This window comes from Pezoporus flaviventris, unplaced genomic scaffold (genome assembly GCF_033815535.1).
Source record: "Pezoporus flaviventris isolate CSIRO_AGI_PZ_B2104156 unplaced genomic scaffold, CSIRO_AGI_Pfla_v1 ptg000031l, whole genome shotgun sequence".
Taxonomy (NCBI): domain Eukaryota; kingdom Metazoa; phylum Chordata; class Aves; order Psittaciformes; family Psittacidae; genus Pezoporus; species Pezoporus flaviventris.
In genome coordinates, this window is record NW_026892579.1 from 37,553,597 (window position 1) to 37,625,685 (window position 72,089).

Sequence of the window (72,089 nt, forward strand, 5' to 3'; positions counted from 1 at the left end):
TTAGGGGTGCCTTCCAATATCATCTATTCAGCTAAGGTTGTTTCCCAAAACCAGATCATTTCTGGTGAAATTCCTTTTAGTTATTACTTTCAAAGAAAAATATGCAGTATGCAGTATTTTTCAGAGTTTAGTAATACTGTAAGAAAATTTGAGTGCTAAAGTCTGTACATACATTTTGAACATACATTTCCAACATGGTGCATTTGGAAGTCTAAGAAAGACAATTATTTTTTGGTAGTAATATTTTATCTTCATTAGAATGAAAAGGCTTGCAGAGGTATACAATTCTACCTAGATTTGATTTATTTTCTCGTGCACAGTGGTTATTGGCTCATTAGGTTATTGTCTTGCCCTTTGGTTCATGTATCTGATCTGAAGCATCATTTGCCTGCTAGTAATTAGTATCTCTATCTCTATCTCATTAAAGGAGCCAATATGCTTTCCTTCCCACTCCAGCTGAAGCTGGAATGAGTATTAATAAGCTACTAAGAGAGAGCCTTAGGATTGTTCCTTTTATTAGAAGGGCTTCCTCTTTTTACAGGAGATGTAAGCTGTTCAATTTAGCTGCCTGTTTTTTGGTAAAGCAGGTCAATTCAGTCCACCTAAAAAACCCTATTTGAATTTCCTAATCAGTCAGTACATTTGTGTCAGAAGAGTGGTTTCGGGTTGCTAAAAGAATCACTGTCAAAGGTATTAGCAAAAATAGTTTAATATGAATTCATAGAAGTGTGACTTAACAAACTTCAGTGGCACAATTCACTCTATTACTACATGCTTGAAACATACGAAGGAAAATCAAGTGAGAATCAAGCTAGAATGATTTAGACAGAAAATATGTGAAAGGGTAAGAAAGACCCTTCTGCTGAGTCACGAGGTCTAGAGTAGACCTCCTTGACTTCTAATCTCCTGATGGAGCTCAAGTATGGCTAGGTCCAAACTTAGTCTCACTACTTGGTCAATGGTTTATGTCTAAAGGGTTAGCTGTGTAATCAACTAGGAGTGCCTAAAGAATCACTGTCCAAGATATCAACAAAAGATGGTGTTGATATGGTGTTGTAAAAGTGCTGCTTTGACTGTATTTGTAGGATGTCTTAAATCAATTTACACACGTGCACACAAAGAAATATGTATGTATAGAAGTATATCTGTTAAAAATTACTCTTGAGTTCAGTGAAATACTCACTTCAAATGTCTCAGCATTTCTCAGTGGGCAAGGGTTGAGCCTTGAGAAGTGGGGAATCTTTGGCTCAGACTCCACTGCCAGCTTTTGGTGATAGTCCTTTGAACTATGTAAACTTGATAGTTCACAGGCTCTGAGAGGTGTCCCACTCAGAGGCAGATGCTTGTCAAAGCCTGCTGCGGTCCAGGACAGATCAAAAGGCCTCACTTAGGACCACTATTTATAGGGTCACAAGATGATTTGCTTTAGTCATTAGTAAATTTCCATCCTGGCTACAATCCAAGTAGATAATTACTAGATTTTTTTGAAAATTCCAGTTCTACCCAGGCTATGACTAAGGTGAGGAATGTTCCAAGACTATCAGGATAAAACTGATTATCTCTGCTCTTACTTCCCATTTTGGCTACGCAACAGGAGTCCCTGCTGTGGTCAGTGCCGCTCCCAGTTTAGCCATGCAAGGGTTCCTGATAGGATCAAAGGATGCTTAACTACCCAACTTATTACACAAAGGCCAAGGCCTGATGTGAATCCCTGAGATCACAGAGCAGCCCAGAGGAGGGAGGGTGGAAACGCACCACCGTAACTTGTGAAACTGACAAAAGGAGATTCAGGACATTTCATGCCTTTTCTCCTTTAACTGGCTTGGAAATTGTATCCAGTCCACTTGAATCCACCTCTCTCCATGTAGGCTGTATGTCCTGTAAGGTGCCTCATTCCACTCAGGCTGTTCTGGGGATGGCTGTTATTGCTGGTTACTCCCCTAAATTGGGTTGTGGACTTCAGAAAGGGTGAGGAGAATGAAAGTCCCAAAGTAGTGTCCTAAACATCAACTCAAAAGATTTATTTCTCTCTCAGTGGGATTCAAAAAAGGCTCAGGGAGTAAGGAGAATGTACCTTCTATTTTCTGGGTGAGATCAGTGGTTCAGAGAGCACATTCTATGTGGAAGAACAGTAAAATCATGAACCCCAAACTACCAGTCCTAGGAAGCATCAATGCACTATAGCAAATAAATCCTAATGCTCACTTCAATCAGCTTGAAAGTGAACATATCAATTCTATTTAACACACTGAATAGAAGTTGATTAATGAATGTTGAAATAGTTTATTTCTATCAAAACTTGGAGAATCCTAGACTTTTCTGTCATGTCTAAATTGAAATACTGCAGTAATCTTCATTCCATAAGAAATGCTGGTATTTTAACTTTATTTTTGTCCAACCTGGAAAAAAAACTGGCCTTTAATATTACAATTCTTAAAATCATATTTTTTAATTTTCAGCATAATCTAAAAGGATTCAAACCCGTTTTATTCATTAAGTTTTACTCGTATATCTGTTTTTATAAGAGACCTTAAGCTGTATCAGAATTGGTCTTCTCACTCATTTTTCATTTTCGATGAATAGTAGCACTTAAATGACTTTACTCCTGGGAAAACATGGAAAAAAGAGATATTATGAAAACCAAATTGCCTAAAAAGTTCAGTGGTGTACACAAAGTGTTCCTCTTTTCCAGTCTTGAGTTTCAACTATGCAGTTAAATGCAAATGACTTCCTGTTTCCAAAAGTGCTAAGAAAATGTTTGCAATAGGATTTAGTTCTTATATGACTAGGTTAGTGTTTGGCCTAGTGTGGCTGTGGCTTTTTATATGTACTATATAGAAACAGCAGTATATAGATTATATAATTTATACATATATGCAAGCAATATATGTAAATATAATGTTATATATCTTATATATACTAAAAATTATTTCTAAGACATCCTTCAGAATGACAAAATGAAATAGGTTGAAATATGATAATTCCTAATAAGAGCTTACTATTTTGCAAATAATACAGACATAAATTTTGATATAATCTCTCTCTTGTTTTGTATATGAGCACATTGAAATATGCCTGACTAGTAAAATCTTTAGAACTTTCGCTTTTTCCATGCTCTCTGATGATACTATGATAAAGTAGTTATGTCAAACCAGGAATTACTTCATTATAGCATGATCAAAGGGAAGTGCAGAACAGCAAGATATTAGTTCTCAAGGATGTCATGATATATAAATAGCTCTGAGAAAGTGATAGCACAACTTCAGAAGTTATGCCAGCAATTGGATTAAGCTACTCTCATGCTCCAAAGAAGTCTGGTGCTAGGGAAAGAATTAGCTGAGATCACTGCTGCCCCCCTGTGTCATGGAGACGCCGTGGTGCGGTTGTTTGCCGCCCTGGATTGGTGCTTCAAAGGCTGTTAGAGACTTAGTGGGCGTTTGCCACAAGTCTGTCTTGCATAGGTGGGTATCAGAGACTGAAATGTCTGCTCCTTTGCATGGCCAGCTACTCGTTGGGTTGCTGCTAGTACTGCATAAGTGTCCAAAAGCATGTTTAAATGACTGTCACCTGAACAGTGTATTTGTCTTCTGAATTAAACAACGTTTTGTGGTGGTAGAAAGGATCAGTGAACATACCTGCAAACTTTATTTGCTATTGTTAGAAATAAAAGCCCATTGCAACTTTTAAAGAAATACAGGCTATACTTATGGAGTATGTTTTTATATGTATATATAGTATACATATATATAGTACAGTACATATATAGTATAGTACATATATATGTATATATGTACATATATTACATATATATACACTATACTATATAGTACATATATCCTATAGTATAGCACATATATGTAGTACAGTGTATGTACCATAATTATACATTCATGCGTTTGTATTTCATATAATGATACATTGTGCACTGAGTTTAGAATGCTACAAAGCTTGGATCTGTCCGTGGTGCTTGGAACATCATGGGTAGTTTGGTTCCTGGTTTTACCTTCAAATCGTACTGCAGTGCAGCACTCATGGAACACTCATGGTAAAAGTGGTCTCAGTCTTGGTATTCCTTGGTATTCCTGTTTGTGTAGACCCTTTTGGACCTACAGCGTACCATTTTCACATCTGTGATTTGCCAGAAGATCTTTGCAGATTGTTGTGGTTTAAGCCCAGCTAGTAACTCAGAACCATGTAGCTGCTTGCTCACACACCCCCCCTTTCCTCCCCCCCAGCTCCCAGAGGGATGGGGAAGAGAATCGAAAGAATGTAACTCCCATGGGCTGAGATAAGAGCAGTCCAGTAACTAAGGTATAACACAAATAACTGCTGCTACCACCAATAATAATAATGATAAGGGGAAGAGAATACAACCACTCATCACCTGCTGATCGATACCCAGCTCGATCAAGCAGTGATCTTGCCCTCCCAGGTAACTGCCCCCAGTTTATATACTGGGAATGACATGCTGTGGTATACCTCTTTGGTTAGTGTGGGTCAGGTGTCCTGTCTCTGCTTCCTCCCAGCTTCCCCTCCTCCCTGGCAGACCATGAGACTCACAAAGTCCTTGGTCAGACTAAACATTACTGAGCAGTAACTAAAAGCATTGGTGTTATCAGCGCTGTTCCCAGGCTGAAAGTCAAAAACACAGTGCTGCACCAGCTACCAAGAAGGAGAAAAATGACTTCTACTGCTGAACCCAGGACACAGATCTACCTTTGGAGATCTTGCCTGTCTCCAAAGTTTGCTTACATGAACAACCTTGTGTTCTTCTTAAAAGTTGTCCGATTGGATGTTTACCTCTAAGGGAGTACAGACATTCCATGCTCAACTCATAACACATACATGATAGCGGTAGAAATTCTAGAGACAAGAGCTTTCTCCAACAGAATATGATGAGACACCTCGGATGCAAGAAACATTATTCATGCTAAATATATTAAAATATCTGAGATATCGTATATGCTTTTCTCAAAAAAAGTGGTCAGGCAAGAAGTTACTGCTCAGCTTTATTTTCCCACTGTGATGCATAAAACTTTCAAGACACTTCTGTTTATGATGCAAACTTAAATACTCTGAAAATAGTTAATCACTGTACAACATGTCCCAGTGTGGCGAGTCCAAAACCAAACATTTTTGGGAAAGAGGATCCTTTTGATATTCCTTGATGTTACTCATGTCATTAGGTTTTAAAATGAGATCAGACTTTAAATGTGGTTTTAAAGCCATACTTTTGATTCAGAACAAGGGATAACCTCATAGAAGATGTTACTGTTCTGTCCTCCAGGATAGCTCAGATTCTCAGATTACCCAGCAGTCATTTGACCGAATCACCTTGATTTGCTTCCTAGAAAGATGCCTAGAAAGTTCATGTCCAAAACATCACCTCAGAATTGCTGTGCCTGCTCCTTGCATCCCTGCTTAGTGCTTTCCACAGCAGGCAATTCCACCATTTACATTATCTCTGTAGCCTCATAGTCATGTTTGTATACTGACTACAGAAGTTAGTTTCTCCAAAAATAGGCTTGAGTCAGACTATTACTAACAGTATGGTCGGAGAGGGGCATATTGCTCAGATTAGCCCTTAGCTATTTGTCTCCCCCAAATCCACTTTCAGTCAGATGCAGATATGCAAACAGGTGCACTATTCCAATCACAGCTGGTGGATATCACATTATGGGAAATAAAGGTCATGCTGGGGATGATGGGGAGCATTCCACCACAGGATTTCTCTGTAGTGTGGTGGTGCAAACACACAGGGAATGGGGCCTTATGTTCTTACCGTGGCTGTTCCAGAAGGAAGACCCTTAGCCTTTTTGTTGCTTTGGATGAGTTTCATCAAAAAGCAATAAAAATGTTTTAGGAGTTCAGCAGTATGTGGATCTAAATATGAATTGGAGGGTTGAATTCAAGTTGATTTCAGCCTGAATTTCGTATTTGGTATAAAACTTGTTACTTGCTGGTTTTGGTATTTTAGTGGTAAAATTCTTATGATGTAATTTTCATTTTGTCAGGCTGGAACCAGAAAACAGTGACTTAATTAGTTTTGAATCTGATAAGGAGCTTGCATAGTTTCAGATGTCAGTTCATTGTTTTCACCTATGTCTGTCCTGTAACATAGGTATATCTGGAAACTCCACAGATAGATAAAATCTAATGGAAAAACCTCCTTACTGTGCCATTACAGAACTACTCATCTTCAAATTTTGTCATACTTGATCAATGCTGCTGATGAAGCAGTGTGAACTTGCTAATTTTTAACAGAAAATGGTAAATGAAGTAAATGACACTACAGTAAATTGTGGCACTTACTAATGAAGCTGTATTTTTTTTTTTCTTGCTATAACTCGTGATGAAATTTGCAAGAAAAAATAAGTTTTACAAACACTGTAAATCCCACTGTGAGTTCCTTAGTCAAATCGGAAAGCAGTTGTACTTTTTAATGGGAATTTTTATATACCATCATAGGCCTGGAGCTGTAAACTTTAAATCCTTAATTTAAATATAAGGCTGCTGTAGCCATTAGCCTGGGGTATCATCTCAAATAAATACAAAGGTAATTTGTTTGCCTCCCAGCATTTCTGAAGTAAAGAGTGTACGGTATTACACCTAAAGTGAGTAGTGTTCTGTAAAGGAAACAGTTATTGCTACCTTACAATGATTCTTTCAGTTAATTTTATTACTAGGATAAAGCAGTTTATCTGAAAAATAGAAAGTTAAAGTATCACATGTATGAAAGTCTTTCCATGTGCAGATAAAACAATGACAAAGATGTATGTGGAAATCATTACTTTCTTATGCATGCTGTATGTATGACAAGTATATTGAGGTTCTGCAGCCTTTATTAGTTTATAATAACAACACCAGGTAATCAGGGCTGTTTTTTCTGTCCTTATAATGATTAAGGGTATTTGTGCATGTGTGTTTAGTGGAAAGAAATTAAGATGAGTCTAATACATATTCTTTATTTACTTCTCTGTTCACTCACATTTGTAACAGCTATAAAATGAACATTCTTTCAGGCTCAGAACATATTTACAGTTAACACATTTTCATTCCTACATTGCTGCACTGTGACTGGATGAATTTGTCTTTCCTCTCTCAGATTTGGTATCACACCATCTTCCTGATTTCCTGTTTTTCAAAGTTATATTTCATTACATCTTGACATTTTAATGTCAGTTGCCAAAGTCTTACAATGACAGCAAATTCACTTGTTTTGTTTTCTGTGTGTATTTTCCTTTTAGTAATATTGTCTTCCATCATTTTCTGATATAAAGTCTCATATTTGTGACAGCTAAATTGAATACAATTTCCTTGCAAAATGTCAGTGATGTTCTGGAGGTGATGATGATCAGTTTATTTTGAAACAAAAGTGAATATTTGTGAATTTTTTAGTTGTTCTATAAGAGAGCAGGTGCATGCATTTCAAGCAATCAAATTATCTTGCATTTCACTTCAATGACACTAGATGGCCTTCCAAATATTTCTTTGCTGCTGTTCTATACCACAATAGCGTAGTATGATATACATAAACTTCAGACCCAGGGTATCAGCTGGTGACCTTCTTTCCTCTCCTTACTAAATATGTTTGGGTATATAAGTTTTTTAAACAAATTTTCAGTACACCATGGAACTACACTGCATCTTTGTTTTGGTTGGCTTCTATGGTAGTCATTTTTTGGTGTAGCTGGCAGGTTTCATTTCTGTTTTTTTTTTTTTTTTTTTTTTTTAATCTTGAAACAGTGCAAATGAACAAATAATAGTGATTAATCTGTTGTGGCTAGAGATGGATGATTTTCTAGAAAATTGGTTTGTTGAAGAACATACGATTTTGATATTGTGAATTATATTGACCAAAAATGTAAATAAAAAGAGAGTTTGTCATCATTTTTCTGAGCACAAACTATTTCTTCTCAAAGTAATATTTGGGAACTAAAGGAACGTGAAAATCAATGTTCACTTCTAGCCACAATTATTGTTACTGTTCATTGTTTCAGTGATGAAAAGCCCTTCTTGTTCCAATTTAGCTCAATCTCAAGTGCACTTCTGCTCCCTTCTAGTTGGACAAGCTCAGTTTCACTGTGTGAATAAACATCCCACTGAAATTACCTGATCAATAATGTTAAGATATTATTAAGGTGGGACAGTCAAGGTTCACCTAGCCTGAAGGATTAAATTTGTCAACACAGTAATTAATTTTCAGTGCAAGAAGTAATGTGTTTTATTTTGTAAATTTGAAGCCCTATGTATCCAAATTACCAAATGTGTCTTGCATTTTATCAGATTGCTCACTTCTCATTGTGATTATCTTGTCAGCATGCTTGCAGGACATATTTTACCCATTTTTTCTTTGTTGGTTCTAATCCTGTAATTTTTTTTTATGGACAGCAGCTGCTGCTCAGTGCAGTATGCTTTTTATTGAGGAAGTAGGCCAACTGCCACAGAAGAAAGTGGAAAGTTTCCCACTGATTTTAGTTGAAATTGGATCAAGCCCATGGGAAGCTAATCAGCACGAGAAATATGCACATGCTTATCCTATTACTGTTTATTTACGTCTAAGTAAACGGAATACCACCAAACTTGCAAATTAAGCTGCCTTCAAAAATTTTCCTACTTCTCATATATTGTCAGTATGGATTGACAGTATATGTAAGTAAATCAGTGGTGATGTTAGACATGTGCAGTCACTGTATAAAGCTCCACACTTAATATGGCCCCATGCTGTTTGCCTTTTCATGTGAGCTAACATGACTGATGGCCCCATTGGTAGCAATTTGTGCCAGGCTACCGTTTCTGGGTTCTATCTGAAATACAGTTTTAACATTCAAGTTATACAAGAATAGTAAGAAGATGACTAGGAGAAGAGGCAACTATAATTATTCATGTGTTCTTCCTGGTTTTACTGTTTCATTTGTCTCTTCCTCCAAATCTATGAAACATAAAATGATAGTGAACTGAATCCCAATCTCAGATGATGTGGAGATACAAGTCGGACATGATCCAGTATTTTACCAACCTTCTGATACTGGGAAACTTACAGTGGAAGCTCTCAAATTCAACGTGGAGGTCTGGAAATTCCAATCAACTGTGGTGCTGGAGAGATGATTATGTCAGGAACTGTCTGTATTGCTTTTATAACCAGTTCATAATTCTGTAGTTTGCTCATTCTTCTCTCTCTGCTGGTGTGTATTTGTTTTTAAGTGTAAGAACTAGTGAAATGCTCTTAAGAGTGGAAAGATACTATTCAAAACAAGGTATTTGTCCTGGATTCAGCAGTAGCAGTCATTTTTCTCTTTCTTAGTAGCTGGTGCAGTGCTGTGTTTTTTACTTTCAGCCTAGGAACAGAGCTGATAACACCGATGTTTTTAGTTGTTGCTCAGTAATGTTTAGTCTGACCAAGGACTTTGTGAGTCTCATGCTCCGCCAGGGAGGAGGGGAAGCTGGGAGGAAGCAGAGACAGGACCCCTGACCCAGACTAGCCAAAGTGGTATTCCATACCACAGTGCGTCATGCCCAGTATATAAACAGGGGCAGTTACCTGGAAGAGCAAGATCACTGCTCGGTTGGGCTGGGTATTGGTCGGCAGGTGGTGAAGGGTTGTATTCTCTTCCCTTGTTATTTCCCTTAACATTATTATTATTGGTGGTAGCAGTAGTGATTTGTGTTATACCTTAGTTACTGGACTGTTCTTATCTCAACCTGTGGGAGTTACATTCTTTCAATTCTCCTCCCCATCCCTCTTGGGGGGAAGAAGGGGAGGGAGTGAGCGAGTGGCCACGTGGTTCTGGGTTGCCAGCTGGTCTTAAACCACGACAGTATTCTAGAGACACACCTTTAATGTTTTGGTTAGCTTTGAAAAGACTAGATTGTACTGGTTAAGGTAAACATAAGGCTGCAGGAAGACTAGCTATTCACTTGGCTAAAAAATGTCCTCAAATTCAAAACCTTTTGTGATTTGCTTCCCCCAGTTCCTCTCCCTAGCCCCTTGCTAAGAAAGTTAATACATTTGTATGGCCTATATCTGACTAGAGAAGTAAACAAGGCCAGGACACAAATTTGAGAATCAGCACACGATTGACCATACACTTTATCTATTAGCATGTTGTTGAAATAGTTCTGGTGCCTTATGGATCACCCTCTCTGCAGGTGAAGAGACAAAGGAGAATGTTGCATCAAAGCTCAAGCCATGCAGTGCCTTCTGCCAAAGGGCCAGAAAAGGGCCCTGGCCCACTTTATTTAGTAGCAGACTGGTTCAGGGGCTCAGAAGATACCCAGATTCTCTTACTCATTTAATTAACATGTATCTTGAATTCCTATGGGATACTTTAAAAAACTGTAATTTAAGTTGGCTCTTTCTGTCAATGTGCTTTCCAAGGCATGCACATGACAAATAAGAAAAAGCTATCTACAGACATCTGGTTATGGTCCTATGGTCTTGAAGAAAAATTGCAGAGGCATGGCTGTAGGAAGTCTAAATCAAGATGATCCCAGAAGTACCTTTTATCTTGTAACAGAGCAATGAAATATTGCAAAGGGCATGTCAATATGTAATGTTCATACATTAAAAATAATATTTTTATTAAAATAATTTTATAATGAGAATGAAAGTGCTTTCTAATGTTACAAATACATATAATGAAAGTGGCAGCTATCTCCCACGAATGACTCCTGGTCAGAGCTTAAGTTTCATTAAGCTAATTCCTAACCCCTTCTACCTTTCCCATCCTTAATTGGTAGATAATTTTTTGCAGCACTGTCTGCAAGTAATTACATTTAAACTTTTCCACACTATATGTCAGTTCCAGGAGGAAAAGGTTAAGGTCCTCTTGATTGCACTACCCTTTTCAAAGCAAGATCCTAGTCCGAAGACACAGGGGTCTTGAAATAGCATTTTGAAGAAAAAGTTTTGATTTTGAAGTTTTCCACACTATGGAATACGAGATATTGTAAATGGAGATTGAGCCAAATATCCAACATTATAAATTATGCCTAAAATAGCACCCAGAAAAATACAGATCATAAGTTTCAGTTCCTGAACTTAACAGAAAAACAAGAATTGTATGGAGATTATATTGGACATAAATGACTTCATCTACCATTTGTGGGGGGTTCTGACTCTTCTTCTGAATTACTATCACTACTAGTCTGTCTGTTATGATTTATTTTATGTTTAAATTGCAAGTGTTTTGCAACAGCCTTTGGTTCTGTGCTTTGAAAAGGCCTAGTGTAAGCAGCTTGTGGTCTATGAGTAGAAACTGAACTAAACAGGAGTTAAAATAATATTAAGGCATCATCTAGACCATAAGTCTCATCAGATTTGTTTCTTGTCTTAATCCAAATGAAGAATCAGAGGTGAACTCTTATAATAGCTATTCACTATCCATGCCATATGTCGTGGTTTAAACACAGTCAGGTAACTCGTTCACTCACTCCCCTCCTTCTTTCCCTCCCCCTACTCCAAAAGGGATGGAGAGGAGAATTGAAAAGAATGCAGCTCCCACGGGTTGAGATAAGAACAGTTTAGTAACTAAGGTATAACACAAATCACTACTGCTACCACCAATAATAATGATAAAGGAAATAACAAGGGAAGAGAATACATCACTACACCACCAACCGACTGATAACTCGCCCCCACAGCCCAACCAAGCACTGACCGATACCTCCTCCAACCCTGCAGTCCACCAGCCCTTCTGGCTAACTCCCAGTACATCCTGGGCATGACATGCTGTGGTATGGAATACCTCTTTGGCTAGTTTGGGTCAGGTGTCCTGTCTCTGCTTCCTCCCGGCTTCCCCTCCTCCCTGGCAGAGCATGAGGCTCACAAAGTCCTTGGTCAAACCAAAACATCATTGTTATCAGCTCTGTTCCCGAGCTGAAAGTCAAAACACTGCACTGCACCAGCTACCAAGAAGGAGAAAAATGACTGCTACTGCTGAACCCAGGACACCATATGTCTCACTGCAATGGGTATGAGCAGTAATATTTTTTAATCTCAATATTTTTCAGCTGCATAACCAGAAGATTGTGAAGTCCTTGTCAAAGTCTCCGTCTTACACAGAAATGCATTTCTTGCTTCACAGGTAGCTTCAATTACAGGTATGGCCTCATCTTTGACCAAGCCATCTTTCTCTGTGTAGGCATGAAAGAAGTTTAGATTGAAATGATTAAATATAGAGTTTTACTCAAGAGATGAAATTCTGTGATAAGTCTTAAGCAAAGTCCTCCCCTTATGCCCTATAGTACGTTATAACCATGTTCTTTAACTTTCAAGGAAATCTTGCCTTTTGGGGAAACATCATCTCAACTTGCCCTTCTCCTTCCTCTTTCTTTCTCCCGTGCCTTTCCAGAGAAAATCCCTTTTCTGTGGAGTGAATGAATTTGCTGGAGAATGTTCTTCCTCATCCTTCTGCTCCTGATTGGACTGTGAAGTCCACAACAGGGGCCCAGATTCTGGCCCTGACTGAATTGTTATTTTCTTTGTCTTCCCAGAAATATCATTTGAGCCTTGTGCTAGAGCTTGAAGACATCAGCAGTGTTTACAACAGACATGCAGAGAGAAAATTGATACGCTCATGGACTCTGGAAATTCTGCAGGGTGAGCCATGTCCCTGCACTCAGAAATCAGACTTGGAGTAAAATATATGAAGTGTGAAAAGGAAGGAGTGGGACAGAACAGCCAAGTTTGTTAGTGTTGCCAGTCAGCACTTCATCAGCAGGACAACGAAGCGCTGATTGCTGCAGGACACCTGTAAGCAGGATATACTACAGATGACTTCCTGATGACAGATATTGCATTTCAGGGTAATTACAGATCACGCACAAAGCCAGAACAGCCCCATTCCAATGGCTAATGATGTAATCTAAATAAAGGTTTGCAAAGCTAAAGTCAGGTTTCGTACAGACTTTAATAAATTCAAGCACAAATGGTGTAATGAGTTGTTATATGCTGTAGACATGATAGTTGCACTTTGTGCTCTTCTTTGTCTTTTTAGTGGTTGAATTTGTAAGTAATCATTGTGAGGAAGCTTTCATACATCATTATAAATTTTGAACCAGAACATTGTATTCTATAATTCTCTTTTGAAAAAGTCCATTGAGTTATTTACCTTGTAACTCCATTCTTTACAGTGACTCAGAGTTCACATGTAGTGAAAACAGCAGCAACTCTTTAAACTCTTCTTGGCTGGTTCTAAACACATCTCTTTCAGGGCAGGGTTTGTGATCTTCTCTCGCCTTTGAGCTAAATCACGTGGCCTGGTCACTACTGAGGTACATCAAGGTGCTTTTACCAGGCATATCCAGATTTTTTTTCTCCTTGCTTCACACCACCAGCAGACATGCTGGGTTTTGTGTGGTGTCATGGCTGAGGAAATAAGCCTGAGAAAACAGCTACAGCTCAGGCTTGCATGAGATCAGCTACAGCTCAGGGCATGGAGAATGAGAGCATGTGTCTGCTCAGCGCATACAGAAAATATTACTTATTCATCCAAGACCTGCTGTAACAGGGAGCAAAGAGATAAATCAAAACCAGACAAATTTGCACGGAATTTCTCTTTATGAGTTTTTGTTTGTTTGTGGGTTTGTGGATTTTTGGTTTTGGTTTTGTCTTTTTTTTTTGTTGTTAATTTGAGTCATTTCAACTCTCTGTCAAGGACTTATCTCCAGTTACTGCTGAAGCTGTATGTAAAGTGCTTTCTTCCTGAAACCCTTTTTACAGGTTTTGTTATTGTTGTCTTTTCTTGATCCTTTTGCTACTGGACTGGATCTTCAATTTTTGGGAATAAAATGGCAAGATGGACGTAGACAGATCCCCACAGATGTGATCAACAAGATAACAGCAATGTCTCCAGCAACTAATAAGAAAGAAACGCAAGCTTTCTTGGGTGCTGTGGGGTTCTGGAGAATGCACATCCCAAATTACAGTTCGATTGTAAGCCCTCTCTATCATGTGACCCGGAAGAAGAATGATTTTAAATGGGGCCCTGAGCAACAACAAGCCTTTGAGCAAATTAAACACGAGATAGTTCATGCAGTAGCCCTTGGACCAGTCCAGACCGGGCCAGATGTAAAAAATGTGCTGTACACTGCAGCTGGGGAGAACAGTCCTACCTGGAGCCTCTGGCAGAAAGCTCCAGGGGAGACTCAAGGTCGACCCCTTGGCTTTTGGATTTGGTGATACAAAGGATCTGAGGCCAGCTATACCCCAACTGAGAAAGAGATACTGGCAGCCTATGAAGGGGTTCGAGCTGCTTCGGAAGTGATTGGCACTGAAGCACAGCTCCTCCTGGCACCCTGGTTGCCCGTGCTGGGCTGGATGTTCAAAAGCAGGGTCTCCTCTACACACCATGCAGCTGATGCTACATGGAATAAATGGGCTGGCCAGAGGGCAAAGATTTCAGAATGTCACCAGAGGAGGAGGTGATGCATGCTGAAGAGCCCCCACCATATAATAAACTGTCAGAAAGTGAAAAGCAGCATGCCTTGTTTACTGATGGGTCTTGCCGTATTGTGGGAAAGCATCGGAGATGGAAGGCAGCTGTATGGAGTCCTGGACGACAAGTTGCAGAAACTGCTGACGGAGAGGGTGAATCGAGTCAGTTTGCCGAGGTGAAAGCCATCCAGCTGGCCCTGGACATTGCTGAATGAGAAAAGTGGCCAGTACTTTACCTCTATACTGACTCATGGATGGTGGCAAATGCCCTGTGGGGGTGGTTGAAGCAATGGAAGCAGAGCAACTGGCAACGCAGAGGTAAACCCATCTGGGCTGCTGCACCGTGGCAAGATATTGCTGCCTGGTGGTGAAGGTACGTCATGTAGATGCCCATGTACCCAAGAGTCGGGCCACTGAGGAACACCAGAACAACCAACAAGTGGATAAAGCGGCTAAGATTGAAGTGGCTCAGATGGACTTAGATTGGCAACATAAAGGTGAATTATTTTTGTCCCAGTGGGCCCATGACACTTCAGGCCGTCAGGGCAGAGATGCAACATATAGAGGGGCTCATGATCGAGGAGTGGACTTAACAATGGACATTATTGCCCAGGTTATTCATGAGTGTGAAACGTGCTGCAATTAAACAAGCCAAGCGGTTAAAGCCTCTTTGGTATGGAGGACGATGGTTGAAGTATAAATATGGGGAGGCCTGGCAGATTGACTATATCACACTGCCACCAACCCGCCAAGGCAAGCGCCATGTGCTTACCATGGTGGAAGCAACCACCGGGTGGCTGGAAACATACGCTGTGCCCCATGCCACTGCCCAGAACACTATCCTGGGCCTTGAGAAACAGGTTTTGTGGCGACACGGCACCCCAGAGAGAATTGAGTCAGACAATGGGACTCATTTCCAGAATAACCTTATAGATATTTGGGCCAAAGAGCATGGCATTGAGTGGGTATATCACATCCCCTACCACGCACCAGCCTCTGGGAAAATCGAACGGTACAATGGGCTGTTAAAAACTACACTGAGAGCAATGGGTGGGGGAACTTTCAAGCATTGGGATACACACTTACCAAAGGCCACCTGGTTGGTCAACACCAGAGGATCTGCCAACAGGGCTGGCCCAGCCCAGTCAGAACTTTTACATATTGTAGGGGAGGGACAAAGTTCCCATGGTGCATATGAAGAATTTGCTGGGGAAGACAGTCTGGGTTATTCCTGCTTCAGGTAAAGGCAAACCCACTCGTGGGATTGCTTTTGCTTAGGGACCTGGATATACTTGGTGGGTAATGCGGGAAGATGGGGAAGTTCGATGTATACCTCAAGAGGATTTGATTTTAGGGGAAAACAGCCAGTGAACTCAATTGTATGCTGTTGCCTGCTGTGTAATACTTTTATAGCCCATCAACTAGATGTCTTCAGGTCACCAGCGACTAGCCCTGACTTCCCTCCAGCCATCATCCCAACATGAGTTCCACAGTAAAGGAACGACCAGCATCAGCAGGCAACGATCCAATACTGCACACAGCCTTTCCTGCCCTGAAAGATTGTTACAAGAGATGGAACCTGACATCATGGACTGAATGGACTCGGCAGCATTATAGGGATTGGTCCATGCACTAAGAAAATGATCTCTTTCTCTTGGTCTGTGTGTATATGGAGGTATATATGTAGGAGAGTGATGGTATATTGAAAATGTGGGATCTGAGCATGACGTGAATGGTATGGAATAAGGGGTGGATACTGTCCTGGGTTTAGCAGCAGCAGTCAATTTTTCTCCTTCGTGGTAGCTGGTGCAGTGCTGTGTTTTGACTTCCAGCCTGGGAACAGTGTTGGTGAAACCGATGTTTTCAGTTGTTGCTAAGTGATGTTTACCCTGACCAAGGACTTTGTGAGGCTCATGCTCTGCCAGGGAGGAGGGGAAGCTGTGAGGAAGCAGAGATGGGGAGCCTGACCCAGGCTAGCCAGGGAGGTATTCCATACCACAGCATGTCATGCCTGGGGTGGGGGGGTAACTGGGAGTTACCCAGAAGGACACGGGTTTCTGGGTCAGACTCGTTTCTTGGCCGGTGGTATTGTATTCTCTTCCCTTGTTATTTTCTCTTATCATTGTTGTCGTTGGCGGTAGCGGTGGTGATTTGTGTTGTACATTGGTTGCTGGACTGTTCTTGTCTCAACCCGTGGGAGTTGCACTCTTTCGATCCTCCTCCCCATCGCTCTGGTAGCGGGGAAGGGGAGAGCTCCGGGGGGGGCCTCGATTCGATTGCTTTTCAGCCTGGCACCACTCACTGGGAGTGAGTGAACAAGCTGTCTGGCTAGGGTTTAAACCACGACAATGTCCTTCGTCATAGTGGTTATGCTAAGATTGGCAGCCAGAGACCTTGACACCACGAGGGACAGCAGCAAACTGATGAATGGAGCTGTATGTATCAGCCATAAATGAAACATGCAGGAACCCTTTTGTTTTTGCAGTGAGTCTACTTCTTCCCTCTTGTTGAACTACTACTGCTATAAGCAGTAGGACTGCATGTAAGCTAGTGGATAGAGTGTGTCTGAGGTTGTTCTCTGCTGATAAATGTTGTGATCAGGCTTACATCTATATGGTTAAAATCTCTTCCTCCCCAGAATGGGTGAACTCATCTATTCTGCCTCTTGCAAATGGTCCCCTGATGAGCCCTTTGCCCCTGCTATTTCACAAGCTATTCCTTAGTGCATGGCGTGTGCCATATCTATACGAGAAAGCCTGCTGATAATTGAACAGTATGGATGATTGCAAAATAAGATGCAAATATATGACTAAGCACTGTTTACTAGGCTGTGGATGTGCTAGAGACCTTCAGTGTCAAGCTCTTTCAAATTAGAGAGACAGAACTGGTGGTAGAGCCTTGACAGGAAGTGTTCCTGCTCTAGCACTTGCTACCACCAGTGCTGTTCATTATCCCAGAAGCCCTGCCTTGTAAGGGGCTCCCCACTGAACTGGGCAGCTGCCATAGCAATATTGTACATAGGGGTAAAAATTGGGGAGATTGTTGTGTTCTGCTGTGTAGTGCCTTCTCCATCCCAAATGCTAAACTGCACCATTGGAAAGCTTCTGTATATTGAATAAAAACTATGGTGAATGATAGAATAAACAAAAATTGAAAAAGAATCTAGATATTGCTATTGATACAGTGCAGCTGTAATAGAGGGGATATATTTGTAGATGATTCAAGTGATTACTGCAACTTCTAACTAGAGCACCTAAGCATATTTTAAAAGTATCTAACTTGAACTTCAGTGTATTTTTAAATAACTAAAAGAGCAATCACACAGGGAAGAAAATCAACAGATGGAACCTAAACCATAACATCCAAATGATCACTAAATCTGTTACTGCTTTCCATACATCTTTTTGAGTGTTCAAAGTGTTGATTGAGGTATTAAGCACATCAGGTATTTAACATCCTCTTGGCATAAGTAAAGTGCAATTAATAGTTTGAAAATCTTTTCTTACTATGCCATTTCACATAAATATACATACCTCCTACATAACTTAGTTCTTACATCCTCGTCAGTATGGCTTGCAGTAGTGCAGAAAATTCACTTATCTTTGATAATTTATATTAAAATGTAGCAATTTCTTGTTGAGTCTGTCTTCTCTGTTACTTGTGTCTATGTTTTTATTTTGCTTTTTGCTTTAGAGAACAGCTATTTCTGTGAATTTCAGCTGTTACTCTGAATTCTCTTTGTGTTTTAAAGATGTTTATATTTAAGACTGGCTCAATGTATTTATTATCTTTTAGCAGAAAAGGAATTAGAAGCAATTGAACTAAGCAAAAGATACTGGAACAAGCTGACATGGAATGTATCTACACTGTCAGAATCTCTGTTAACCGAAAGTAGGTTGCCTATCTTTTGAGAATGATCCCTGCCCCATGCTATGAAACTGTGTTCAAGAACTGTTTGGGCAAGCACAGTATGGGCATAAAGTCTGGTAGCAGCAGTTTAACAGCAAAGAAAAGCAAAATACAGTGATTAGGATAATTCTCAAACACTGTTTAATTTCTCAGTACAGATGTAACCAGAAATTACTGTTCTTTTCCACAAGGTCATGCAATCACAATAGACACTGTGTTGGTAGTTTTATCAAGTTAAAAAGTGGTTAAAGTTATGTCAGGGGATCATTTGTGTCCTTATGCAACATAAAAGGCGTGGCATCTTATGTGACCACGGGTAGCCATATGAGCTGAAGTGCCCCTGTAGATGAGGTGCCTTTATCATCATGTCTCTGTGCTCTGGAGTGCCTCTTTCAGGTTGACAACACAATGCTTTAAAATGTCATTCTTCTTGATAGACATTGCTGATAAACCCTGGGATTTTTTAAGGCCTTTTAAAAACCTGTATCTATTTTCTGACATGTGAAGTACCTGTTTTCATAAAGATCTGAGATTTGATTTCCTTCAGGCTCTCTGATGCTTTATTTCAAGAGCAGTTAAATTTTTAAAATGCTGTTTCTGAAATACCTGTACTTTACTGGATTCTTTTGTTTTTGAAACACTCAACTCAGACTGCACTTTTATGTTTTGTTTGCTTCTATCAGTGCTGGCAAACTCTGATTTTTCAGCTTTTTCAATATTTAATGTGTTATTGTATATTTAATTAAAGACAAAAACTGTATATTTAATTAATTTGTCTCTAATTTGGAGAGACATCAATTTGACAGGAGGACCACTTGGTGGATAAAGAACTGGCTGAATGGCTGCACACAAGGAGTTGCGGTCAATGGCTCAGTGTCCGGCTGCTGACGAGTAACGAGTGGTGTCCCTCAGGGATCAGTGTTGGGACCGGTCTACTTCAACATCTTTGTAGGTGACACGGACAGTGGGATTGAGTGGGCCCTCAGCAAGTTTGCCGATGACACCAAGCTGTGTGGCTCGGTTGATATGCTGGAGGGAAGGAATGCCATCCAGAGGGACCTTGACACGCTTGTGAGGTGGGCTGATGCTAACTTCATGAAGTTTAACTATGCCAAGTGCAAGGTACTGCACCTGGGTTGGAGCAATCCCAGGCACAACTACAGGTTGGGCAGAGAAGAGATTCAGAGCAGCCCTGAGGAGAAGGACTTGGGGGTGCTGGTCAATGAGAAAATGAACATGAGCCGGCTTCAGTATGCGCTCGCAGCCCAGAAAGCCAACCAGATCCTGGTCTGCATCAAAAGGAGTGTGACCAGCAGGTCGAAGGAGGTGATCCTGCCCCTCTACTCTGCTCTTGTGAGACCTCACCTGGAGTATTGTGTGCAGTTCTGGTGTCCTCAACATAAAAAGGACATGGAACTGTTGGAACAAGTCCAGAGGAGGGCCACGAGGATGATCAGGGGACTGGAGCACCTCCCGTATGAAGACAGGCTGAGGAAGTTGGGGCTGTTCAGCCTGGAGAAGAGAAGGCTGTGTGGAGACCTCATAGCAGCCTTCCCGTATCTGAAAGGAGGCTATAGGGATGCTGGGATTGGACTCTTCATTAGGGACTGTAGTGATAGGACAAGGGGTAATGGGTTAAAACTTAAACAGGGGAAGTTTAGATTGGATATAAGGAAGAAGTTCTTTACTGTAAGGGTGGTGAAGCACTGGAATGGGTTGCCTGGGGAAGTTGTGAATGCTCCATCCCTGGCAGTGTTCAAGGCCAGGTTGGACAGAGCCTTGTGTGGCATGGTTTAATGTGAGGTGTCCCTGCCCATGGCAGGTGGATTGGAACTAGATGATCTTAAGGTCCTTTCCAACCCTTACTCTATGATTCTATGTTTCTATGACCTTGCTGCTTTGCCACCAGTTTTCAGCAGTTTATCTGGAAAAGGTTATGTAGAAATGCTGCTATGCAGCCTAGTCTGAAATTCCTTCTACCTTGATTTTCTTGAGTAATTTTCTTTAGTATGATCTGTGACATTTTTAGGTAGGTACACCTCTTGGCGGTGTAGCTGATTGCTACAGCTCTCCTTTGCTGGCTGTCCAAATGTGTGACAGAACTCACCAGCCCTGGCACTAGCTGTGTACTAACATGATTAGAGACTCTCAAACTGTATAATCATTTTAGCATGCTGCCAGGGCTGCTATGCTCTGCCATATGAAGAGGCTTCTGATTTGATGACATTAAAGATAGGCAATTCATTGCCTCTTGAGGCTTTGTTCCATTCCTTAACCACCTTCGCTGTTAGAAATATGCATCTTGTTTTTAATGTAAAGTAATCTGCTTTCACTTTTGGCCATTTTTTGCTTTGCTTAAGTATTTCAGTGTCTGAGATTCTTCCTGTACTTCAATGCTGTAATCAGGTGTCCTCTCAGTGGTTTCGGTTTTGGTTTGTTTTTATTGTGGTTTTGTTTTTTTTTTTTTGGAGGGGGGCTGGGGGGTACAGTACGACAGATAGATGTACGGATATGGAGGTGTTAAAAATGCATAGACTGAGCTCATTCAGTTTTTATGGGGTATTTTCTTCAAACCGCAATTTTTGAGGCCATTTGAGAAACATTTCTAACATCCTTTATATATGGGGGTTTGGTAACTCTAGGGATGTATTCAGACATAAAATGACTTATTTTCTATTTTATTGTTTAAAGATAGATGAAGCCTATTGCAGGGGAAGTATGCCCATTTTGGAGATACACTCACCATAAATAGGCAAGGTCAAATTTTCAGAAGATCTATTTTACATACCTGTTTCAGAATCATGCTTCTGTGTCTAGGACTAAATGGTCTCTGGGCTGGAGCACTGAAGAAGTTTACATGTAAAATTTCTCATTTGCTGTCAAGAATATCCTAGCATCTCTGGAATATGAAATTATCAGTATGACTGGAAAGTAAAAAATGTAGCATGTATATAAGTCTGCATTTAAGAGGACAAAAACCTGATTTACCAGCTACAGACTTGTTAATATAACCTTAACGATAGACAACATTTGGAACGGTTACAGAAGTGAAGAAGAGCTTGAGATGTGAAAGTAAATAAAAATGAGGTAATATACAATATGGTTTTACCAAGTTCAGAATCTGTGAGGCTAATGTGATACTTTCCTAAGAGAAGATAACTGATTTTCCAGACAAGTGAACTGCAGCAGATCTCGTCTATCTAGAATACAATGCAGTCTTTGAATATAGTGCCTCATAAGAGGTTATTAGTTCAACAGCAGAAACTAAGGATTAATACAAATACTATTATGTGTGTAAAGATCTGGATAAAAAAAGGCTATGTTGGGTGAAGCTGAAAGGAGAACTGGTGGATTGGAAGGAAGTCATTACACAGAAATTTCTCAAGGATCCAGCTTCAGACTGTTTTGTTTAATATTGTCATAAATAAAATGGGCAGAAGTAGACACATGCTAGCAAAAATGACTAAGGTCGCAAAATATCCTTAATGGAAAGGAAGATCAGAATTTAATTTGGTAGGAGAACTGAATGACCATGAGAACTGAGAGTAATAGTATTATTAGGAAAGAGTATTAATAGCACAGGGGGTGTGGTCATGAATTAGGGTCTGAGAGTTGGTAAGGTAATGGCTTTTTTTCTATACAAGACAGAGAATAAAATATGCACATATGTGGTCATGAAAAGAGCAAATGCTACCTTAACACATTTTGAGCAAAGTATTTCTAGTTGAGGTAGAGAGATACTTGTCTCATAAGGCCTCTGAGTGTTAGTGCTCAGCACTGAGAAAGATACATTTATAAAACTGGAAGTGGTGGAAAGAAAGATTGTCAAATGTTTGTAAGCTATTCTCTGAGGAGAAGCTGGAAAAAGAGGCTCAGTTACTTAGCCTTGCAAAATGGAGATTGAAAAAGATATAGTTAATCACCAGCAGGGGGAATGGAGAAGATGTATTTGAGTTAAATTAATGTTGGCACAAGGACATAAATTAATTTAAATGGGAAATTAGAAGAAACCTGGAGTTTTCTTAAACTGTGAATGCTGTGAAAATTTGAAAAGGCCTTCTAATAGAAAGAAGGCTGTTTTCAGAGGAACTGTAGCAGGTTATAAAAAAGATTGTGTTGCAACTTGTCTTCATTAGTAGATAAAGACTGGAGTTGATGATCCAGGAGGTATCTCAAGCATGGTGCTGTGTTCACTACCTTCCATTTTGGTGCTTATTGCCCTTATTTTCAGAAGAGCTCAAGATCTGACATGCTTTGCAGCCTGTTCTCTCAGGAAGTGTTGTAACTCTGACAATGACTTCAGTGCTCTTCATAGAATTAGGCTCAAAATTAGTTGTTTGGGTTCACACAAGAGGCATGCTGCAAAGCTAGGTTTTAAATGTAAACTTTCAAAGTCCTAGAAACATGTTTTAAGCATGCAACTATCCTTTCATCTTTGCACATTTCCCATTTCAGTCTTAACTGATCTATCATACAACTACTCTTCTGGCAGTAATCTAAATGGAAGATCAAGAGGATCTGTGTTTTGTCTGCTGTTGCTATGTAACAAAACCCATGGTACAAAAGTTACACAAAATGCATACCTGGTAATTGAAACACACATAGAATGCCAGGTTGGAAGGGACCTCAAGGATCACCTAGTCCAACCTCTAGGCAATGCATGACCTAGACTAGATGTCCCAGAGCCCTATCTAGACAAATCTTAAAAGCGTCCATACGAGATTTTGATGAGATATTTATGAGAAATGCTCAAATAGTGTAAAGCTATTGCATTTTGAAAACTGTGTAATTAATGTAGAGACTGATCCTATGCTGTTTGTCCTAAATATATACATATATTTACCTTAAACTCTTCATGTAGTTGAATATACTGTTCAGTTTCCAGGTTCTGTTATTTTTTATGTTTTCCCATTTTTCCAGATTCTGTATATTTTGCTTATATTGTAGATCACATGCTCATTTGGTCTTTTTGTTGTTATAGCATCGATGTGTTGGGCATTTTAGCAATATCTTGTGATGGTAATAATGGTAAAAATTTCGATTTAACTGAAATTAATCTTTCAATATCCTCAAAATTCTTGTTCTCTCCTAACGGAGTATAAATTTACGTCATTTAAGGATCCCTTGTTCTTTACTGTGTAATAAAACTTCTGTTTTTACCTCTATTTTTAATTTTCTGTTAGAAAAATTTCCAACTGATTATAAGCACCAAAGTTTTAAGGTAAAGAAATTTTTAATTACTGTGGCTTTATTGTTCATGGTAAATTGTTGGTGATCTAGTGAGACCCATTCTCCTTACCTGATTTACATATTAAGACCTATTTATGTTTTATATCATATGAGCTTCAAAATACCTGCAAGAAGGGCACAGGTGACTTCACTACTTTCAAACTCCTTACCTTCTTGGAGATTGGGAAAATCAGAGAAATACCGTGCATATTATTATTGTTACTAATAGTAGTTTATATTATCAGTGTGATGTATATACACACATTTTCTTTTTTTTTTTTTTGTTCTGCTGAAAATTGGAAAATATTTCAAGCAGGAACACGACTGTTTCAGCAAGCACGTTTCAGGGGAAACTGCTCTTTTTTGCACATAAAATGTACATTTTTTGACTGTTTTATTTTTGAAAAAATGTTCTTTTTTTTTTTGAAAAATGTTTCTCCATGTTGAGCTGTGCAAATCTCACATCCCTCTTAACACTGTTTTATTGGGAAAACTGATTATTTACTTCTGTTCTTTGCTTCCTAACTTAATACTAATTCTGTTCTTTACTATAGTTTCACCTATTGTGGACATGGATGAAATCAATTTAATCGCTACAGATTGCCCTGAAGCCTTTTTTAAAGATTGATTGTATCGTTTTCCATCCAGGGATCTGGTGCCAAGGAAGGTTGAGCAGAGAGGTTGCGCATTACTGTTTAAGTATTTTGTCCTGCATTGCCTACATCTGGAGGCAGTTACAATTAATTAATTTTTTTTCCCTACTCAGCTCTTCATCTGAAGCTTCAGTTTAACACGGAGCCTCTGATGAATACTCTATATAATATTTCACCCATAGAAACAACAAAGTCAAATGGCCATCGACAGCCAGTCAGCTGTGTAAGCTATCTGCAGAAATTTTCTATTAGAATGAAAATGATTACTTCAGTCTTATTACCAGATTAACATTTTTCTAACATCCCTCAAAGAAGAGACTTGAGAAGTAGAGGAAGCAGTTCTTCTTTCTGGATGTAATATAGTGGTGGCAGCATGTCTTAGCCTAAGACTTTCTGAAATACTTAAATCTGTGACCCCAGGCTCTGGTGTTGCAATTCTTTCTGATGGAATAATGCTGCTACAAATCCTAACCTGGAGCACTGTGACATGAAAACATACTCTTGTTATTTTTCCTGTACATGGCTAGGTGCAAAATGTGCAGATTTAGAACTTGTTTACAAATCCTTACTGAATACGCAGTTCGTTGACACCCAACTCTTTGAAATCTGGCTGCTCAAAGCATAAGACATATCCAACTTGTATTACATTGAAATAACTTTATTCTTTGGCCAAAAGAGAATTGTGACAAGTCAAATGCTTGAGTAAATCACATGCTTGAGCTGGCATAATGAGAAGAACATACTGATTGTCTCATGGTCATGGCGTTGGCAAGATGACAGTCTTACTCTCTTTCAATATTTGTTAATTTTTTGTGTGGCTTTTGTTTGCTTCTGGTCACCCAAACTGCCTAATTGTGTCTTTTGCATGTTAGTGAAGGTTTTCTGTGTTTCTATTTGGCAATATTTATTTTTTTTTTCTAAATCTACTTTTGAAAAAATACTGAAGCAAGAGATTGTCAAAGGTAGCCAAGATCTCCTTGAAATTATTAAAAAGTCCATTGAATTAGGCGAGCGCTTGCTTTTGATTTTCATTTGTGTATTTTAGAGGCATAATAAAATTTTCCTCAATACATGAATGGGCAGAAGAGGTCTTAAGCAGGTTGCAAACAGCAACTAAAACTTGCAGTGTATAGTTATACTGCACTATGCTCTGTTAGAAATCCAAATAGAACAAATGTAATCATAGAAGAATATCTATCTATGTGAGATACATAATGTATAACAAATATGTGCTACACCATGTGGTAAAAGTTTATGCCTAACATCTCTCACAGAGTGGTTTTACAAAGACACTGGCAAAAGACAAATAAGCACTGACAAGCCAGAGACCATATGGAGAAAGAAGCCATTAGAAGCTAAAATTGCATTTTCGGCCTCTCAGCTTCTGCTGACCCAATGACCCAATTTATTTTGGTTGGAATGTTATGCTGGTTAGCTGATGTTGCTTTGCAGATCTTCGCTTGGGTCAGGAAGTGCTGTAATTTAGAAGGCTTTTACCTCCTTTGTTATGGTAAAACAGAAGTATTGCCTTGTGAAACCACATTAGAAATTAGAAGATTAGAAAAGACTCATAATTGATGCTACTGCGTGACTGGCAATTGCTGATGGCTAGTTAGTTTGTGAAAAGTGACTGCTGAGTCCTATGAATATTCTCCTCTTTCTTAGTCTTGCCTGGTTTATCTAGTAACAGCAGGCTGTATGCTTCTTCTGAATGAGCCAAAAAATGCTGTTAGGAATGGTGCAAGAAATGCTTCCCCAGCGCTGCAATTAAATGCCGAGAGAGCTTTAATTCAAGGAGCTCTTGGGGTACCAGAGGCATAGTATCTTGTCCATGACTGCCTTTTGAGGCCAAATTAAAGATTTTTTTTGGCCAATATTCTTCAGTGAGATGGAGAATCTAATGGAAATAGCCCAGGAGTGCTGCAGGAGTATCTGGAGGGTATGTGGAAAAGATATTACCCTTCCCTGGCAGGAGAGGCTGCTGCTGCTGCTTTCAGCTGAATTATCATCTCAGCACACTTTACTTCAAATACTTAATCTGTAACTGCTTCAAGTGCAGTCATTTAATTACCAAAAAAACCCCAGCTTGAATAGTAGCCTTACTTAATGTAAATAATGTTAATTGGTTATAGTAAATGTAGTTCTAAATTTAGGTCATGGATTGTGCAATGTCATAACTAGACTACTTTTTAAAAGGGGGAATAATTATAATGTAAAAACCATGGTAAAAACATATTTAGATTTAATGAATGCCCTTGATTTAGAAAAAGAAATAAAAAGATAGTCAAAACCCCGATTGCACCAAGAGGCTTAATTTCCCTAAGGAGTCACATCTGGGACCCCCCACAAATCACCTCCCTGTGAAGCCAACATCCCCAGTTCCCTGGCCTGAGCACTGCTTTAAAGTGTTTAAAGTGTTGACTTATTTGCAGTCTCTTGCTCAGAGCAACATATTATTCCATTTCAACCAAGCATGCAGTAATTGCTAAATCTTCAACTTTAGGGAAAAGTTCAGAAAGTGACAGATATTTTTCAAGAAACCGATATTAGTTTTACTGCCATCATTTAGGTACTCCACATGGCGCTTCATATTTCTTATGCCACAAATCACCTCCCTGTGAACCCAACATCCCCAGTTCCCTGGCCTGAGCACTGCTGTGGCAGTCCTGTGCTCTCCTCCATCCCCAGCCTGACCCTGCAACCTGTGGGGCTGCACTCTTGTTTGAACGGGCACTCCATGGTCTGTTCTCTGGTCACCCTCCACTTCTGCCTCCTCCTTCCTCATGAGCAGCCACTCTGTGATGATCCCTGACTGAAAAGTTAATATCTATGATATTTTTTTCCTTTAAAGCTAATTAATTTTTACTTGCTGAAACAGTTAGAAAAGTCTTAATCTCCTGCAAGAATCAGATCTGGTTTTCTGATGAATGTTGCAGGCTTTAAAATGTGGGATACCAAATCTGAAGAAGGAAAACTGCATTCATGTTCTCACTGGTGTCACCACCACTTGCAAAGTCGCTGGAGTCATTGGCACTCTTTAGACCATCCCAGTTTTTGTGCTGCAAGTGTAATACTGCACCCTGCTGGAGGCGCATTTCAGATCACAGCTTGGGTAATCTGCGAGTGTGCAGAAGTACTCAAAAAAGTAACATTGCCTGAGCCTCGTTTATAATTTTATCTGCTAAATAAATATTTGCATTGGTAAGAGTCTAGTCCCATGCTCTAAATGACCTAAAAAAATTAATTCAAACACTGTTCTCATATATGCACACTTGCCAGCCTCCCTCTGCTTATGTTCTTGAAATTTTAGCATCCATTTATAGCGTATACATACACTGCAGTATAAACCCTTCCAACTTTTACTCTGTCCCCTTTTATGTCTCTCAGGGAATATAAGGCTGTAGATCTTCATCTCTACAAACTCAGAACATCAGTTCTGTCTCCTCATGAAGTAGAAGAAAGCACATCTTGCCATTAGGATGGTATTCTCGGGAAATGCCTTATTATCTCGTCCAGCTCTGAAACACAGCTCGACCACTTCCATTAGTTGCATAAGAAAGTAACAATGGCTGTAATGGATCACCTTTCTCATTATAGGGCAAGATGAGAGTCCTTCAGATAAGGAGTGGCCAAATTACAGGGTTTCTTTGACAAAGATAAAGACATTATAAACTATTCTTGGGTATGCACAGATAGTCATTTCAGTGAACAGGCCACAGGAGTCACACTGCAATGTTGTAATTTTTAATATATTTGTAACAATCATGTAAACATAGACAATACTGTGATATGGGGCAATATTTTGTGTTCATTCAGCCCAGCCTCCTCTTCTAAAAGTGTTTCTGCTGCAGCTAAATATTTAGTGCAGTAATACTTCTTTTACATTAATGTTGTAAAGGATAAACCACAAAATTCTAATTGACTATAATTAATATTTGTACATGTATATTTGAATAGCAAAAACTGTCTTTGTTGTATGCCTTGCTATGTTTAAGTTAAATTCAGTAGCACCGAGTTTCCACAAAAAAAGCCAAACACACAAACCCACATTATTTTTAATCTTAGGGCATCTTCTTTCCAAATGTATTATTTGAAAATCAGGACAGTTGCACATTTCATTTAGTTGTGTTTTCAGGAAAAATATAGAGGAAGGAGTCAGAAAGACAGCTTTAGCATGACTCCATCCAGTAACTGAGCAATCAATGGCACAAGTCAAAGGTTGTTTTATTTGCCTTTAAAGTCAATGAAGGAATGAAACTACTATAAAAGTATCCAGAGTTGAGAAGTCAAATATTTATTAATAGTGAAGGAAAGATTGAGCTGATAAGAGGGCTTCCAACAGCATTTTAGGTTCCTCTTTCAAATAAAATACAGTCAATATACTCCATCAGAGCAGTCCTCAGTTTATTAGATTCCTCTACTTAGTTCTTTGCAGAGTTCAATTTGTCTTACTGGTTTGTGTTGCAGTACTAAGGGCAGAATCTTCTAGATCTACGTATAGTGATGACTGTTCTTCCATTTCAGAAGGGTAATTTGTAGTAGAATAAATAGATAGTATTAAGTTATTTTTATCTCAAACTACCACAGTTCAGACCTGGACTCTAAAAATTGTTGCAATCTGTCTTGTCCAATGTCTATTTATAATACTGAAATTAATGTGTACTTGGTGGTGTAACATTGAGAGCAATGGTTAAGGTAAAAAACTTTAAACACTTTACAGTGGGGTCTTTTTTGCCTGTTCAGAGATGCTGACAGCAAGGTGATGCAAAGCGAGAATATAGCTGTTTTTCTTCCAAAAATTCTGTTAGTTACAGATTCATCCTTAAAGAAAACCAAACCCCCTACAGTTTATTTTGCAGTGCAATTTAGAAATATGCTGTTAGGAATGAATGGGCTAGAAGTGCTCTCAAGGCTGAAGCTGTCTTATGTGCTGAGAACTGGGAGAGTTAGATCTTGCTGCCTAGTGCTGAGCGTAGAAAATTTCGTTGATTGTCCTGTGACCATCAACACTGAACAAGGCTTAAACACATTGTTTCACCTGTTCACAAACTTGATTTTCTGCTTATTAACAAATTTCTGAGATATCAAATATTTTCCAGGCAGAAAATGTAGTAGTTTGACTTTTATGTGTTTCCCAAGACATGCTTCTTTTAAGTACATGAACTCACAAACTCTGATCATAGAGGACTATATATGCCTTACCAGCTTGTCTTTTGAAAGCATGCGAGGACTCTTGATTTATACAGCTACTCACTTTATTTAACTAAATGAGATAGTGTTATTTATTTTTATTCTATAACCACACAAAAATCTTTGAAGTAATATATCTTGCTTTTCAAGGAGTCATGATATGTAGACAGAAGTAGCTTAAGAGGTTCATTCAGATTTAGAAGCTGTAATTTATCAAGTACAGCATACCTAGAGAAATTAGCTTGATGAAGTTAATGCTCTAAACTGAATGTTATCCTCTCCCTTTCTGGATGCTTTTAACTAAGGGAACATAAAGCAGTAACTCATAGATTCAGGTTTACAATATTTGGGAACATCAGCAATTTTTACATCTGTAACTTGTCTCTTTTAGGTGAAAAGAGGGACTAGCACATCCCTGGAGGAATTTCCTATTTCAGACAATGCAGTAAGCAGATCGGATGGAAAAAGTTTATTTTCTTCATAAACCTGATCCTACATTACAGAGTTATAATGTCAGGTTTTGTGTGAAGAAATACTAGCCACATATAAAAGTCTTTTTCACAATTTATCAAGCCTGAAAATAAAGCATTATTTTTATTTCCTTTAAGTAATCGATTACTTTTTTTTTTTCCCTAGTGGAATTCATTATGTTTTGCTCTGCATAACCTTTCTGTAACAAACCTGATTGTAGGAGATTATTTCAGTGTGCAAATTGTGCATATATAACTGAATTTATTGGTTTAGGTCTTCTTTCATGCTGGGTGTGATAATGATTCAGAAGGCTGCAGAAGAGAGCAAGCATAAATTTGGTAGAACAGTAATTATTCTAGACAAAGGAGAAATATTCCACAAGTACACAACAGGAATATGCGCTGTTGATTGTCTTTGGTGCAGAAAGAAGTAACAATAACATGGTGTGGAAGAAGTTTGCTGCTAGCTAAGGTTTACATAACCATATTTTCTAGTGGACGAAATTTTATTTAAAACTACTAAGCTACTTCTGATGGTGTGAAGCTGCCTATTTTTAGTTACACAGGGAAACACTGAGTTCAGAGGTACTGGATAGGGGCAAAGGGAATGAACGTGATCTGGATAGTCACTGAAAAGACCAGCTTAGGGCAAAGTAACAGATGTTTTAAAATGTAGTAATAGGCAAAGTGAAGTAAAAATGTCCGCACAGAAGCCCTGAAAGGCCTCCCTACTACCAGAAGTTGCAATCTGCTTAAAAAGATTTGCCATTTTTCTTTCCTCTAGTACTTCAAAATCAACCAAATTTCATTTTATTGAGATTTATAAAAGCAGTATGTGGTATTTATTCTGTTTGATTCAGGTACCTATTCTGCATTTACATTTAGGGTGCTCAATGAAGCTGTTCAAGTATGACGTACCTAAGATTCCAGCTTGGTGAGGTGGTTCTCGTTCAGAGACTATTCGTATCTGTTAAACAGACTTGTGTCTTAGCACTGGTGATTTTCATTGGGAAACACTTTATTGAGTACTTCTGACAGTGTCCTTCAGGTTAACGATAGCTGTGTTTTGCAAACTGCAGGCAATACATGGGTTTTGTTTCAGATGTATTGTATGATTATACTCCTGATATATGAGCAAATAGATCTTTAGCAAAATCTGCATCTACATATGTGGAAGATTTCCTCCTTTTCTTTCCCTTTTTTCATCACTATGCTTTTCTTCATATCAAAAGAAAGTCTTGCATCATGTTTCAGCATTAATATGCCCCTGAAGTAAAACAAAAGAAAACAAAAAGATGTTCTTGAAAAAGCTCTTGAAAAGCACTTGAAGATTTCACAAGTAATGGTATGCTTTATTAATCCTGAGGAAAACCTTGTAAAGCAAGTAATGATACTTTGCCACGCTAGGTGTGTTTATTGCAATAAAGGTGTAACATTAAATATTAAAAGAATTATTCATTATGAGAGTATTAAATTGAATTTATACAAATTTTCTAGCCAATTTATATAATTTTGTATTTGTCATAACAAAGAATGGTTATGCTGTCTGTTTATATATAGGCGTTAATAAACATATATGGATTCACATGAAGTAGAATTTTGAGGTATGAAATCTACAGCTTCGATTAGAAAACAGCATCATCTTATTTGTATGGCTCTTGAGGGGTCAGAAACACAAGGCTACATTTCATGTGTCTCTTAACTAGGCTGCTTACCAGCTGACATTATTCTTTGATCAATTACCTATATCCATCATTACCAAGCTCTGCCTTAAATCTGGAGGTCAGTGGCCCTTTGCATTGTGATTCACAAGACCTGACGTCCCCTCATTGCTTAAGGAAATTTCCCTTCTGTTATGTTGCTGACCCAATCCTTGCTTCCATTTTTGCTTGCAGTTCTGTCTCGCGCTATTGTTTTTGCTGATCAATCTCCGCTCTCCTTGGTATGTCCCTGAAATATTTCAGCTTGCTCTCCTTGATGTTCTGGGAGCAGTAAATGGTTCTTTCTGCACTGCTGCAATATATGCTCATTTGTCTTCTTTCCTGCACTGATGTCTTCAATGTATATCAGCCACACAGGATCTCAAAGGACTGATGACTTCATGTTTGCTGCCTCTAGGATGCAGCTTTCACAGTTATACCTAGCAATAGATCAAATTGTCAGTGATTGTACCAGCTTGACCTTTATGAGCAGGTCTCCAACCTGCCCTTTTCTCTCAGAATACCTTTTAATTTAACATCTGCTGAGTATGGCATAGCCAACCTTATCTAGATGTCACCTTGTTCAGATGTTGCTATCTTTATGCATCGTGAAGACTAGTGAGTCCCTACATCTTTCCACTTCTCTCATACTTCTCTTTCATCTAAATAAAATGAATTAACATCTTCCTGTCTTATCCTTTATTGCTATGTCAGACCCACATTTTTTAATCAGCTTAATTTTCTGGCAATAGTCTATCATTACTGTAAATTCAACTTTAATTTGAAATAGACTGATTTTGGATCTAGATTGAAAACTCTTCACTGCCAGATTTTTTTTCCAGGGGCAAGTATGCGTATCCTCAGTTGGAAGTTTTTAATTTTTTAGTAAATTACTTATATTTGCTTTCATAAACAGATTTTTTTTTTTTTCCCCAGAAAATTAAATAAAATAATTAAAGAAATAATTTCAGGAAAGTCTCTTGGTTAATGGATAGTACTCTGTGTCCTGGGTTCAGCAGTAGCAGTCATGTTTCTCCTCCTTGGTAGCTGGTGCAGTGCAGTGTTTTGACTTTCAGCTCGGGAAGAGAGCTGATAGAAATGTTTTGGTTTGGCCAAGGACTTTGTGAGCCTCATGCTCTGACAGGGAGGAGGGGAAGCCAGGAGGAAGCAGAGACAGGACACCTGACCCAAACTGACCAAAGAGGTATTCCATACCACAGCACGTCATGCCCAGGAGGTAACTGGGAGTTAGCCGGAAGGGCTGGGAGACTGCAGGGTTGGAGGAGGTATCGGTCGGAGCTTGGTTGGGCTTGGGGGGGCGAGTTATCGGTCAGCTGGTGCTGAGGTGTTGTATTCTCTTCCCTTGTTATTTCCTTTATCATTATTATCATTGGTGGTAGCAGTAGTGATTTGTGTTATACCTTAGTTACTAAACTGTTCTTATCTCAACCCATGGGAGTTGCATTCTTTTGATTCTCCTCTCCGTCCCTCCGAGAGCGGGGGGAGGGCAAGAAAGGGGGGGAAGTGAGCGAACGAATTACCTGACTGGGTTTAAACCAGGACAGTTCTTTTTGGCGCCCAACGTGGGGCACGAAGGGTTGAGATAACGACAGATTTGACTGGATTAATAGTCATTCGTCACAATGCTGATTTATTGGGTATCAGAGTTGTTCTTGATCTCACAGCTTCAGACCGTTGTAACTTACGTAGAGCCGGTATTTGCTGTGTTAGTGTTTATCAAGTGTGGGGCCTGGGCTAAGGTTCTTGTCTCACTGTGCTTTATGGCAATGGCTTGTAATACGGGTGGGCTCCAGCAGCAGGGCGGGACGGACGTGGCCGTGGACTTGTACCTGGCCGTCCGGCTGCTCTTCACCGTCCTGGCCCTCACCCTACTCTCCATCTTCGTGAGGCTGCGGGGAGCCGAGGGGGAGCGGCCCCGGGAGGCGGCGGCTGCTGAAGCGGCCCGGGAGAGCGGCCCCGGGGACCAAGCGGCGGCGGGAGCGGGGCCGGAGGCCGCCAGGGGACGGCTGCCGGTGGAGGAGGCCGGGGCGGTCGAGGAGCAGAAGGAAGCGGCTGCCGAGCAGCGGGATAAGGCGGCGGAGGAGCCGAGCCCCGCGGAAGAGCCGAGCCCCGCGGAGGAGCCGAGCCCCGCGACGGCCGAGAGCATTCCCCGGCAGCCACCCGCCGAGCCTCAGGAGGATGCAGGAGACCACGCAGCACTTCCCAGCAAGGCAGAGGAGGAAGAGCTGGACTCAGGAAAAGAGAAGCCGGTGGTGGGAGAGCCGGCAAGCACAGCAGCTACACCAGCCCCAGTGACAAGCACAGCAGCATCGTTTGAGAGTTCTGAAGGCTCTGAATGGCCTTTGGGTATCCTTGGGACCTGCCTGCTGATTGTGGTGGGGATCAGCATGTTGGCACACACACAGACTGTGTTCTACCCACAACCATTTTGTCTTATCTCAAAAGTTAAGCAGAGTCAGGTTTGGGTCTTGTCTGGGGTTAGACAACAATATAGGGGGACCAAGAGATTTTCCCCAAGGCTGGAGAGTCATGAGTGGCAGGGTGTGTGGGACAGTATGGGCAAGTATCTAGTCCACTGGGCCCCTCCAGTGCTTTGGAAGCGTCGGAGATGGAAGGCAGCTGTATGGAGTCCCCAGCAACAAGCTGCAGAAACTGCTGAAGGGGACAGTGAATTATTTTAAGCCTGGTGGGCCCATGGCACTTCAGGCCATCAGAGCAGAGATGCAACACAGAGATGGACTCATGATCGAGGGGTGGACTTAACAATGGACACTATTGCCCAGGTTATTCATGAGTGTGAACACTGCACACAGTCTCTCCTGCTCTGGAAGACTGTTACAAGAGATGGAGCCTGACATGGACCAGATGGACGCAGCAGCTTTATAGGGACTGGTCCATGCACTAAGATAAGAGTGCACCGAGATAAGAGTGATGGTATATTGAAAATGTGGGATCTGAGCATGACGTGAATGGTATGGAATAAGGGGTGGATAATGTCCTGGGTTCAGCAGTAGCAGTCATGTTTCTCCTCCTTGGTAGCTGGTGCAGTGCAGTGTTTTGACTTTCAGCTCGGGAAGAGAGCTGATAGAAATGTTTTGGTTTGGCCAAGGACTTTGTGAGCCTCATGCTCTGACAGGGAGGAGGGGAAGCCAGGAGGAAGCAGAGACAGGACACCTGACCCAAACTGACCAAAGAGGTATTCCATACCACAGCACGTCATGCCCAGGAGGTAACTGGGAGTTAGCCGGAAGGGCTGGGAGACTGCAGGGTTGGAGGAGGTATCGGTCGGAGCTTGGTTGGGCTTGGGGGGGCGAGTTATCGGTCAGCTGGTGCTGAGGTGTTGTATTCTCTTCCCTTGTTATTTCCTTTATCATTATTATCATTGGTGGTAGCAGTAGTGATTTGTGTTATACCTTAGTTACTAAACTGTTCTTATCTCAACCCATGGGAGTTGCATTCTTTTGATTCTCCTCTCCGTCCCTCCGAGAGCGGGGGGAGGGCAAGAAAGGGGGGGAAGTGAGCGAACGAATTACCTGACTGGGTTTAAACCACGACACTCTGTCAGGAGACTGGGGAAAAAAATGGAGTCCACAGTGGTGTGTGCTGGGACTTGTATTATTTAATATCTTTATCCATGATTTGGAGGAGCTGATGGGTGCTTGCTCCTTAGGTTTGGAGATGGCATTAAATAGCAGTGTGACAGCTGATAAGCCTGAAGGGCAAGGCTGCCATTCAGATGGAGGTAGAGAGGCTGGAGGGCTGATGTGAGCCTCACAAAATTCAGTAAGGACAAAAGCCAAGTTATGCATGTGGAAGAGTCCCTGGCAATGATAACAGGTGGGAGGCTGTCTGCCCAGGGGCACCTCTGTTGAAGAAACCCTGGGGATCCTGGTGGGAAGTGAATTGAACCTGAGCCAACAGTGAGGTCTGGCAGCAGGAAAGTCAAAAGTGCCCTGGGCTGTTAGCAGACGCAGAACCAGAAGATCAGGAGCAAGTGATGGTGCCCTCTGCTCAGCGTTCATTAAACCATATCTGGAAAACTGCATTGTATTTTGATCTCTGTATACTAGAAAGCCCTTGGTAAACTGGAGTGACTTCAGTGAAGGGCCACCAAGGTGGTCAGGGTGGGCTGGAGTACTTGGGCTGTGAGAAGAGGCTGAGGAGCAGAGCTTACACAGCCTTGAGTGAACGTGCCTTTGGGGAAGCCTATCAGCAGCCTCAGAGTCTACAGATTGGTGACTGAGCAGAAGGAGAAAGGCTGTTCATTCAACAGTGCGTGGCAGGAGACAAGAGGCATCAGGCATAGGCTGAAATAAGAGAGGTTTGGACTGGAGATAAGGAGAAACTTTTTCACCATGAGAACAGCCAAGCAGTGGGCAGGTTGCCCAAAGAGGTTCTGCAGTTTCCTTCCTTGGACATTTTCCAACATGAACTTGGATAAAGCTCTGAGCAACCAAGTCTGATCGCAGAGGTAACTTTGCTTTGAGCATGAGGCTGGTTTAGAGACCTTCTTAGGTCCCTTCCAAGTGGAATTTTTCTGTGATTCAGTGATTTGTCTAATACAAAGCAACTGTCATAGATCGCTTTCTGATATTGAAGCAGAGCACTGAAAGGAAACAACTGAAAAGACTGAATAAAACTATATAAACAGAGCTCTGATGTACCTGTAAGCTGCCTGGAGGTGTTAACACTGCATATCAGTGCATCCAGCTGTAATTTGTAGATTGCTTCTTAAGGTATGTAAGGTATTACTTGTTGCAATCTGTTTCTCTTCACTTTTGCTATCTGTAACCTAAGGGATACTGTACCTCTGAGACCACCTTATCTGTTAACAGACACTTTTGATGACCCTTTACTTTATCTGAAATCCAGGACTTAAAGACAGAAATTGTATATCCATACAGCACAATTTTGGATTATTTGAAAAGGATCATCTTGGAGACTCTTTGGACTGTTGCAGTGGTTTAAACCCAGTCAGGTAACTTGTTCACTCACTCCCCCCCTTCTTTCCCTCCCCCTACTCCCAGAGGGACAGAGAGGAGAATCGAAAAGAATGCAACTCCCACGGGTTGAGATAAGAACAGTTTAGTAACTAAGGTATAACACAAATCACTGCTGCTACCACCAATAATAATAATGATAAAGGAAATAACAAGGGAAGAGAATACAACATCTCACCACCAGCCAACCGATAACTCGCCCCCCCAGCCCGACCAAGCTCTGACCGATACCTCCTCCAACCCTGCAGTCCCCCAGTTACCTCCTGGGCATGATGTGCTGTGGTATGGAATACCTCTTTGGTCAGTTTGGGTCAGGTGTCCTGTCTCTGCTTCCTCCCGATTTCCCCTCCTCCCTGGCAGAGCATGAGGCTCACAAAGTCCTTGGCCAAACCAAAACATCGTTATCAGCTCTGTTCCTAGGCTGAAAGTCAAAACACTGCACTGCACCACCTACCAAGAAGGAGAAAAATGACTGCTACTGCTGAACCCAGGACAACTGTTTTTGGTTGTTTTTTTTTTTCTAATAAATATTTTCAAATGTTTATTAATTATTATATAAGTTAAAGCTTTAAAAGGATTTTTTTTTATTATTGCTTGTATAAGCTTCTGTTGCTTCTTTCTTTATACTTAACTGCCTTATGTAATGCATTCTTCCGCTCTTTTCCTGTATTAACCTGCATATCACATCCTGACTGCTTCAAGAAGGTAGTCACAGACCCTTTATCTGCCTAGACTCAAGAAATGAAGCTCTTCTACTCTTTCTTGTATCACAGGTTTTTCCATTATGTGTTTTATCTCAGTAGCCCTTTTTAAATCACTTTTAATTAAGTTTCTTCAGTATTTGTGATCAGATATGTACAGCAACATTTGCCATATTATTTTTTATTTATCCCTTGCAAAATTGCACCATTGTTTTCTTGTTATGAATAGAAATACTTAGCCTGATGCATTATAGCAAAAATTGTCTTTTTTCATGGCTGCTTTCATCATCCATTAATTGATGCACTCAGGTCTGCTTTTGCTTCTGCTTTTGCACCTGACTGAATTCCCTACTTAACACAGAAGTTTTATCTCTAGTCCCTTATGCACACCAATAAACTTCTTACAGTTTTATTATATTAGTTTTCAACATCTGGTTTCTCTCGGATGACACTTAACTGTATTCCCTAATTACACTGTAGGTTATCAGTGTATTTCATAAGTACATTTCCCTTTTTTTGCAAAGATAAATAGTGATAACATTTAGCATGCTAAGTTCTAAAAATAGATCTTCAAGACTTTCAGTGATAAGTATTTTATCTCGGTTCTTATAAATAATGTCCCTATATGCTACCCTTCACTCCTTTTATATTTCTTTCACAAAAGTCCCTTTATTCTAGTCTTCACTCAATTTGTGTTTCTTTCATTATTTAATGATTTTCAGGTCCCATATTATGTATTTTATGAAAATCCAAACAGGTGAGATTTACCTTTTTTTCATTTAAAGATCAATGATATTCTCAAAGTTATACACCTGCTCAGAGATAATTTATTATTTTGCTGCTTTTTCAGAAGTCAGCTGTTTTAGAACTGCCAATGTTGATGATCTTCACATATGAATTTTAGAATATTTAGCTTCTGTAACTGAACTAGACAGTGTTTAAATGTGCTAGGGCACATGCAATAACACTGGACAACCATCATGTAATAATTTTCAATCAGTTCTATGGAAGTTTGTCTTGACAAGGTGCGCAACTGTTTTACCTTCACTGTAGTAGACTTGGAAAATGTGAGTCTGCAAGTTCTAGCTTGAGTTTTTATTATCTTAGTTTTCTGATCTAGAAAAGTCACAAGAACTAGATTATGCTTGGCCCATCATTATTGAGCACTTTGGAATAAAATAAAACAAAAATCAGTGCAATGTCAGGAACCATTGTAATCCTTGTACTTCTTGGACATAAATGCTTTCTGCTGTATTTCACCTAGTCATGAAAGTGGTAGTCAAGAAGGTGGTTCAGGTGGAAGTTGTGAGGATTTCCTTTTTGCCAGGACTCAAAACTTTCCCAAGCACTCCTGGTGGCACAATTCTTGCCCCATGTTCATCTGTAAACATGATTCAAAGCCTAAACTGGTTTTGGTTGAAGCAATCTTTTCCTCTGGCAATTAATATAATTTCTCAAATGCAAAATTATTATTTAAGATGGGATTTAAAGTGGGAAAGCTTTTCCAGAACCCAAAAGCTAAATTAATCTATTAAAAGGTTTCACAAAATCTCCTTGAATTGGGTAATAAAAGACCAGCAAGGCAAAAAAGATTTGCAGAAAACCGAATCTAGCACAGAGGGAATTAAAGGAGTTAGCAGAAATTAAAGAGTTAACAGAAGCCACATTCCTTCTGAGAGCAACTGTGTGCTACTTACTGTTTGCACTCAGTGTCTGCTTAACACTTAACTCATCATTCATCTCCCTGACTCATTTTTTTTCAGCTATTTACTTTGATACAGCAATAATGGAGCCCTTTGTGGTATTGATGTGCACTCACCCATACATACCAAATTAACAGAGGTTCTTTCTTCTTCAGAGTTAGTTTCAATTAGCCCACTTAGAGTCCTGGAATGAATGTCCTTCCTGACCTTCAGGCCAGGTTGTTTCTAGAAAATGATTTAACTAGACTGGACAGTAGATCGAGATGGCAGAGCCTTGTTTACTGTCCAGCTGATAGACTAAGCCTATGATAATTTGAAAAAAAACCCAGTGCTAATTGTACCAGCAATTATATACTACATGTTGAAGCCTTTTTTCTTTTTTTTTGTAAAGGGTATTTAGCCCTAATTTACTCTAATACTATCAAACCAATGCATTTTGAGCAACATAAATATATTTAAGAACAGGATATTTTACTGTGAAAATTCAGGTGTTTGTGTTGTTTCTTCATTCAGTGCATTTATTAACTTTTCAGAACAAAGAGAAACACCCCCCAGAAAAACAGAAAATAAAATTTTAATAGAGGTATTCTGTTTAAATTAAGTGTATAGAAGCAAAATATATCTTTGTAATTCCAAATCACTTTTTTCAAAAATGTGCTTTGATGTCTGTTGAAATTGCTATTTATGAAACTTAGCTACAATATTTAATGTTATTTTAATCCATTTATCTACAGGTTTTTTTACAAAGCAGCTTAGAAGTAAAACCAATAGGCTATATTTTGCTGAACTGCAGATATTCTGCACAAATTCAGTTAATGAACTGGGATTTGGTGTATGTTTCCATATGTAACTGATTATAGTATATTTTGAAAGTTAACCAAGGAAAAGATAGTGTCTTTAGCCAAATCATCTTTAGAAAGATTAATTAAAATCCATTCAGTCAGTTGAAATTGAAGACAGCACGGAAAAACAACTTGTTATTATTTCGTTTTTTGTCTAAATCATGTGATGCACTATAACACTACAGAACAGAGGACAGTATTAATGTCAGTGTATGTAGAGACACTTTTCTGAATTTCAACACCTATTCATATGGGGAAGTTACACTACTGTGTTTAGCATGCAGTAATATGATAATTATATGAACAGACTGAACTCACAAGCATAAACAAGACAATACACAGATCTGTGTGTCTATAATTCCATCCGCAGTTGTCAGTCATTCACCACAGGTTGGCATTCAGTACAAAAGCAAAAATACCTGAGTGCTTCTGTCTAGCAGTCTGTAGTTAGTGCATAGAGGATGTTTTCACCAAACTCATTGGCAAACTTTTTAATTTGTGATTGTATGTTTGATGTGCGCACTTGCACATTCTCAGTGAAAAATTGTTTCCCAACATTTACTAAGTCTTGTGTTCCACTTGCAGAAAGCAGTGCTGGTAGCATTCATCCTACTGTCTTAGACATTCAGTGTGGATGCCAGAGACCTATCTCACTTGACTAATGACAGGTGAAGCCAAATGGATTTCTTAGTCTAAGTTTCTCAAGTTAGATGAGGTGAAATTCACATTTCAAGATGGTGTCTGCTGTGTCCCTATTCTCTGGGCATTGAACTGTAGTCCTACAAGGTGACATGACTGATTTTAGACTTCACAAAATGAAAATAAGATTCATATAGTTTGTGTTTGAACACGGAAGTGGATGTGCAATGTAGTATAGGCAGCAGGTTGCATAAGGACAATTTAAAGTTAATAGTATGAAGATGTGCAGAACACACATAACTGTGGTGGATGAATTAATTAAAGAATAAACCCAACAGTATTGAACAGTTTGTTAATGAGTATGTGCCAAAACCCTACCAAGATCCACAACCTTGTCTTTCTACTGCCTTTATCTACAAGAGATTAACTTAAGGATTTCCTGATTCGGGAACTGGACTCTGCTCAAATAGAATTGCACATGATGCAGTTGCTGCCCTTTAGAGACAAGTGTGGGAAGGAACCTCACCTAATTGTTTCCTTTGCCCAGAGAGTTGCTGCCTAGTTAATACAATCAGTCCCAGGAATGGAAAATCTAGTGTCATTCTGTGTTTATGCCTGCTTAGACGTGGCACAGAGAGAAAATTCTGATTTCTGCCACATGCTGCGTGGCTCCTGAAGACGAAGCAGTGCACAGAGCTTGCTGTAGGCGGTGTTTAACAGCAGTAAAGAAGCTATAATTTCAAGTTTTATTGAGCTAGGCTATTCTGCTTTACAGAACAGCCTTGCCTTTGCCCCAAGCAAAGGTCAACTCTGTATAAATGACTCTCTGCTGTTACTGGCTAAGACAACATATACAATCAAGTTATTCCAGAACTTCACCATCCTCACTTCCAGAATTATTCTTACATGAGGGTTCATCTTGAGTTTCAGATGTACATTTAGGTATATAAAAAGGAGATATTTGCATGTGAGCTGAGCATCTGAGCTGCTCTTAGTGAAAATCTAGAATTGGTAAAGTCCAGGGACTTATGCAGCTGACTGAGTGTGTCAAATTTTAGCTAAAATGAACAGTTATCTAAGCTTTCCTGAATATGATGGTAGCCTAGCTACCTAGATGTGTGTGAATGCCTGCGTTTTCATCATTTAGACGTAAGTGTATGAAGCTGAAGCTGATGCATATTCCTTTACAGCTCACCAAAGTCCTGAGTATTTCTGAACCACATGTTCTATCCAAAGTAACCATATGCAATAATTTACTTTTGATACTTCTCACGTATTTGAAGAAGGTTTTTACCTTTAATGCACTTTTTTCCTGACCTAAATAGCTTAATTTTTTTTTAGCATCTCCCCATAGGCCATATTTTCTAAATTTCTGATTGTTCTCACTGTTTTTTGAAGTCTCTCGATATCTTCATGCTTTTCTTGAAGTGCATTGATTAAACCAGATAAGTTATTTCAGCTGAAACTTAACTATGGAAAGAGTCTTAAGTGAATGTCAGTCTTCTTTATTCAATCTAATATGGCAAATCAAAAGCTTTGAAATGATTTCCATTAATACTAATTATTCTCCATGAAGTAAAATGACTTCAGCAGAAGTATCTCACTTGTATCTCAAGTATCTCAAAGAGTTGACCTGCTGGCATGCTGGCAAAGTCTTCTGTCTGAGACTTGAGACCGCTTCAAAATCTGATTTCAGCAACTGATACTGCATGCCTTGGATAGGTTGACCATGCTCTTTTGCGTGTAGCTCTAGCTAAATGCGTATGGCTGTAGCACTGACATCTGCCTAACCAGAAATACCCATTTGGTGTCCCAGCTTGGTTTTACTTGGGGCCTCAACTCAGAGCGGCGGGAGCCACCGAGGGAGCCTCAAGTCCTCGACAGGACCTGCCCAGGAGCCGGCAGCTCAGCTGACGAGAGCGAGCAGCTGACTCACAGGGGGTGGAGCCAGGAGCAGCGGCACCAGCCATGAGTGGGAGAAAACCTGCCCCAGGGAGTGCGGCGAGGCAGTTTGCGCGGGCAGGCGAGGGGATGGTGAGCACTCGGCGTATGAGCAGGGCCCGGTCTGGGACCTCTGCTCCGAGTGCCCCGGCGGTGGCCAGCGTAGGCACCCAGACAGAGCCGATGAGAGGCGAGGCTGCAGTGCAGAGCTTGGAGTGTAGAGAGTGCCTGCACTGGTCTGGTGAGAGGAGGGTGCACAATGGGCAGGGCTGCACTCGGTGCTCCCTGGTGGAGGTCCTCCTGCAGCAGGGGCTGAACTGCGGGATGCTGTTAATAGACTGCGAGATGTCAGGGAAGCTGAGAGGAAGCAGGAATGCTTGCTCCTGGCCCAAACTGTGCAGGGGCCTCGAGCTTCCCCTCTACCTCATGGAGGAAAGAAGGAGGCCGTTAACCTGGGAAGCTGGGAATTAGTGACAAAAAAAACAAAACAAAACAAAACAAAAAAAAGAACACAAAAAAAGGAGGAAAAGGACAACCAAAAGCAAGGGGCTTCCCCCTAAATCTGTTGTCCCCACGCAGAACAGCTTTGCTGTCCTGCAGGGGGTTAATGAGGAAGCACACGAGCCAGAAACAACCGGCTGATGCCCTGGTAAAGATCTCTACTGGTGCTGCCCGGAAAAAGCGGCAGGTTGTAGTAGTAGGGGACTCTACACTGAAAGGGACAGAAGCACTCGTCTGTCAGCCTGACCCGGTCTCAAGGGAGGTGTGTTGCCTACCAGGGGCATGGATCAGGGATGTTGCAGAGAGGCTGCCTGCTCTAGTAAGTCCAACGGACTATTTCCCGCTTCTGGTGATACACGTGGGTGCTAGGGATATAGATAGTAGCAGCCTGGGGAGCATAAAGAAGGACTACAGAGCCCTGGGGGAGGTGGTTAGGGGCTCTGGAGCTCAGGTGGTCTTTTCATCAATTCTCCAGGATACAGGGGAGGACCTAAAAAAAGCTAGGAGGGTTGGCCAGGTTAATAAATGGTTAAAAGGGTGGTGTCACAGTCAGGGGTTTGGGTGCCTTGAACACGAGACCCAAGTTTAGGAGGCCAGGTCTAGTGGGGGCTGGTGGAGCTGGTCTGATAAGGGAAAGAGCAGTTTTGGTAGGAGGCTTGCCAGACTGGTCAAGGAGGCTTTAAACTAGATGTGTTGGGGAAGGGGGCACCATTCCATCTCAGCACACCCAGTCAGTTGCCAGCACCTGTAATAAATGCTCAGAGCAATGTAGGGATATCCCAGCTGCTCCAGCCAATGAGCTGGCTTCATTTGGAGCTCAGCTCAGATGCCTCTATACAAATGCCTGTAGCATGGGAAACAAACGAGGAATTAGAGATGTGTGCACATCTACGGGGGTATGATATAATAGGCATCACAGAAACATGGTGGGATGGCTCCTGTGGCTGGAGTGTTGGAATGGAAGGTTACAGTCTCTTTAGGAAAGACAGGCCTGGCAGGTGGGGAGGGGGAGTTGCCCTTTATGTTAGGGATAGGCTGGAGAGTATGGAACTGTGTTTGGGGACAGGTGAGCAGTCCACAGAGAGTTTGTGGGTCAGGGTTAAAGGGAATATAGCTATGGGAGACATTACTGTGGGGATCTGTTACAGACCGCCTGATCAAGGAGAACCTGCCAATGAAGCACTCCATAGACAGATAGGAACAGCCTCACGCTCACAGGCCCTTGTTCTCATGGGTGACTTCAACCACCCTGATATCTGCTGGAAGGACGGTACGGCCCGGCACAAGCAATCCAGGAGATTCCTCAATTGTGTGGCAGACAAATTCCTTCTGCAAGTAATAGAGGAGCCGACAAGGAGAGGTGCCATGCTTGACCTTGTGCTCGCCAACAGGGAAGGGCTTGTTGGAAATGTGACGCTCCAGGGCAGCCTTGGATGCAGCGATCATGAGATGGTCGAGTTTGAGATCTTCAGGACAGTGAGAAGAGCGTGCAGCAAGCTCACTGCCCTGGACTTCAAAAGAGCAGACTTTGGCCTTTTCAGGAACCTGCTTAGTAAGGTTCCATGGGATATAGCCCTAGAGGGCATGGGGGCCCAAGACTCTTGGTTGATATTCAAGGATCACCTGCTACAAGCTCAAGAGTGTTGCATCCCAACTAGAAGGAAGTGCAGCAGGAGGGCCAGGAGACATCCTTGGATGGATTAGGAGCTGCTGAGGAAACTGAAGGAAAAAAGAGTTTTATAAAAGGTGGCAGCAAGGACAGGTGGCCTGGGAAGAGTACAGGGATGTTGTCCGGGAAGCTAGGGACCAGGTTAGGAAAGCTAAGACCCAGTTAGATTTAGACTTGGCTAGGGGTATTAAGGATAACAGGAAGGGATTCTATAGGTACATAGCGAATAAAAAGACTAGGGACAACATAGGCCCCCTCAGAAAGCTATCAAGAGAACTGGCTACACAGGATTTGGAGAAGGCTGAGGTTCTGAAGCTAAGGCCCAGTTAGAATTAGACTTGGCTAGGGGTATTAAGGATTACAGGAAGGGATTTTACAGGTACATAGCAAATAAAAAACAGACAAGGGAGAGCATAGGCCCCCTCAGGAAGCTCTCGGGAGAACTGGCTACACAGGATTTGGAGAAGGCTGAGGTTCTGAATGACTTCTTTGCCTTGGTCTTCACTGGCAAAGGCTCTGACCAAACCACCCAAGTCTTGGAAGGCAGATGCAGGGACTGTGAGAATGAAGACCTTGCTCCCACTGTAGGAGAGGAACTGGTTCGAGACCATCTTTAAAATCTGAACGTGCACAAGTCCGTGGGTCTTGATGAGATCCATCCGCGGGTCCTGAAGGAGCTGGCGAATGAAGTTGCGAAGCTGCTGGCCATCATATTTGAGAAATCATGGCAGTCAGGTGAAGTTCCCGATGACTGGAAAAAGGGAAATATAACCCCCATTTTCAAGAAGGGGAAAATGGATGACCTGGGGAATTACAGACCAGTCAGTCTCACCTCTGTGCCTGGCAAAATCTTGGAGCAGATTCTCCTGGAAGGCATGCTAAGGCACATGAAAATCAACAAGGTGCTTGGTGACAGCCAGCATGGCTTCACTAAGGGGAAATCCTGCCTGACCAATTTGGTGGCCTTCTATGATGGGGCTACAGAACTGATGGACAGGGGTAGGGCAATTGATGTCATCTACCTGGACTTGTGCAAAGCATTCGACACTGTCCCACACAACATCCTTGTCTCTAAATTGGAGAGACATCAATTTGATGGATGGACCACTCAGTGGATAAAGAACTGGCTGGATGGCTGCACACAAAGAGTTGTGGTCAATGGCTCAATGTCTGGCTGGAGACCAGTAACGAGTGGTGTCTCTCAGGGATCGGTGTTGGGACCGGTCTTGTTCAACATCTTCATCGCTGACGTGGACAGTGGGATTGAGTGTGCCCTCAGCAAGTTTGACGATGACACCAAGCTGTGTGGTTCAGTTGATACGCTGGAGGGAAGGAATGTCATCCAGAGGGACCTTGACACACTTGTGAGGTGGGCTGATGCCAACCTCATGAAGTTTAACCATGCCAAGTGCAAGGTCCTACACCTGGGTTGGAGCAATCCCAGGCACAGCTACAGGTTGGGCAGAGAAGAGATTCAGAGCAGCCCTGAGGAGAAGGACTTTGGGGTGTTTGTTGGTGAGAAAATGGACATGAGCTGGCTTCAGTGTGCGCTTGCAGCCCAGAAAGCCAACCATATCCTGGGCTGCATCAAAAAGAGTGTGACCAGCAGGTCGAAGGAGGTGATCCTGCCCGTCTACTCTGCTCTCGTGAGACCTCACTTGGAGTATTGTGTGCAGTTCTGGTGTCCTCAACATAAAAAGGACATGGAACTGTTGGAACAAGTCCAGAGGAGGGCCACAAGGATGATCAGGGGACTGGAGCACATCCTGTATGAAGACAGGCTGAGGAAGTTGGGGCTGTTCAGCCTGGAGAAGAGAAGGCTGTGTGGAGACCTCATAGCATCCTTCCAGTATCTGAAGGGGGCCTATAGGGATGCTGGGGAGTGACTCTTCATTAGAGACTGTAGTGACAGGACAAGGGGTAATGGGTTAAAACTTGAACAGGGGAAGTTTAGATTGGATATAAGGAGGAAATTCTTTCCTGTTAGGGTGGTGAGGCACTGGAATAGGATGCCCAGGGAGGCTGTCAATGCTCCATCCCTGGCAGTGTTCAAGACCAGGTTGGACGAGGCCTTGGGTGATATGATTTAGCGTAAGGTGTCCCTGCCCACGGCAGGGGGGTTGGTACTAGATGATCTTAAGGTCCTTTCCAACCCTAACCATTCTATGATACTATGATTCTCATGATGCCTTTTGAAGAACTGCAAAAGTCATAAAAAGGCAAACAGAAGCTATATATAAAGTTAACATTAAAATGAGAACCGCATGGTAGACAAAATTCAGGCTGACAGCAGAATTCTATGCATCAAACTTACTCTATCATATGTAGTAAGAGATTTTCTCTCAGCTAACATTGTACGTCCCATGAAATACACAGACATAAGATTTATTTTGAATACCTTTATCTCAGAGAAATTTTCATAATACCTTTGAAAGTCTTCCATGCTCATAGTGGAATTGAGAATGTATTTAGAGTAACCAATGAGAAGCAATTTAGCAATTAAAATGCAGCTTCAACAAATGGAATGATACAATGTTAACAAGATTAGAAAGCTTGAGCCATTTTTCATATGCAGAAACATGTGGAAAATAATTTCTAATCCACAAAATGCTTGAAGGCTGTATTTATAGAAAAATGAGGAATGATGTGTGTCTATTTGCAAAAATATATCTAATCTCTTACAGCCCAGATTCTGCAATCTTGCTAGTACCCTTTTGATCCTGAATATGAAGAGATTTTCTTCGTATTCGTTATTGGAAAGATGTGTGCATACATATAAATGTCTATATATAGCAGATATAAAGCAACTCATCTACATCCCATTTTCAGCACTGTGGCCAACATTCATTTGATTTCTATGTTTTGGGTTTTCACTCTTTGTGGTTTAAATGCCATATTCATTAACATGTAAATAATCAGCACAGAACTTCTGTTTTCCTCTAGAGTTGCCTGAAGGGCAGAACTTTTAAGTGTGAAAGAGAGTTTTACTCAATTTTTCTGAGAAAATGATGGCAGAAGAGGTGGATCTTGAAAGGTTGCATTTATAAAGTGGATACTGTTGACCCACTGCACAAATGTCAGGGTCAGTAGAGCTCACAATGGGGAAAGCTGTTCATGTTGTTTCTGTGAGAACTGCAGTAGGAAGAAAGAAAACGAGTGGTAGCTAAAACGAAGAAAATAAGGAGGGGTGGATGGAATTTTTAAAGGTCCATCTGGTACTATTGTTTGTGATATTTAAGCTATTGAACAACCACCATCTTATTATACTCATGTTGGGCCATGCCTACAGGGCTTCCCCAGTAAGGAAAGCACAGTAAGAAGAATTAATAACATGTGTTGACAATAGCTTGTTGACATAAAAAATATGTTTCTGCTGCATGTACATTAGCATTAAGCTTCTCTTAAACAGAAAATGAAAAACATTCTCTTCTTTCTTAATAGGTTAGACTACTGAAGTTTGCTTATGCTTAGAATATATTTCTTGTCTGTGGACTCCTGTGAATAGTCCTTTCCTTGGGGTCTGCTTTAATTATTTCAAAACATTAAAGGCTGTGCTTGCTGATTTCAAGTTTCCCATGGGGAAAAAAAAAAAATAAAAACCCTGACTTGAAATGCATTTAAAATTAGTATTTTTCTGAAATTTGTAATTCAGATATGAATTAGTGTAAAGGTTCTTGACTTTAAAGGATGATGACTAATCATAGTTGGTGATAGCCCTATCTTCGCATAATCCTGTGTCATTCCTAGTGGAGTGAAAGGAAGACCGGTACAAGTATCTGAAAACCACTGAGCACTAAAGGATAAAAGACTATCATACAAATAGAAGAGTGGTAATTTACAAAATGTTTTATGACCTTCCTGATTTTAAGAACCAGTACAAGGAGTCACAGTTTGCTACCATAAGTTTATAAACACTACATAGCTGCTTCTGAATCACTCTTCCTTGTTTCCATTTTATCCCATCACAACAATCTCTTACATTTGTAGGTGTCTCTGGATACAATGAGACTTTATAGCATGGCAGATTCTCACTTGAGTCCTGATTCATGGTTGTTCAGATCAGATATGAAATTGGGGTTCACCACAGCTGCTTCCCAGTGGAAAATCAGTGCACAGAGTAATAAAGCCAATATGCACACTGCAATTCAGGAGCAGAGTCTCAGCACTTTATGAGTTTAAAAGTAACTTTTCTCTTTTATAATTAAACCCCACCATTTTCTCATTAGGATTTGATTAACTTTTAAACTCTCCACCCCACCCAACCTGGAGATGTTTTAATATTTGTATGAGGCAAAAGTTTCTCAGCCCTTCTGACTTGTGACTGAAGATTAAGCAACATCTGTTTCAGCAGTATTATTGTAGTTCCAGCATAAACTTCTTTTCTTCACTACTGCTGGATGACATTGTACACAGTTATTGAATTATGGGCAAAATGAAACTAAACATGCTTAAAAAAGATCATAAAACCAACCAGGAGCAAAGATTTTTTTAATGTTGAAATAGAGTAAATTCAGTGAATTAGAAAAATAAAAGGAGCTTATCCTCCAAAAGCCACCAGAAGCATATTATGGCTCTAATCCAACAAATATTTGTGCACACATGTAACTTTTCTCATGTGAATAAGATTAATAACATATCTAATCAGGATTTGTAATTCAGGAAGCTCTGGGAAAGAACTCTTAAGAGACAAGAAAAACATAGCTGACAGTAATGTTTTCCTGGAGATCATGACCTATTTGTTCTTTGTATTTATGCTCACCTAACTAGATGTGCTCTGGAGATTATATTTTACTTAAGACTTTCCTGGAAGATTGTTTTAGCTCAATAATACATCTTTCTTCTTCCTTATCCATTCAATTTTTGGATCTGACTTGTCTGTTTTGCCACAGAGAACATTAATTCTAAGATCTGTGCAAAACACTTGGATAATTTAATTATTTGTATATTTTTCACTATGTTTGATAACCCCACAAAGTGCAAATATCTTATTTAAAGTATTGCAGAAGAAAAAAATGTTAGAAATTATGGTGTCACAATTCAAAGCTTCCATTTGCATTTTGTAATTCTTAATTCAAACCTGAATACCCTACTGGAAGAGATACTGTTGCAAACACAGAGTATTATGTTCAATACAAGAATTACTGGAAACAATTCAGTCATTATGGTGTATAAAAATGAGAGACTAGATGACTACATTTAAGTTTTAATAACATCTATTTTTTATCCATCAAATATCTGTATCTTTTCAGTTAGTCTAGGCTGATAAACTGTATCACAGCAACTGCTGTTCTTATCTTGATAAGGCATCTCAGTACAGAGATTTTTGAGAATATTTTTGACTGTTTCTGTACAGAGTCCCTTGGAGTGAATAGGATCATCTATTTCCAGTTATCTTTGCATCATCCACTTGGTTGAAAATGCAGTTAAGATGATTTTTTTTTTCCAGCTAATGTTGTTTCAAAGGCATTTCAGCCCAGAGATCACAGCTGAAGTTTTTCTTACAAGTTCCTACTAATGCATGAAACTTATCTATAATGAATAATTGCAGTAATGGAGTTATATAAATTAGTAACAAACTATATATAGATATATGACCACTACAGATATGCAGGGATTTCTTCTTGGCAAGGAAATGGATTTTTTTTTGTCATGTACACATGAAGACTGCTTTCTAGGAACACTTAGGACACTACATTAAATATAAAGCTGTCCTGGGTTCAGCAGTAGCAGTCATTTTTCTCCTTCTTGGTAGCTGGTGCAGTGCTGTGTTTTGACTTTTGGCTTGGGAGCAGAGCTGATAACAATGATGTTTTGGTTTGACCAAGGACTTTGTGAGGCTCATGCTCTGCCAAGGAGGAGGGGAAGCCGGGAGGAAGCAGAGACAGGGTGCCTGACCCAGGCTAGCCAAAGAGGTATTCCATACCACAGCATGTCATGCCCAGGATGTACTGGGAGTTACCCAGAAGGGCTGGGAGTCCACAGGGTTGGAGGAGATATCGGTGGGTGCTTGGTCTGGTGGTGGGGGGGGAGTTGTCGGTTGGCTGGTGGTGAGGTGATGTATTCTTTCCCCTTGTTATTTCCTTTATCATTATTATTATTGCTGGTAGCAGTAGTGATCTGGTTATACCTTAGTTACTAAACTGTTCTTATCTCAACCTGTGGGAGCTGCATTCTTTTCGATTCTCCTCTCTGTCCCCCTGGGAGTAGGGGGAGAGGAAGAAGGAGCGGGGGAAGGGGGAAGTGAGTGAACAAGCTGTCTGGCTAGGGTTTAAATAATCGGAGCATAATGTCAGAAAAACTAAAAGAACAAAGTCAAGTTTCTAAAATCAGACAATTAAAACTGCAATTTGATATGCAAAGCAGCTAATAGAAATCAGAGGCTGTGCCAGCTGCACTTATAACTGCCACTGTGTACATGCAACTTTTGCTTGCATTGTATGAATAGCTTCATTATCTGTAGACTTTTCCTAACACGTCAGCTTGCTGAAAAACCAGCCAAAGAGGACTTTCTTCAAGGTATATGTAGTTTAACTGGGTAATACTAGGAATCAGTTGCTGCCAAAGAGTTATTGTCGTGGTTTAAACCTAGTCAGGTAACTCGTTCACTCACTTCCCCCCCCTTTTCTTGCCCTCCCCCTGCTCCCGGAGGGACGGAGAGGAGAATCAAATAGAATGCAACTCCCACGGGTTGAGATAAGAACAGTTTAGTAACTAAGGTATAACACAGATCACTACTGCTACCACCAATGATAATAAAGATAAAGGAAATAACAAGGGAAGAGAATACAACACCTCAGCACCAGCTGACCGATAACTCGCCCCCCAAGCCCGACCAAGGTCCGACCGATACCTCCTCCAACCCTGCAGTCTCCCCACCCTTCCGGCTAACTCCCAGTTACATCCTGGGCATGACGTGCTGTGGTATGGAATACCTCTTTGGTCAGTTTGGGTCAGGAGTCCTGTCTCTGCTTCCTCGTGGCTTCCCCTCCTCCCTGGCAGAGCATGAGGCTCACAAAGTCCTTGGCCAAACCAAAACATCGCTATCAGCTCTGTTCCCGAGCTGAAAGTCAAAACACTGCACTACACCAGCTACCAAGGAGGAGAAAAATGACTGCTACTGCTGAACCCAGGACATTATCCACCCCTTATTCCATACCATTCACGTCGTGCTCAGATCCCACATTTTCAATATACCATCACTCTTATCTCAGTGCACTCTTATCTTAGTGCATGGACCAGACCCTATAAAGCTGCTGAGTCCATCTGGTCCATGATTTCAGGCTTCATCTCTTGTAACAGTCTTCCAGAGCAGGAGAGACTGTGTGCAGTGTTCACACTCGTGAATAACCTGGGCAATAGTGTCCATTGCTAAGTCCACCCCTCGATCATGAGTCCATCTCTGTGTTGCATCTCTGCTCTGATGGCCTGAAGTGCCATGGGCCCACTAGGCTCAAAATAATTCACTGTCCCCTTCAGCAGTTTCTGCAGCTTGTTGCTGGGGACTCCATACAGCTGCCTTCCATCTCCGACGCTTCCAAAGCACTGGAGGGGCCCAGTGGACTAGATACTTGCCCATACTGTCACACACACCTTGCCACTCATGACTGTCCAGCCTTGGGGAAAATCTCTTGGTCTCCCTATATTGTCGTCTAACCCCAGACAAGACCCAAACCTGACTCTGCTTAACTTCTGAGATCAGACAAAATGGTTGTGGGTAGAACACAGTCTGTGTGTGTGCCAACATGCTGATCCCCATCACAATCAGCAGGAAGGTCCCAAGGATACCCAAAGGCCATACAGAGCCTTCAGAACTCTCAGTTGATGCTGCTGTACTTGTCACTGGGGCTGGTGTAGCTGCTGTGCTTGCCGGCTCTCCCACCACCAGCTTCTCTTTTTCTGAGTCCAGCTCTTCCTCCTCTGCCTTGCTGGGAAATGCTGCGTGGTCTCCTGCGTTCTCCTGGGGCTCGGCGGGCGGCTTCCGGGGAATGCTCTCGGCCGTCGCGGAGCTCGGCTCCTCCGCGGGGCTCGGCTCGGCCGAGGAGCTCGGCTCCTCCGCGGGCCTCGGCTCCTCCGCCGCCTTCTCCCGCTGCTCTGCAGCCGCCTCCTTCCTGTCCTCGACCGCCCCGGCCTCCTCCACCGGCAGCCGTCCCCTGGCGGCCTCCGGCCCCGCTCCCGCCGCCGCTTGGTCCCCGGGGCCGCTCTCCCGGGCCGCTTCGGCTGCCGCCAGCTCCCGGGGCCGCTCCCCCTCGGGTCCCCGCAGCCTCACGAAGATGGAGAGTAGGGTGAGGGCCAGGACGGTGAAGAGCAGCCGGACGGCCAGGTACAAGTCCACGGCCACGTCCGTCTCGCCCTGCTGCTGGAGCCCGCCCGTATTACAAGTCATTGCCATAAAGCACAGTGAGACAAGAACCTTAGCCCAGGCCCCACACTTGATAAACACTAACACAGCGATTACCGGCTCTACGTAAGTTACAACGGTCTGAAGCTGTGAGATCAACAAGAACAACTCTGAGAGCCAATAAATCAGCATTGTGACGAATGACTATTAATCCAGTCAGATCTGTCGTTATCTCAACCCTTCGGGCCCCACGTTGGGTGCCAAAAAGAACTGTCGTGGTTTAAACCCAGTCAGGTAACTCGTTCGCTCACTTCCCCCCCTTTTCTTGCCCTCCCCCTGCTCTTGGAGGGACGGAGAGGAGAATCGAAAAGAATGCAACTCCCATGGGTTGAGATAAGTTTAGTAACTAAGGTATAACACAAATCACTACTGCTACCACCAATGATAATAATGATAAAAGAAATAACAAGGGAAGAGAATACAACACCTCAGCACCAGCCGACCGATAACTCGGCCCCCAAGCCCGACCAAGGTCCAACCGATACCTCCTCCAACCCTGCAGTCTCTCAGCCCTTCCGGCTAACTCCCAGTTACATCCTGGGCATGACATGCTGTGGTATGGAATAGCTCTTTGGTCAGTTTGGGTCAGGTGTCCTGTCTCTGCTTCCTCCTGGCTTCCCCTCCTCCCTGGCAGAGCATGAGGCTCACAAAGTCCTTGGCCAAACCAAAACATCGCTATCAGCTCTGTTCCCGAGCTGAAAGTCAAAACACTGCACTGCACCAGCTACCAAGGAGGAGAAAAATGACTGCTACTGCTGAACCCAGGACAGTTATGAAACACAAATGTCTGATGTTAATGACTTCCCTTTTGCAGAGAAGAGATTGCTTGAGAATATAACCTGATATGCTTACTGTGTAACCCTGCCTATCAAGCACTTTTATGAATATGATAGTCTGCAAACTTGTATTTGTGTGGAGAAAACTGTCTGTATTTAGAAAATAAAACGGGAGTACACTGAAATGAGGAATGGGGAGAGAACAGAAAAGGCACACCAGTTCTGAAAGATGTCCTAGATCCAAACTAAGGGAACTTTTAAATTTTTATTTGCTTAGTACTCCCATTTTCTGGGTTTGATTTTTAGTTTTTGAGAAGCTATGTAGCCCTGTTGACTAGGATGGAGCAATGCCAACCTACCCTGCAGAAGAACCTGTCTGCCCTATGTGCTTGTCTGTGTAGGTAAGGAAGGTGGTATGACATGTGCTGCACCCTTGTGGTTTAAATGGGTAGCTGCAGTTGTTGATTGACAGTTTAGGAGTGCCTTAAAATGACTTCTCTCTCAAATGATTTACATTGCACTGTTGTTTAGGATTTCTTAAGTTTTGGGGGGTTTTATTTAAAAAAATTGTACTCAAACCTAATTTTGAAACATAACTTGAAAATCTTGATTTCAGGTTCTTGATATTTATCACAATTGTCTGTGTCCATATGTAAGTTCATCTAAATATGAATTTAAAAAAATAAAACCTTCAAAATTTTGAGTTTGTATACTGTTAGTGAGTCATCATATATAAAGTTATTCATCATATATATTGTCAGGTCAGCTAGCAGAAGACTGAAGATGCAATGTAGCTAATTTAAAGAAACATCTAGTTTGGGATACTGTGTTACTGAACATTATATTAATTGGCTGGTTAAAGTGCAGCTTGATATTTTTTTCAATGCAGTTTAATTTCTGGATCTGTGTTCTTTTGAGTGATTTTTAGCCAGTATGATTAATTTATACTGTATTTAGTAGGATCAGTAATATTTTTCAGCAGATATATAATTATGTACAATCACAGGAAGATTGAATCACAACACACATTGTGTCTTTCTTCATATGTGGGAATTTCAGTAGGAATATTCACTGTGATGGTCAGATATTTTACCATAACAGTGACAGCACTGTTTATCAGACATATAATATTAGTAGGAAATCTTTTCTATTATTGCAGTTTGTGTTTTGTAATGTAAATAATTTGATTTTTGACTTGCATTAAGATGTGGCATGATTTAAGAAGCATACAGAAGTGTCCTAGTTTCTCCCTATTATCCATTTATCACTTAAAACCCAGCATATTTTCTTTTCTTTTTTTTTTTTTTAATGTGTCACATACTAGCATACATGCTTAAAATATCAAATTGATTTTTTTTTTTCCCTCCATCTCATCATGTGTCCTTTTTTTCCCATCACTTCATATTGGGAATTCTTTTTCAAACAGAACTCTGGAACATCAAGATTTTATTTAATTTTGGAGCAAAGCAATCACTCGTAGAATGATATCTCATGATTTGCTTTGAAACAATGGTGTTGTGTAAATTTAAATGGTGATAATAACGATTTGGAAATATACATTGCTAGGTGTTTAAGGAAAAATTTTCTTTGATTTAATATTGTGAAACCAGTAGTATATCTATGGGTTTCAGAACAGTTTATTTATATTTATGAAAATATAAATGAAAACATTTTTCCAGACTGCTGGAAAACTTAGAAAAGACAAGAAATTTTATGATGATAGAATCTGGCAATTCTGTGAAAGAATAATTTTGCAATTCTGACACTTGCTATGGAAAAGGAAGGAAGTATAATAGAGGAAAATAAATGTAAGGATTTCTGTTGCAGGAGGGGGTAGCAAGTAAGAGAGCTAGTGCATTCTGTTGATAAAGAAAAGAGCAGTTCTGAAGAAATGTTATATTGAGATCAATGTGGCTATTTTAATATTAGCATTTTTGCATACTTGGTGCACTGTAAATAATTGCATATGGTTGCCTTTCTTCTCTTTGTACCTCGGGGCAGTGGTAGTGCCATCTAATGTTCTAATTAATCTGCAGCAGCTTCCAAGTCAGACTTTCAATGGCAACAAAAAAATACTTCCAGGAATGATGAACTTGGCTGTACTCCAGCTGACACTGTGGCTGCTGCTCAAATAATCCCTTGGCTTTTATGGCAACATAATCAAGTTAAGAAAATCTGGACAAGATATTTGGAGTCAGTCAAGTACTCTATGTTACTTTAAAATGCTGAACAGGTGCAAGTGGGATAAATTCAAAATGGTCATTAGCCAAAACTCGCTTTGAGGAAGGTGGAGCCAACATCTGTGCTTTTTTTCACAGATACAAAAGAGCAGGCTCCCAAGGAAATGTGAGTAGGATCCAAATGGATGAAGCAGCATGACTGAATAAAGCATTCTGATTTAAGACTTTCCCTGCTTACAGTAATTAGCATTTGAAAAAAACCATGATCAATCTTTTTTTTTTTTCCTCTTGAGGTAGAAAAGGAGGAGTCTGATTTAATTCAGAAGGACATTAACTCCAAGCACCTACCTAATCAAATATTAACTGTATTCAGAACAAGCAAATTATAACCTTTTTATAGCAATTAAGTGTTCCTTCTATAGCTGCATGGATTTTTTCACAGTGCTTTTGGTTTTTGCTAAACCCTCTAATCTTAGTTTACCCTTCAGATGTTCTGTGTTTTAATGACAGGCTGATAGGACCCTCCTATAATAGATCTTTATGACATCATTTAATTTATATCCTAGAAAATGGGAAAGGATTTTGTGTAACAGAAGTAAAATCAGGTTCGTAAATCATAGTGTGACAGTTCATATCATCAGTGAGATCTGAAGATATCTGAAGTTTGGTTTTTTTGACTCTCTGGTTAACTCAAGGAAAGAAATTTAATTTTATGTACTCCATTTATTTTTTCTTACGACCTTCCTCATTTTGAAGTTTAAACAAGATACCTGCGTGAGTTTACATGTCAACTTTTCTTCAGCTATTTATTAAGGTGTTGTTTTGGTGAATTACCAACACTTGCCTTTGTATTTCTGTCCTTCTCAGCCCTGGCACTGCTGTGAATACTGTAGCCATGTGTGGTTAGATGAGATCACAGAGGAGAACCAAGCATAGATGGAATTATACTCATACTGGAAAATCTACTGCAGATTATGTCTGGACTTGCTTTTATTAGTTTGTTTCCATGCAATATATAAGCATAGGCAATTATTTCTAGCTGATATTGTAGCATCACATGTAACATGGTCTTGCAGAAATAGTAGTCAAAAAGACTTTTTACTGCCCTTGGTAGGCCAAAAGAGCACATTGGTTTATTTGGAATTTGGTTATCACAAAATCCAACCTTTCAGCATCCAGGAGACTATGTGCATTGTACAGCTGGTGACACTGTGTAGTCAGCCTGAAACTTGATCCTAAGGATTTTACTTGAACTGTACTTGTCGCCAGACAGTTTTGTACTACATTTAACATAGTATTCTACTGTTTTGTATTGCATATGTATAGATATTTATTGAAGTAGGTATGAATTCCATTTCCAAGTATCTTCAGATTAATAACAGGAAAAATCTTGGTATTATTAAATCTGGTTTTATACAAGTTTTAAACTCTAGACGCCTATACAAACTTTCTTCCACTTCCCTTTTAGATTAGATTCGTCTGGCTAGTTTTAATAAAGAGATGATAACTTTATACAGTTAAGGCTTGTCTCTAGGAAAGATCCATACTGCCACTAGTATAAATGTAAGAGTCATTCCAGTATTTCTGTTAGAAGTCTTAAATCTGGAAATGTATTCTCCTGGCATTTGGAGTAGGCTACAGAGTTCACCTACCTGCATATTGGGAAGCTAAAATATGCTGAAGCCTGTCACTTAAGAACTATTATTCACTATTGTTGCTTTTTAAACTCTAGAGATACCAAATAAGACTTTTTCATTGTGGTAGATAAATGGGTTAAAACATCCTAATATTCAAATAGACAAAGGATATAAGGTAAGAGAAAGAAATTTTATTCACCTCACATTATTAGTGAGGAACGGGGGGAGAGACTTGCAGGATGAGCTTTGTGTCACATTATACTTCCTCACACTTTACAAGCTACACTGACTTATATGTCAAAAGAAATAATTTCCTCATCAAAGATATATGTGACCTTTTGTGCATCTTTGTGGGCAGAACACAGTGAACACAGGAATGAAAACACAGGAATGAAAACACATGTTCCATTTTTCTTCTTTTCTCTTTCACCATATCACCAGTTTTCTGACAAACAATACGCCTTGGTTATCAGCTTCTGAAGTTAAAACACCATCTTATCTCTGGTTTGCTTATTTATTTCTTCAGGGGTTCCAGACTTGCAATGGAACAAAATGGTGACAACCCCAGCTATGGAGCATGTGATGCATTACTGCATCCTTAAACTCCTGTCCACATTTAACTGGAGCTGCAGGTATTTAACAACATTGTAAGTAATACACAAACACCCACTGAATTAGTTTTTCTTTACTCCTTCTCAGTTTTTGAGGCACAGGACTGACTCCTGTTTTCTGAATGATGGATTGAGATTTTGTTTACTCATTAAAAAACAGTACCACAGTCTTCAAGCAAGTATAAACCTGTATGAAAAACTCATCACTGTTGGAGAAAGAGACTGACAGGAATCTCATGCAGTTCAGCAAAGTGAAGTGCAAAATCCTGTACCTGGGGCAAAACAGCCCTGGGCAGCAGTACTCACTGAGAACTGCCCAGCTAGAAAGCAGCCTTGCAAAAAAATGACTTGGGGAGCTAGTCTCATTTCAGTGGTGCCCAGTAGCAGAACCAGAAGCAATAGGCACAGGCTGAAATACAGGAGGTGAAAAATCAAAAAACACTTTGTTGCTGTGAGGATGATTAAAAGTACAGAGGCTTGCTTGTCAAACGTTTGTCAGTGCAAGCTTAGGAACTCAGTACAACTTCTACCTTTAAATAACCAGGTTTGAACATGTTAATATAAGGGCCAGTTTTTAAAAATTTATTCTCGTGACGTTCAAGTGGAATGCTGTGCCCAAGCCCTAGTGAAAATCTAGCCATTAGTTAACCAGTTTGATTTGTATTCCTTTCATCCAACCCAGGATTCTCTGCAAATTGAACAACATAATGCATATTTTCTGTTTAATCAATTAATTTCCTGTTATGAGAATAAGATTTTCTTTTTACCCTGAATATTGGTTAGTTGTAAATAGGATTTTTCACTGAAACTGAAAAAACACTAGTGTAAAGGTAAGGGATATTAGCACATACTTGGTCACTTGTGTGGTGTAATCAATCTACACTGGATGTTTAAGGTGAAACTGGTGTGCCACTACTCAGTCAAATATAATCATGTCTCTTCAAAGCTGGTTTCACCCTCTCAGTCATATATGTATTTGTTTTCTCTGCTCATGAAGCAAACTCTCTGCTCCTGAAGGTGATTTATTGCACAGAAGAATGAACCTCTTTATCCACAGGCCACCTATGCTGCTTGTCTCTTTTGACTTTTATGTTATCTAAACCCTGACCCAACTAGATAACAACAAGCTGAAATCATCTCTTTAGACTTGCATACATTCATTACTGAACCGTACCAGTTTGTGTTCAGCATTAGAGGAGATTGTATATCTCGTATGTGACAGTGGGAATGCTACTTGATACGGATAAATGCAAACGTGCCCTTACAGTTATTTTTTTTTTGTGCTTAGAGACAGCAGAAGAAAGAATATCATTGACAGCCCGCTCCTTTGAAACCTTAAGTTTGTAACTTGTTAATGAGTTTGCAGGGTCAGACTGTTGTTCCTTCACTTTGCTTCCTCATGATCTTCTGAATGATATATTTGTTAGGAAGAATGAAGTAAGTATGTGAAATTATATTTGTGTGTACTGGGGGATATTTGTGTACAGATGTGTATGTATGTATGTATATATATACACATATGCTCATTTTCAGAAATGAGCAGTGACCTTGATAGTTCTGAATTTGCAGTCAAATAGTTGGAATTACCTTATTGCAGCCAGTTTCCAGAAAGTGTTAGTAGAGATTCTGAAAAAAGAGAGACACTTCAGAACTACTTAATTCTGAAAAAAATAGTCTCTCTGGGGGAGTTGAAGCACAACTGTAAAGGGATAAGGAATCTGTTACACAAAGGAACCTAAAGGAACTTAGGAATGTTGACATTTAGTATTGTGATACATAACATTTAAACCTCTAGATAGTTCCTCATCTAGGTTGCTCTAAACATCAAATGCAAATATTTCCTCTAAATTCTTTAAATGTCTCATAGAGCAAGCTAGGGATGTTCAAAGGGAATTCAGAGTGCACTTCTAAAAGGTGGTGGTAGCAAGCATACCTAAACTGCCCACAGGAGGTGCCAAGGGAAAAGAGATGAACTCCTTTGAGATTTGCACTGAGATTTGCAGCCTGGGAACGCCTCTTATAATTATATGCCTATAACATCCTAACAAACACAGTAGTCACCTGGAATGTAAAACTCCAGTCTTCTGTGACAGTCATAGATCCATATCTTTAGTTGGGCAATGTGTTGGCAGCTTTAACCTCTCCTACTAAGGCTTTATAAATGTGTAGAAAGCAATTCAGGAAACAAAAGTCAGAGTAAGAAAAAGCAGTAACGGTAACAATTCCACACTTTTATCTCATCAAACTCAGAAACAATAACAGCGTGGTGGTTATAATGTGAACCAGAGTTACTACTGCTAGGCTCTGTTGTTGCACCAATATGATCCTTTCATCCTGAATAAGTTTTGAGGAACTTTTCTATTCAGCAATGTGTAAGGCTGTAATTTAAAATTACTTTAACCTTGGTGGACCAAGAATTACAACAGCTATTTCTATCTTTTTTCATGATAAACAAGGACCTGATCTAGAAAGATACATTATTTTTTTTTTAATTAAATATAATACAGACTGATAGAGGCCAACTGAGCAAGATCTCAATGAATCAGAGCACAAAGGATCTCTTCTGATGCTTTTTTTCATTCAACTTTGTAACAGGAAAAACAAAACTAAATGAAGCTGTGCAACACAGAAAATGAACACATCATTGACTAGATGCTTGTTTTTGTAGATAATAGCATTTTAAATACTGTAATGAACAGGTTTTGCTCAGAAACTAATAGGACATACTGTTGTTTCTGAAGCTCAGCAGGCGTGGATGCTCCCACTCTGTTGTTAACAGGATTTTAATGTGATTTTACAAAATAATCTCTCTCTGGATGTTTCTTTTTGCAGCAGTCACACCATACCTGTATTTTTCCACAGCAAATCTGAACTTTACATCATTAAAATCTGTCCAATTAGTTCAGGCACTGAACACTACCTTACACATGTCAATTACAGGAACAAAAAGCTAGCACTAATGCACCCACAAACTTAAGCTGCTTTCATTAAACTGTGTGTGTATAAGCCATGTGAGACTTGAATGAGCACCAACCTTGAGTAAGAAACTGGAAGTGGTTTGACACTTTTTAAGAGTGCATTCACGCACAACTTATTGCAACAAATAAGGTTTATGAACCCGGCCTTCATTGTATTGCCCAAGAACACTTTTAAGAAGGGTGGGTTAAAATATTGCTCCACGTACTAAATATATAATGAAATGTTAGGAAACCATTTGAACTATTTATATAACACATATAAAATTTATGTTTAAACCTATTAGATAGACAGTTTAGATGGCTTTGCATTTAGACTGGGTGTAACAAAGTTTATTTCTCTTATATCACAGGTAGATAAAGGAATCTAACCAGTGTAATTAAAGTATGGCAACTATGATGCTATCAGATTCTGATGGCTATCAAGAGGGAGAGAAAAATACGAAGAGTGGAAATTAATTCACACACTAATGAACTTTTTAATTAGTATTTAAAAGCCCAAACTTCAGCAGTATATTTCCCTGTAGGGAACAGTATAGCATCATCCAGGTAATTAGACCAAGTGAAGATAATAAAACAAACTTATGGATATAATGTGATAAAAGATGTTTGAAGGTCAACAGCAGCAGTCAAAGCAAGGACACAAATTCACTAAACGAAGATAAGGTCTCAGTACCACTATGTACTTTCCCTTCCATTTCTTAGAAATTTTGCAAAGGTTCTAAATTCAAGTTAAATAATTGAAAATATAAACGTATATTGGCTAAGATTTCAAATCAGTCTTCAACTCATCTGGGCAACTCATCTGGGCAACTAGAGTTACTTAAACTTTCATCATTGTAAACTATTTTTCCTTTTATCATTAGTCAAGGAAGAAAATGTTTGGACTATGCTTAACCACAAATTATTTTGTTTTCCAATTGTGCTGTTCATGTTAGGTTGTTGCCACTAAGTGTACAGCATATGCCAGCATATGCTGCCATAATATTGCTGCCCTGGGAGTAGAAGTAAGTAGAGTCAAAAAAAGTGAAATAGCCTGAGGACCTCTTTGCCACTGCATCCTACTAACAGCTGTTTGGATAGTATATTTTCTTGAATCTTGAATTTGGATCTTGACTTTGTCAAGGCATTTCTTATTAGGGTCAAGTTGGCTGTGAAGAGGCAGAGAAAAATGGGATAAGCCTTGCTTCCATCCATAGTCTCCTTGTTCCCTGGCCAAAGGAATAGTGACTTTTGGTCTTTGAAGTGCAAATAGTAACTTACCGACTCCCTGGAGCGAAACAAAAAGAAGGAAGGAGTGAGCCTCAGATGTTGTGCCACCCTTAGCTCTGGGCTTACCCTCCAGGCGTGCATTAAGCTAAAATAAATTAGTCAGAATTAGCTTTTTTTTCTGGCACTAAATTAACCTTTATTTTAAGTGCTGAAATTTTTTAGGCCTAAGGCTCATCTGCCTGGCTGCTTTGAAGTTGGGCATGTTAGACTTCATCCTGTTTTAAAACAGTGATAGTGATTTTATATAAAGGATTCTATGGGAAGCTCCAGGGAATAAGTGATAAAATATGTTTACAACACAGAAATTGCTTCTCGGTACATATACAGACTGAGTAAGACTGAGATAGGTTAGAAAATTAACCTAACCAATGCATGTTTAGGGCGAGGTAAAGCAAAGCCATTCTGTTGAACTGCAGCCCTCAAATTCATGTATTCCAAGTCCCTTGCCCCAGTACTCCACTGCATGGGAAGCAGCCCCTAAGGCCAATGAATTGTAAGATAAGGGGCCTTTGCCTTCAAATAGGAATTGTGCTATCATCTGTTATATCCACAGCTTGTCCTGGTTTCAGAAGCAGCCTGAGCAGAAAACCCCCCCACAAACTAAAATTAAGCATAAACTCTTTCGGCCACCCCATCCTTGATTTCGATGTGATTTAAAGCAAATCTCCTCTCAAAAGACTTAGACAATTTATTTTCCCTAGAGAAGCAGTTCTGGACCTATGTCTTGTAAATTTTCCTGGCGCCTAGTATCATTCTTGTCACATATTCATTATGCCTTACATCATTGCCTTGTTTCATCCCAAGAATATCTGTAGTTGCAATCTGTCTAGAAGACATGAATTGATGGCATGATAGTGCCCTCAGCTCTCGAGTCAATCACCAGCAATTTAGGATGAAACCAATGACACCCTTAATTTCCAAATACTGGAACTACTTGTTTATAGCAATAGACCGTCTTCTAACAAATCTATCCAGAAGTGTGTTTAGAGTACTTGGAAGGTTATTACAAATAGGATTTTTTAATTATTTTTTTTTTTAGATTTTATGAATAGATATGAAATGACTTTCAATTTTAATTTCTTCCACTATTTTTATTGCTAATAACTGTTATTTATCTGAACATGTACTACATTCCTAAGTGTGAGCAGTCCTAACTAACAAATTAAACCCCTTTTTTGCAAGAAAAGAAACCAACTTCTGACCTTCAGTATTTCAGAAAAAGTAAGCTTAATTTGAGAATTTCAAACATTTTCTTAGTAAAAATTATCAAATTTTTTCATAATTCTACAAGTGTCAAAGTTTATAGTAAATTTAAAAGGAAAGGATTGCTGATGGTCTTTTAGTGTGACCTTTAACTGGAATATAATTTTATCTAGGCTTTAAAAGTTAATGTTCCTAATGAAGACAAAATGATAAGGTTTTCCAATTTTTGTGATTAGGAGAGGACTCAGTTCATTATGAGTTATTTAATGTATTTGTCCGTAGCCAGGTCATGTGCAAAGAAACTAAGTGAACAAGTATATATTAATATGAAAGTATAATATATTTGCTCCACTGTGTCAGTCTCCATTATTTCCTTCTGGCAGTGTGCAGTTCTCATGCAGATTATTCTGTATTGATGTGAAATACATCCTGCTGAGGAAGAGTGGGAAGGTTGCTTCTAAAATGCTATTGTGATTTGGCAAGAGCTGCTATAAAGCACAGCAACTCTCAGCACATGCCTCTCAGCCTGGAACAAACTTTTTAAATCTTTCTGCAAGAAACACAAACCTTGGTACTATTTTTGTTCTGCATTTAGTAGAATGGCAAATTGCCTTATAGCAAATTTGAAAGGACAATTTAGCTCAATAGCACTTAGTTTGTATTTGAAAAAGTTAGTGCTGGAAAGGAAACAGCGAAAAGTTTTACCTCACATTACACATTAGTAACGAATATTGACTTCAAGACATGAAAAAAATAAAAAAAGAGAAAGCAAAATAAGTTGTAACGAGCATTATTTGACCTGCTAGTTTCTAAAAGCCTATATTCAGGGGTGCCTTGAAACACTGAATTACCAAAACATTTTTTTACACAAAATTAGACTTACCCTTGAGATTCATGCCTTCAAAATGTCCTGGAAGTGACTATACCTGAAGCACATAGTTTATAGTCTCAGGCGACTGTACGTATTTCTGTCTTTGCATAAAACCAGTTTTCAGTAATGACTGTACGTAAAAGAGATATTCTCACTGCTGACACACTATGTCTGTTTTCCACCCTATTCTAGCAAGTCTTAAGCCACTTCCCCTGATTAATCCAATGCCATTTTCTTTCTTGAGTGGCTGCTCAACAGAGCTGGTTCCTGAGCTAGCTTTATCTTGAATCTTGATTCTGGTTCCTGATCGCAGCTCTGGTACCTGAGCTGTGCCATGTGGCCCTTGGCAAATATCAAGCTGAGTGAGACTTTGTGCCTTTCTTCCCTTCTCTCCTTCCATCCAAACATCAAATGCCATCTGCTCTGGTTTTATCTGCTGTCTGTACAATTAACTAAAGGACAGATATTCAATGTCTTAAATGCAGCACACCTCCTGCCTGAGCACTTCATCTTGGTCAACTTTTGTTGTTATTTCAATTGCTTACACATCCAGGTTCACCTGACAGATTTGAAACAGTAAATATATCCATTTAATTTCAAGTAGGGGTAAACTATATTGATCTTGGATTTTTGGTAAAAGCTGGGAACGTGACCAGTTGCTCTCTAGATGTGCCAGAGAGTATTAAGAAGTGTATTTTCTGATCCTGCTGTTTACCAGTAGGATTTCTTTTCAATCCTCCTATGTGCTGCTAATGAAAATCGTATCACCAAAAAAGTAGAGACAGAAGGAGGGAGATGACTTGCTTCCCAGTGTTTGTGGAAAGCAGCCCTGAAAGGCACATTAGGGATGGCTGCTGCCTCCTAGATGAAGCAGCATGGACATGGATTGCCTGGGGAAAGGCAACAGCACACAGCTCCTTATGTGATCTGCCTTTGAAAAGAACAACAGAAAAAAAAGGCAGCTTGATTTTTACTGCACGGTTGTCCTGGGTTCAGCAGTAGCAGTCATTTTTCTCCTTCTTAGTAGCTGGTGCAGCGCTGTGTTTTTGACTTTCAGCCTGGGAACAGCATTGATAACACCGATGTTTTTAGTGGCTGCTCAGTAGTGTTTAGTCTGACCAAGGACTTTGTGAGACTCATGCTCTGCCAGGGAGGAGGGGAAGCTGGGAGGAAGCAGAGACAGGACAGTTGACCCAAACAGGCCAAAGAGATATTCCATACCACAGCACATCATGCCTGGGATATAAATAATAGTTACCCAGAAGGGCTGGTTCACTGCTAAATCGGGCTGGGTATCTACGGGTGGTATTGTATTCTCTTCCCTTGTTATTTCCCTTATTATTATTATTTGCGGTAGCAGTAGTGGTTTGTGTTATACCTTAGTTTTTGGATTACTCTTATTTCAACCCATGGGAGTTACATTCTTTTGATTCTCCTCACCATCCCTCTGGGAGCGGGGGAGGGGAAGAAAGGGGGCCAAGTGAACGAGAGGGCTGTGTGGCTGACTTACAGCCTGGGCTTAAACCACGACAAGGGGAAATATTTTAATACTGATTGCTGGCTTTTAGTTGTACTGTACCTGGCAGAAGAGTGGGTTTGTGGTCAAAAAACAGAACATCCCTCCTGCTGTTTACTAGTGAATATAAAAGTCTGGGTAGCAGACTCTGGTCCTAAGGCAAAGAAGCACAACATAAACTTTTGTCCCTACAGTGGAAGTTTTTCACTCCTTCTTCAGGGTGGTTATGACCAAATATCCTTGGGGAATGGTTCTTGGCATGTCACCAGCCAGGGCAGCTTGGGAAGATGATCACTAGTGGTGACCAGGGCATCCAGGACAGCCTGTCAAGTCTGGGGAGGATGGACTGGTGCAGGCATAGCTTGGGCTGGCTCTTTCATTACTTCAATCATAGTCTTTGAGACTGACAGGTTGAGCTGGCTACTTGCCTGAGGGAAATGCTAGTTCTGTGCCTTGGCTTTTCTGGTCACTGTGTGTCCTCAAAATATACAGATGTGGTGTGTGCAATGAGTGACAAGAATCTGCAGAATCACCAATATCTGCAACAGCTCTGTGTTTTTTTTGTGGGACTCTAAGCTAGCAGCTTCTCAGAGGCTGACCCAACAGTGCAGAATCATATGACAAGAGGGATTTCCACACTGGGGAATCCTTGGTCCAACTCTGCTGCACAGGAATGCAGAACAGCCTCACTGCCTTTTTTACCTCTCTTTGACTTTGTGTGCTAGATGCCACTAGCTGAGGAGTGGCTAGTCAGTTGACTTTGGTGTAACAGATAATGGAGCAGAGGGGAGCCATAGTGCCATACGAGGAGTGTAGGAGGCATTTATCAAGGATGTGAAAAGAGTGGGTTGACAGTAGAAGCATCTTACTGCCTATGTGAGACTTGGCAGATCTTTGTATACAACAAAAGAAACAGGTTTTTCCCAGCATCCTGTATAGGAATAAATGCAAAAAAGCAGTAGCTAAAGCCCAAGGTTGATGTCTGTCCATAATCATGAGCCATAAATTGTATTGGATATCTATTATAATTCTCCTCCATTGATATTAAATAAAAGCATTAAGGCACAGTTAATCTCAGTGTTGTACCACACCTTTCTATACTTGCAGAGCATTTCTAAAAGTTTCAAATGTGTTTTATTGACTAAGGCCTCAGTGCTGTAAACTGACTTTGCGAATAAACATTCCTGCTGCTTGGGGACAGATGCCATTGTCACCCCTGTGGAAGCTGTTTCTTATGTCCTTGGAGTCACTCACTGACAGAAAGTAGCCTAAAGCAAAGTATCATTAAACTACTACAGGTAGGAAATTGCAGACAACATTCAGGCAGATAAAATTAAATTACTCGTAATGTGCCAAGGTTAACTGTATGCTTAATTATTTTCAAAAGATTTTCTGATTTTTTCACAAATGATTTTATCAGTCTTGCTGCTTCTTAAGAAGTGTTTTGATGTTAGGTATCAATATGTCTATCTTATAGATTATTTTAAACAGTAAAACATTCAAAGTGCTCCTTTACCAGCTTACTTTAGCTATTCACTTAACACAACTGCATTGGCTAAGTATTATTTAAGACATTAATAGTAATAATGGTTCTTTTAGGAAATGCTATTAAGAATGGAAGTTATCTTAAATCATGTTAACTGTCACTGAATAATAGTAACTCATCAGTGAGTAATAGGAGTAATAAATATAGTAAAAGTATTCTAACAGCATAAGGTAAGGTCTTCATTTTATCTTTTGCAATAGTCGCAATATTCATGAGTTAAATCAGATATGTGTTCCTATTGCTTGCAGGATTTTTCATTAGGATGATGATTTAGTGTATTTTGTGAGTGGGCTGCTGGGGAGACGTTGGCAAAAAAAAATCAAAGTCAAAACACTATTAGAGCAACTAACCTACTGAAATTAGTATACTAAAATAATACTGTCCTGTAATGTTTTAATGGGTTTAATCAGCTATGTAATGTACTGCATGTTTTCACTTATCACAGGAATTTAGATAATACTAAAGTATATGAGCATAATAATAAACCAATCAAAATAAACCACTCTTAAAAAAACCTCTCTTAAAATGTGTATTTTCTTCCCTTCAGGTATGAATCTTTCAATTTTCCACTACTTTTTACGTTTCTTTGTAGAACATTTTTTATATTATTAGACATAACATGGTTTTATTAGATAGTTTATTGCCAATTAATCAGTTGAAGTGCTAAAGAAGTTGCATATTTCTGCCAACATACCTATTTCTATCTTCTGTCTGTGCTTTATAGTTCCCTTAAATTGTTAGTGTCTTTTAAAAAAATCACTTGTTGCAGGATAATGAGAAAATATAAAGCCAATTATATGATTTTATAAAGCTAGAATTAGTTTGGGAGGTTTTTTTATATATATATAAATTTAAAGTACTTGTTTAGAAAAACAACAGCATTTTACCTTTCCCTGAGGAACTCTGTACCTTACCTAATTGTCTTATACATAAATATAAATATACCATGAAAATTCACTGCATGTTCTCTGACACATGATGTAGTTAGTGGTGAGGTCACAACACCAATGCACAGCTGCAGCCAGCAGATGTCAGCCAATTATGAGTATTTCTCAGAATCTAGTGTTTGCCTGTGGTGCTGATATCCATCTGGTTGCAGTAGTCAATCAAAGGGCACTGCAGAACTCATCTATCATTCATTCTGTGAAAGCCTGCCAACATTTTAGCAAAGTATAATCCCCATTTCCTACAGACTGTATGGTAGGATTTTTCAGGCAGCTATTTCTTACCATTCTTTTTGTTCAAAATCTTTTTGAGGGGAAACCTAGTATTAGACAAATGCTTTGTGTTCCTTACACCTTATGGCTTTCTGTAAAATCTGAAAAAAGACCTACGCAAATCTAGAGGGAATATTGATCTAAGGTGAGGTCATCTGCCAAAATCCAAGATAACGTTGGAAGAGGGCTTGAATCTTTATGACTTGAATATAATATTTTGGGCTTCCAGGAACATAGCCGAAGTCAAGTCACCAAAGATGCCTGATGCTTTGGAAGTTTGTCCTTGGCTTCAATTTGCTACTTTGCTTACCAGCCTCTCTTCTTATACTGCAATTGAGATAAAACCTATGTAGCTAACTAACCAACCAAACCCACAAAACAGTAATATAATTTGGGCTACCTCATCTGTTACTCCCTACCACACCTGCCAGCAGCTCCTTCAGGAGGCAGCCTGCAAAGCTGAAAATGGTACAGTTTAATGCTGCAGCTGTAAACAGTACAGATTTGTAACACCCTAAAGTATTCTCACTTCACCCATTCCTTGCTGACAAAAACCTGTTTGGCATTTCGGACTACAGGGATAACAGATGCCCATTTAACGGACATTTGGTTTACACGGAGCTGCAGTGTCCCCATTCCATATACCATTCCATATACTATTACAACACACCAATAGTCACAAAATTTATCCTGACACCTGTATTGAATTTGCAGCTGAAAACCCCAAAGCCATAATTATAATACATCAGAGGAAATGAACACGAGAGATGGAGGGTGTTGCTGGTGACAGGTTCCTACATTAATGTAGCTACACTAAGTTTTGGGGGAAAATTCTGTGGAAAAAGACTTCATCTTGTTCTTCACTTTGGAATGATGTTGACAGCTGGACTTTGTGGACCTATTGCAATATAAGACACTTTGAGTGTAAATTTAAGTGAAAATCCTTTGAAACTTTGCACAGTCTTTATTCTGGAAAAAGGTTATTGGGTGACTTATTAAAGCTGTGTCCGTGTGTTATATCTTGAATACAATCCTTTTCAATCTTTGACCAGATGTTTGAACCTTTTAAAGAAATTGCACCTCAGAAAATCTATTGTCAAATGGCAGATGTGCTAGGAGGACTGTGGGAAGTCGTATCTTGTTTACTTCAGTTGCTGCTTTGCATGTGCTGGCCAGATTTTCCCGGTGCTGGGAAAAGTTCTAGGTTGTACAGTGATAGAGACAGTCCTGGGTCATTTGCCAAACTGATGTGTAATCCTTTTAAGAGCACTGGGAAAGCTGTCTGGTTTTCCGAGCCTTGAGTAAGAGTAATACCCTGGGGTAATACCCTGTTTGCAGTCTCCCTTAAGCATTGGGTCTGAGCCTGTGGCAAGAATTTCAGAGAAAAATGGATGAGGACAGACATATACTTACCTTTTTTTGAGGAGCTATCCTAAGAGCTTTGATGCATTAAACTCTGGGAGGCAATTTCAGCTTACTGAAACAGGTTCAGTTACCTGAAGCTCACAGTGATACCCTTCTCAGTAAGGTCCAAGAAGCAGCAAGATATTCTGAAGTAACCACTGCTTTTTACTGTGTGAAATGAGTCTATCTGGACTGAAGGTAGGAGGGAAGAGCTTTGGTAATGTGTTGTTCTTGTCTTTTCATGAAGATTTGTGCTACTTTCTCCATTATTTACTACTTTTGTTCATTGTAGAGGGGAAAATGGTAGTAGAAGTGTGTAGAACAGTTTATACAGGTAGAAAAAAATAAATCTTTCAAGTTGAACAAAAAAAATTAAAAAAGGTTTTCAGATATAGAAGGAAATGTTTCACTGTAAAATAGAAACGAGGAAGAAGGACAAGGGGAAAGGAAGAAAGAATTACTGAAACCCTGCCCAGATACTGCAGATCTTACCTACTTCTCATTTAAATCTGTTGCCTGAAGAATAATTATTTGTTACATTTCTTCCTTAAGAGTAGATTGACCCTTGAATATTGTCTACTATTTTTTAGCATTATTTTTTGTTTTCATTTAAGTCCAGCTGCTGCTGAAGAATACTTTTATCTTCTGTGGTAGAACTGTGAGATCAGAGCAGTGTAAAATGGTCAGTCTGTAGCTGACATGCTGATTTACGTACCACAGCTGACGTATTTAGTTCGCTGTGACATTGGAGGGGGCCAGCAAACTATTTTCTGGCAGGTGCTGTCATGTTCTCAAGCTGATAGGCAGCTAAGTGTCCATGACTTACCCCAACTTCGACATAAACACTTCTCATTGCACAATAACACCAGGTCACTATCTTGTTAGCAAATAACCCTGGTATTCTGTGTTTGATAAGCCAAATATTTGAACCAGTGACATCTGAGAATTTTTACAAAGTAACATTTTGAATAAGGCAGCTCTCGTACTTGCTTGGTTGCTAGCAGTTGATTTTTTGTCATACAAATGGACTGTTATCTACAGCTGTAAAAAATCAGATTTTGGGGGTATCCTGGAAAAATGTTCAGACTTCTACAGATTTTGCATATGTGTATATGCATAGGAAGATACATGCCATATTTCTCTATAAATAAGTGAAAGTACTTGGACTTCACTGTAGTAAACGTATATGCTTTTAGAAGTATATTATTTACAGTTTGCCCTTTGAAAAACTGGAGTATATCATAGATTTCCTTGGTTTGAATTTCATTTTGCTTGCACTCTCAGAATTATGCTTTTTACTTGACTAAGAGTAGATTGAAACCTAACTTCTTAACCTGTAGTCTTCTCTATTTCTACTTGTCCCTATATTCATTCAGTTTCAAGGATTCTTCTGCCCTGTTTGCTGTGCTTTTAATAGCAGGTTTTTTTCTGTCTACTAGCAGTGTGTAGTTCTTTGGAGGTTTTGCGTCATATTTATATTTCCAAAACTATATATACTGGCATTTTTTCACACAACTGCCAACCATTTTCTCTCATCTGTGGTTTGTTGCACGACGTTACATATGGGTATTTATAAAGAGCACTGTAAGTGCCTATATATATCAGAAGTGGGCAATCTAATTATACAGTTATGTCATTTTAAAGATGTGGTGACATGTGTGAAATTGGTCAGATTTACTGCCATTTCATGAGGGACATATATTAGACAACTTACCATGCCCCTTGTTCTGCCTGATTGTGAAGTAGTGTGTTGTGTTAAATTTATTCAGCTGGAAGAACTGGATCATTTTGAAATGCAAGGTCTTCAACCTGTTTAGTTAAACAGGTATAATAATGTTAATGTTGATATATTTGATTAGACAGAAACTGGTATAACTA

General features: G+C 40.1%; 1 long non-coding RNA gene across 1 annotated transcript; it reads left to right on the plus strand.

The window, feature by feature from the left end:
• The first annotated feature begins 24,128 nt into the window (after positions 1–24,128).
• LOC133272630 (uncharacterized) lies at positions 24,129–54,156 on the plus strand. Its single transcript, XR_009744499.1, has 3 exons — positions 24,129–24,255; positions 38,033–38,067; positions 54,086–54,156. It is a non-coding gene; the product is annotated as an uncharacterized LOC133272630 (long non-coding RNA).
• The last annotated feature ends 17,933 nt before the right edge of the window (positions 54,157–72,089 follow it).